Genomic DNA, 72,089 nt, shown 5'->3' on the forward strand with positions numbered 1-72,089 from the left:
TGAAATGAAAAGGAAATTAGTGTGTGCGCATTTGTAGGGCTATATAAATGTTGAGGCTTAGAGCAGCGTGCACACACACACACTCACACACACACACACACACACACACACTGAAATAAGAAAAAAAATGTGAAGTTTCACAGGTGGTGAAGTTTCACCAGCTGGGCCGGTGAAGCTGTCTCCATGCCAGCTGCTGACGTCCACCCAACTGGTCATGTCCCGATTGCCCCCTCCACTACTGTCCGAGTGTGGGAATGGAGTTCATTGTACGGTGTTGGGGTGTGTTCTGCAGCTCTACTTTCACCAGCAAAACACAAAACAAATACAAATAAATAAATAAATATATTTGAATGTACCTATGCCCAAATGTGCCCATGCTGGTTTTCATTTGGGACAATTAAACAAATAAACTATATACTACTCACTAAGCAGCCACCCATGACGCACCGTGCCAGCACCTAGTCTGTACCCAACCCAACCAATACATTTGAGCATCACATAAGATTTGTATATGGAATGAAACTGTTTCCTATTAACAAAAACAAATTCATCATGCAATGGCACCTTTATAGCAATATGTGTGCACTCAATAGCTCCAGTTACATTAGGGAAATGACTCTCTGCAAAATGTGCTTTAATGATGGAATGGAATGTGATGTACCTGGATGACATTCGGATGATTGGGTTCCACACAGCTGGCATGGCTGCGCATGTACACACAAAACAAATCCATTGCGCTGACTGGAGGCTGTTAGCAGGAAGAAAGAATGAAAAGCTGGAATAATTTTTGACATGATTTTTTTTTCCCGCTGCACTGTGGATGAACAGTCTTTTTTTGGTACTTCACGCGTACACAAGTGCCGACCAGGTTGCATGTGTGTGTGCGCGTGTGTGGGGGACAACAAGCTAAATGACGCTGCTAATTCTTGTAACACACACACACACACAAAATCCACTCCGCTGTAAGCCATCTGGATGCATGAAGAGCTGTTCAGATGAAAAGCTGACTTCATTTTTGGCTGGACTGAGGAACTACACAGTCTTTTTTTTTTTTTCTTTTTTTTAATGGAAGTCCGAAGTCAATGCACAGCATCACTGGACTACACATCACAATTTGGACAATTCACAATTAGTCGCTTTTCTGTTGTTTATAAATTAATAAAATATCAAATGACAAGGATCTATTTTAGCTGTTATATAAAACAAATAATGAATGTTTTTACATTCTTTCAGAGGAACAAATATTTAATTTGCTAAAAGCTGGAACATACCATTCAACGAGGCGAAGCAGAAGCCCTATGTTCCAGCTTTCACCTCATGAAATATTCATACCATTGAACTCATAAACATTCATTTTATCTCATTCTGAGATCTATCTCTAACAGGTTCCACGGACACACCAAGGATAATCATTGTGTTCAAGGAGAGGATGGAGGAAAGGTGAAAACTTTGACTGAGGGAGGACACCTGCACTCTGGGTCTGGTTTTATGGCAGAGTTGATCTCATCTAGGTCTTTATTAGGAGTGAGTGTGTCCCAGACCACACAGGTCACCTCAGCTGCATCATTGGAATGCTCAACCCTTTGCAAAAGGCCACCATCAGTATGTAAAGGGAGCAAGGCTATATGTCCAACTAATGCAGCATTGACAGGACTGTCCCATGTTCCAGGAAACTCTATCCAAGTTCACTATGTATGGTAACCATGTAGTACGGTTCTCTGACCATGAGTAGACAGGCACATGTACCGACATCACAATAGAAACCATACTCACGCGTGAGGCCAAATCCTCAGGCAGTTTAAACAGAGGGCGGTACCGGAACAAATGTGTTCATAGGGCTTGGGTTCCGACTCTGAACCACTTCTTGTTCATTCACCATGAGCTCCATCGACATCAATAGCCTTTTTGGTTTACAATTCCCTTATCGGCCCTTCAGAGTTGTTTTTATTGTTGTTGTTTTTGGGGGTGAAAATGATCATTTCTCTACACTTTTACAGACCCTGCAGTGGGTCTGTATAATCAGCTGTTTCTGCAGTGTGGCTTTGCTTTGAACCTTGAAGCAATGAAGCAGTGCTTCAGTCTGCTGCTTCGTTGGTTTTATTTCGCTTTATTTTTCCCTGCTAAAACCCTAAAGAGCATATGTCTGTGAGTAATATTTACCTTTTTTATATTAAACCGACCTGTTATGGTCTTCTGAAACAGTTGATACATGTATTTTATAACTTAAAAATGGGACCGATGGTAACACGTTAGCATGTCTGTGGCATTTTCAATGTTAAAGTTAGCATTAAGCTGAGCCATTATCCAGCCTCCCTCCCCAGCGCACAAAGGATTCTGGGATACTCTACAACTGTGAATAACGGCTTAGCTCAGGCTCAGGGTTTTGATCATTTTTCAGAAACTTTATCTTTGCCACTGAACATTGTGCAATAATTTACAGTAATGTTATACAAAAGGTGTTACAGGATATGTTTTGTGGGCTAATGTAGCAGTTGTTCATGGTTTGTTTGTAGACTTCTGAGCAATTCCTCTGCATGCAATGTTGAGATAAGTACAAGTTCACATGGTTCATTTGGGCTGGTGTTTATTTTTGAATTATATTTTAAATAAAGCTGACGACATTGTCTACTTTTCACTGTTATTGGTCAGAGGTTTTTCTACCGAAACCCAACTGATTTCCTAACTACCAGGTCTTCTGACCAGTGGCCCTTCTGAAAATAAGGTGGGCATTGATTTCTGCAGTATGTGTTGTTTCCGCTTTGCTAATATATTCACTCCAGAATCTTTTCAGTCATTTTTATTTTACTCTTCTAAATGTTATATCTTTCTGAATCTGTAGTTTGACTTGACAATAATACAGTCAGCGTGGTTGCTTCCAATGGCACTCCCGTCCGCGTCATGGTTGGGTTGAAGGCATCAATCTGAAGCTGCTTTTCATGTGTAGTTTGTCCCTTGAATGATGTTATAAAAATGGTACTTGATAGGAAAAAAGGTTCCCCACCTGCCACTCTGAGCACTCATTGAGGCCCTCTGCGGACATTTTCAAACATTTAAGTATGCCTTGTAAAAACGTCATGTCTTTAATAAATGAATTCACATGCCCTTTTCACATCAGATTGGAGAAGAAATTTCACACAAAATGCATTAATTTAGAAAATACTTCTATTACAATGCTGACATTTGAGACATGCACTTGTAGAATAAAAAAATCTATTAAACTACATTTCAGTAATTTTAAACATTCAGATGATGAATTCATTTGCATTGTGTATTGCTAAAAGGCACTGTAGGGAACTTCCATTCAAGTAATAAAAACAACTACATAATGATATAAATGCAAATCATAAAATGTGGTGGATCACGTGTCCTCCAGATATTACTGTTTATCTAAACATAATAATCATTTGGAAAAGTAGAAATATGATTTCCAATTTTGGAATGTGCTCTTAAACATAAAAAGTAATTATTTTTTATTAAATTATATAGTTTAAGATAATAGGCATTAAAAACAAACAATGTATTTATACAGTATATCACAATCTGACAGGAATTAAATATGTAATGCTTTAAGCACATACGTAAAATGAGTCATTTTGATTTCCAAACATCCACCTCCACTAAAACGACTCAATTTTACTGATTTAAATTTGTTGATTAAATTGTACAGCATCAAATGGAAATCTTTCTAAAATCCAGGTTGCATCATCGCCCTCTCTTGGCTGTGCGCTGGTGACTGATGAGCTGAGGTACGTTTTCTTCACTTGTCATTCTGAACAATGCTGTAGTACTCGACCAAAACCTTCCAGGCCTTCAGTGCCATGAAACCGTCTGGAGGGTTCTCGCCTTTGTAGGCCATGTTTCTCATCTTGGTTCCAGAGATGAACTCAAAGTCAGCGTGACTAAGAAAATATGAGGAAAAACAGTACAGAGAGAGTGGAGGGTCATTAGAAGCCTGGTGAAAATATCAAAAATTGCTAAATGTTAGACTGGAATTTGATATTGGACCTGCACCACATGGTACATGAACAGCAGCATATTTCAACAAAACCACACGATGTGTGTTGACATTCCTGTGGAACTTATCTCTTGCATCTTAACTGGGAGTTGACAAACGATTATGCAATCTTGCTGCACTACAGCTGAGATTACGGTGAGAACATTTTTTACTCACCACTTAATGAATGTATTTGGCTTCAGGATATGGCATAATTTGATACCAAATTTTTACAAGTACTTATGAGATTTATGATTATAAAAAAATTGTGGCGGCAGTTGAATGTAGCAATAAGTGTGCCTTTTGTGTTTAAATGTAAAGTCAGGGTTGCTTCAGCTTACGAATACATTTTAATCTTTTTTCATGCCAGTGGAAATTAAATTCAAGACCAACATTACAAATAACCGTGCATTATGTCTAACTAGCTGAAAGGGTTGCTGCACTTTGCATTCTGGCAACGAACAAAAGAGGTTTGTTGGTTACGCTAAAACACTTGGGGAGGTTTTCAGTGAATTATGGACAAGTAGACATTACCATTTATTTTGATATTTTTATTGCGATGTCAGAAGAAAACACTGTATTTACTCTAATGAATGCCCCAGTAGTGTAAAATTTTTATGAAGGGGTGTTTATTGACTATTGTTTGCGCACACGTGCATGCATGCATGCTGTACACAGTGCGGTTTTACAGTACAAATGTACATGCGTAGCGTACTGTCTGCAAGAGAAGCAGAGCAGACTCGAAACGAATGTTGTATTTCTGGATGCAGTAATTGCTACATAATTACATAAAATGACTCCGTGCAAAGGTTTTTACTTGGCAGCATTCAAGCTAAAAGTTGTGAAAGAAGTGGAAGGGGAAGCACCATGCTGCTCGGATTTTCCTCGTCAATAGGAAACACGTACGGGAGTGGTGTAGGAACAAGGATAAGCTTGCAACTCTGGCCAAAACAGCTGCCTGGTGGAGGGATGGGGTGGGGGGGAGACGGCAGGCATTAGCGTGACAGGGAAGGGTCTGAAAGAGGAGGCACTGTGACTGCATAAGCAACATGGAACCCAAAACAGACTTGATGAGATTTCGAGGCAATGAGGTAGGACTATTTCATTTTTATTTTACTCTGTTCTCTCAGGAATTCAGTTTCACTACATGCAATGTGACAAAAAAAAAAAAATCAAGGGGAGCTTCTATTAGAGAGGGAGCGTTTATTAGAGTAAATATGGTATGAATAAAATCCTGTTTCCTACATCTTGACATTTTTAAGACTTTTGAAAGATTGATTCAGGATATTTTACTACCAATTAAGCTCTTCTTTTTTGATGAACAAATTCAACGCCTTTTAAGATTTTTTTAAGGACCTGCAGGAACCCTGAAAGTAGTGTCACTGTCTCCTGAACTTTGTTTTCCATTGTCACAGTGACCATGCACTTGAGTTCACACAGACCCATCTGCCCAGCTGAGTCAAGGTTGGAAATTTAAATAATTTATACCATATGTAGTAGGCATCATGTAATCACAAGTAAGTTTGAGGCCAGCTTGCACTCGACCGAGACGGACGCACTTTTCTCTTCTCCCTCCCTCATCTTTCCTGCTTTTGTGGCGTGTTGTCTGTGAGGCTGCAGCGTTGCTCTTCTGGAAACGACAAAAATGGATCTGTTAAAGTGGTCTCTGAACGCAATTGACACTATTTTTTCTACAAGATCTTCGGGAGCGGAGGACCCGACCTGTCCTGCTGGGACGCATGTGATGGGTTACGTGATGGACTCGTGGAGGAGATGGCAGGTCATGTGCCTTTACATGCTTTCTGTGGAGGACGTTGAAGATGTGTACATATTCGGCTTGGTGGTGACCGGCTTTCTGATGTGTGGAGCGGGGCACTTGCTGGTTTACCGGAAAATCAAGAAAGTGGAAGCAGCTTTGATTGGTCGTTCCAAGCTGCCCTATATGATTGATTCGATTGGGAAGGTAGTGGCTGCGCAGTCGGCGGGGGTTAACTGCGCATTGGATGACATCTCTGGGAAGATTGCAGCCCTGGAAACCCGCTATGACCGTCTGTGAAGACCACATTCTACATTTCAGATGCATTGGGAGCCACTCTGTTCTCAGAACTGTGGAATCTTTCAGGCGTCTGTTAATCTGGCTATTCATTTGGCTTCCCCAAATACAGCTGCACTTCAAGGTCGCTGTGATAAGATACCTCCTCAGAAGAACAACACTCTTATGCCTCGCTCCCTGGTCTTCCCCCCTCCCCTCAGCTTCTCCAGCCCTGACGTGAACTGTGGACTGTCCAGGACTTTCTCAGCCTGCGCAGGGCTGTTCCCTTCCCTCCCAGACTGTCGAACAAGGCCGTCGACGGCGCCGAAACTGGCTGCCTTCCGGAGTGTTCTGATAAACTGGTCCTTTCAAATCTCAGTTGTCGTCCTGTGTCCTTGTTTTGTCTCTGTGATTATTGTTTTTTTGTGCTGATGGGATTTTTTTTTTCCTCATTGCCGCTGTGTAATGCAGCGGCTATGAGGGTTTTTTTTTCTTCTCCTTTTCCCTCGTGTTTTGCTTCATATATATGTTCTATGTACCGGGCCGGCCTATGTGTTGTGTGTTATGTGTATTGTTTGTTATGGGTCGGTGTTGGTTTGCTCAGCCCTGCTGTTGACCAAGGCAGGGATGTACATCTGGAGCTGGACCCCGGGCGCCTAATGGCGACCTCTGCTCCTACTGGCAAATAGGATGGGTTAAATGCAGTAGCCACATTTCATTGTGCAGGAAAGTTCTTCTGTTCTGTGCATATGACAATAAAATTTCCTTGATCCTTGATCCTTGAATAACACATTTTATAAAAATTTTCAATACAGTGAATGATATGTTATTATCACTGTAAAAAACAAAACAAACAAACAAACAAACAAACAAAAAAGCTCTATTTATTATGTCAACTGGTCATCAAAACTTGTCTGTTTCAATGGGAAACATTATGTACAATTAATTATAACAATTTGTTACAATTTGCTTTTCCCATTAAAAAACAATTTTTGTAAGTCCATCTGACATAACAACATGAAGTAATACATCAGTTAATGTCTTAGAGCAACTGTAAATATACTACAAAACTCAAATCTACCGCTATAAAATTACCAGTCTTTGTCGTAGAAGTCCATGGCTTTCTTCGTCTTGTTGTAAGCAGCTACCCTAAAAGGGATGATTTCCACAGAGGTCAGCCCTGGTGCCATAGTAAGGACCTTACCCCCATGGGTGGGGTCGTACAAGTCCTGTTTTGTTTCCGGGTGGGGCATTCCTGCAGGGTCACGACCAACAATGTAAAAGTTTGCTCCGGCAATCATCCGTGACCTACAGTGCCACTGTACCTGATGAGAAATTTGAAAGATACAGGTAATTACTCATATGTACCATGAGATATGGGCCACCGAGTGTCTAGTTGACAAGGTACATGTTGTGTGGGCCGCTGAAGAGGAGGTACTGCTGGCCCACTACCACCAGAGGGCGCCCTGCTTGGAGTGCGGGCTCCAAGCACGAGAGGGCGCCAGACCCAGAGGAAGTGACAGCTGTCACTCATCACTCCAGCTGTCACTCATCTACACCACTATATAAGCCGGACTGCAACTCCACCTCCCCGCCGAGAAATCGACTACCAGTACCAAGTACCAGGGTCGACAGCCGAAGACAGAGGCCTCCTGGGGACTCGGGACTTGGCGGCTCCGGTGTTCTTCAGACCGTTGGTGGTGGAAGCCGTGTGGGACGCGGCTTCTCTCTCGTCGGGCGTCTTCTATCTTCGAGCCTGCCCACACGTCACCTGGTGTTTATTGACTGTGAAAATTACGACACATTTCGTTGTGTATTATCACAACATTAAATTGTTACCTTTTGGCTTACTCATTGTCCGTTCATTTGCGCCCCCTGTTGTGGGTCCGTGCTACGACACCTTCCCAACAGGATTTCTCGGCCATCGTCATGGACTCCGAGGGGCGTCAACTCAAGCTTGAACGGCCAATGGAAGAGCCAGGAGCACAGGCGTCAGCGGGAGGCGGGTTGAGTGAGCTGCAGCAGATCTTAACCGCCTTCAAGGCCCGGTTAGAATTAGTGACCGAGCAGAGTGTCCTCCTTAATCGGAGGGTGGAGGCTCTCACCGCCAGGGTGGAAGCGCGCGATCAGGGCGCTGCTGCAGCCACTCCTCTGGCTGGTCCTGGGCCTGTATCAGACGTTCCACTGGTCGTTCAACGAACCCCCCCACGTCCCCTGAAGCATACATAAGCCCTCCGGAACTGTACGGGGGCTGTGTCGAGACGTGCGCGGACTTCCTCATGCAGTGTTCGCTCGTCTTTTCACAGCGCCCCGTCATGTACGCATCAGACGCTAGCCGGGTGGCTTATGTTATTAATTTGCTTCGAGGAAAGGCACGCGCATGGGCTACGGCGCTTTGGGAGCAGAATTCACGGCTCCTAACGTCTTATACTGGGTTTGTACGGGAATTCAAACAAGTGTTTGATCATCCCAACAGAGGCGAGACCGCTTCGAACGTGCTGCTGTCGATGAGACAGGGGCGTCGTAGCGCAGCCGAGTATGCAGTCGACTTCCGCATCGCGGCAGCGAGGTCCGGCTGGAATAACGTTGCGCTCCGCGCCGCCTTTGTAAATGGACTGTCCCCGGTCCTTAAGGAGCACCTACTGGCCAAGGAGGAACCGCGGGAATTTGACGGGCTGATCGATTTGGTTACACGCTTAGACAACCGTTTAAACGAGCATCGTCGGGAGCAGGCCGGGAGGCGTGACCGGGCACGAGCCGTCCCTCCCCCTTCCGGTTCCGACAAGGTGACGTCGTCCCCACGCTTCACTGCCAGAGAGCTCCGTGTGGCTACAGCTCCCCCTGCTGAGGAGGCTAGGGACACGAGCAGGGCCAAATTAAAATCAAAAATCAGACAAAGGAGGCTGGCCCGCGGGGAGTGTTTTCTCTGCGGCTCTTGCGAGCACATGCAGAAGGACTGCCCTAAAACGGTCAAACTACAACGCCCGTCCTTAGAAACTGGGCTAAGGGTGGGTCATAACACGCACGCGGGAAAACCCCGCAAATCTGCACGAATCCCAGTAACAATCCTTTGTGGGGATTTAACCCTTCATGCCCCAGCACTGATAGACACGGGGTCTGAAGGGAATCTGCTGGACAGCAGATGGGTAAAGGAAGTAGGGCTCCCTCTGGTGGCTCTGCCGGCACCATTGCAGGTGCGAGCACTAGATGGCACCCTGCTTCCATTAATCACACATCAGACACAACCAGTGACTTTGGTTGTGTCTGGGAATCACAGGGAGGAGATAGTGTTCCATGTAACACCTTCTACCTCCCGAGTGATTTTGGGCTTTCCATGGATGGTGAAGCACAATCCCCGGATTGATTGGCCGTCTGGGGTTGTGACGCAGTGGAGCGAAACCTGCCACCGGGAGTGCTTAGGATCCTCGGTTCCTCCCGGCACTACGGCTAATGAGGAGGTCAAAGTTCCCCCCAATCTATCGGCGGTGCCAAAGGAGTACCACGATCTTGCTGACGTTTTCAGCAAAGATCTGGCACTCACTCTTCCCCCGCACCGACCGTATGATTGTGCCATCGATTTGGTCCCGGGCGCTGAGTACCCGTCCAGTAGGTTGTACAACCTCTCACGTCCGGAACGTGAATCAATGGAGACCTACATCCGGGACTCCTTAGCTGCCGGGCTGATCCGAAACTCCACCTCCCCGATGGGTGCTGGTTTCTTTTTTGTGGGCAAGAAAGACGGCGGACTCCGTCCATGCATTGATTACAGAGGGCTGAACGAGATCACGGTTCGCAACCGATACCCGTTACCTCTGTTGGATTCAGTGTTCACGCCCCTGCATGGAGCCCAAAGTTTCACTAAATTGGATCTTAGAAACGCGTACCACCTGGTTCGGATCCGGAAGGGAGACGAATGGAAGACGGCATTCAACACCCCGTTAGGTCATTTTGAGTACCTGGTCACGCCGTTCGGCCTCACTAACGCCCCCGCGACGTTCCAAGCTTTGGTAAATGACGTCTTGCGGGACTTCCTGCATCGGTTCGTCTTCGTATATCTGGACGATATACTCATCTTTTCCCCGGACCCTGAGACCCATGTCCAGCATGTACGTCAGGTCCTACAGCGGTTGTTGGAGAACCGGCTGTTTGTGAAGGGCGAGAAGTGCGAGTTCCACCGCACTTCTTTGTCCTTCCTGGGGTTCATCATCTCCTCCAACTCCGTCGCCCCTGATCCGGCTAAGGTTGCGGCGGTGAGAGATTGGCCCCAACCAACAAGCCGCAGGAAACTACAGCAGTTCCTAGGCTTTGCAAATTTCTACAGGAGGTTCATTAAAGGTTACAGTCAGGTAGTTAGCCCCCTGACTGCCCTGACCTCCACCAAGGTCCCCTTCGCCTGGTCAGATCGGTGCGAAGCCGCGTTCCAGGAGTTGAAACGCCGGTTCTCGACTGCACCAGTTCTGGTGCAGCCTGATCCTGATCGCCAGTACGTAGTAGAAGTGGACGCCTCTGACTCAGGGATAGGAGCCGTGCTGTCCCAGAGCGTGGAGGCTGATAAAGTCCTCCATCCTTGTGCCTTTTATTCCCGCAGGTTGACCCCAGCTGAATGGAACTATGACGTCGGCAATCGGGAACTTCTTGCGGTGAAGGAGGCTCTTGAAGAGTGGAGACACCTGCTGGAGGGGGCATCGTTGCCCTTCACGGTTTTCACAGACCATCGGAACCTGGAGTACATCCGGACCGCCAAGCGGCTGAACCCCAGGCAAGCCCGCTGGTCTCTGTTCTTCGGGCGCTTTGACTTCCAGATCACGTATCGCCCCGGGACCAAGAACCAAAAACCAGATGCATTGTCCCGGGTGCACGAAGAAGAAGCCAAAGCGGGGCTGTCGAACCCCACCGAGACCATCATCCCCGAGTCCACTGTCGTGGCCACCCTCACCTGGGACGTGGAGAAGACCGTCCGGGAGGCCCTGACAAGGAGCCCGGACCCGGGGACTGGCCCCAAGAACAGACTGTACGTCCCACCAGAGGCAAGAGCTGCCGTATTGGACTTCTGTCACGGGTCCAAGCTCTCCTGTCATCCCGGAGTGCGTAGGACCGTGGCAGTAGTCCAGCAGCGCTTCTGGTGGGCGTCCCTGGAAACCGACGTCCGGGACTACGTCCAGGCCTGTACCATCTGCGCCAGGGGCAAGGCAGACCATCGGAGGACGACGGGACTCCTCCAACCCCTGCCAGTGCCTCATCGCCCCTGGTCTCACATCGGCCTGGACTTCATCACGGGCCTCCCGCCGTCCCAGGGCAACACCGTTATTCTCACGATAGTGGACCGGTTCTCCAAGGCGGCCCACTTCGTGGCCCTCCCGAAGCTCCCGACAGCCCAGGAGACGGCAGACCTCCTGGTCCACCACGTCATGCGGCTGCATGGGATACCATCGGACATTGTATCAGATCGTGGTCCCCAGTTCTCTTCGCAGGTGTGGAAGAGTTTCTGTAAGGAGCTGGGGGCCACCGTGAGTCTCTCGTCCGGGTACCACCCCCAGACCAACGGCCAGGCAGAGCGGGCTAACCAAGAGTTGGAACAGGCCCTTCGCTGCGTCACCTCCGCGCACCCGGCGGCCTGGAGTCACCATCTGGCCTGGATCGAGTATGCCCATAACAGCCATGTCTCGTCTGCTACCGGCCTCTCCCCTTTTGAGGCATGTTTGGGGTTCCAGCCCCCATTGTTCCCGCTGGTGGAGGGAGAGGTCGGTGTGCCCTCGGTCCAGGCCCACCTCAGGAGGTGCCGCCGGGTGTGGCGGACCGCCCGCTCTGCCCTGTTAAAGGCCCGGACGAGGGCCAAGACCCATGCGGACCGCCGACGTTCCCCGGCCCCCACATACCAGCCCGGGCAGGAGGTGTGGCTGTCAACAAAGGACATCCCCCTCTGTGTGGACTCTCCCAAGTTAAAGGACAGATACATCGGACCATTCACGATCCTCAAGATCATCAACCCGGCCGCAGTGAAGCTCCGACTCCCAGCTTCACTGCGGATCCACCCTGTCTTCCACGTGTCCCGTATCAAGCCACACCACACCTCGCCCCTCTGTGCACCTGGACCTACGCCGCCTCCTGCCCGGCTCATCGACGGGGAGCCTGCTTGGACGGTCCGCAGGCTCCTGGACGTCCGTCGTAAGGGCCGGGGGTTCCAATATCTGGTGGACTAGGAGGGGTATGGACCTGAGGAACGCTCCTGGGTGAAGAGGAGCTTCATCCTGGACCCGGCCCTCCTGGCCGATTTCTACAGACGACACCCGGACAAGCCAGGTCGGGCGCCAGGAGGCGCCCGTTGAGGGGGGGGTCCTGTTGTGTGGGCCGCTGAAGAGGAGGTACTGCTGGCCCACTACCACCAGAGGGCGCCCTGCTTGGAGTGCGGGCTCCAAGCACGAGAGGGCGCCAGACCCAGAGGAAGTGACAGCTGTCACTCATCACTCCAGCTGTCACTCATCTACACCACTATATAAGCCGGACTGCATCTCCACCTCCCCGCCGAGAAATCGACTACCAGTACCAAGTACCAGGGTCGACAGCCGAAGACAGAGGCCACCTGGGGACTCGGGACTTGGCGGCTCCGGTGTTCTTCAGACCGTTGGTGGTGGAAGCCGTGTGGGACGCGGCTTCTCTCTCGTCGGGCGTCTTCTATCTTCGAGCCTGCCCACACGTCACCTGGTGTTTATTGACTGTGAAAATTACGACACGTTTCGTTGTGTATTATCACAACATTAAATTGTTACCTTTTGGCTTACTCATTGTCCGTTCATTTGCGCCCCCTGTTGTGGGTCCATGCTACGACACCTTCCCAACAGTACATCTACAATGATAAAGCTAAATAGGGTCAAACAAGCAGGTTGGTCAAGAAAAAATAATCTTGAGTATACGTCTGGATACACATGACACTCAAATTTAAATGACAAAAATTCCACTAAGTTTCATAGAGATCAACTGATAACTATTTTAATAGCCCAGGTAAACAGACTGACAAAAATGGCTGAAAAGACAACCTTCTTTTTGAAGGTAACAAGAATCCAACAATGCAATTTACCTCTGTGGGCCCAGCATACATCATTGGCGAGGGGAAGATAGCAACAATGGTGTTGGTTGGGTCCAGGACACCCTCCTCTAGGACAGCTGCATGCTGTTTCATCCTCCAGTCTAGAGGCACGTCATCATCTTTGGTCCAGCCGCCAAGTGGGTGCAGGAGGAGGACAGGATTTTTGTAGCCTCGGTCCAACAGACGGCGTTTGGTGTCCTGCATGAGGAGAGCGTGGCCATTGTGGACTGGGTTGCGCAGCTGGAATGCAAATATTGCATCTAGCATTGGAGAAAAAGCACATGGTGTTCAAAGCAGGACATAGTAGTAAGATATTGAGAAGAATGAAAGGCATTAGCTCTACATTGCTCTACATTGTGATTTTTTTGACTCCTCCCACTTGCTTCCCTCGGGATGCGAACTCACAATCTCCAGCATGGGAGGCAGATGCTCTGACCAGTCGACTAAACCTGGAAGCATCTTTTGGCTGTGGGGTGAGTGAGGCCTAATGACTACCATATGCACAGTGACTCGTGTTGGCCTCCGTCTCACTTACGCTGTGCGCTCCACACACCACAATATAAATGTACAAGTAAAATATACATATCTCTGTAATGGTGTTTTTGACAATGTAGGGTTTCATCATATGACTTCTGTGTCACTTCATTATGAAGTCATCATACCACTCACACACTCATCTTCAACCGCTTACTCCAATTGAGGGTCAATGGGGTGCTGGAGCCTCTCCCAGCAGTCATAGGGGGTGAGGCGGGGTACACCCTTAGACAGGACGCCAGTCTGTTGCAAGGCCACATATAGACAAACAAACACACTCATCCACACCTACGGACAATTTAAAGTTTCCAATCCACCTAATCTGCATGTCTTTGGATCTGGGAGGAAGCCAGAGCACCCGGAGGGAACCCGCGCAAACACAGGGAGAACATGCAAACTCCACACAGAAAAGCCACAGGTGGGAATTAATCCCATGACCTTCCTGCTGTGAGGTAACAAGGGTAACCACTCAGCCACCGACCGTGCTGTCCGTCATTCATACCAGTCAATCAAATTATTTCACTGATCAATATATGCTTCAGTATGGTAACATTATTGTAGCAAAAGTATTCGCAAATGTGTATTTCGATCTGTGTGTACAACCCCAATTCCAATGAAGTTGGGACGTGTAAAATGTAAATAAAAACAGAATACAACGATGTACAAATCCTCTTCAACCTATATTCTATTGAATACACCACAAAGACAAGATATTTAATGTTCAAACTGATAAACTTTATTGTGTTTGTGCAAATATTTGCTCATTTTGCAACATGTTTCACAAAAGCTGGGACAGTGGTATGTTTACCACTGTGTTACATCACCTTTCCTTCTAACAACACTCAATAAGCATTTGGGAACTGAGGACACTCATGATTGGGTATAAAAGGACTATCCCCAAAAGTCTCAGCTATTCACAAGCAAAGATGGGGCGAGGATCACCACTTTGTGAACAACTGCATGAAGAAATAGTCCAACAGTTTAAGAACAATGGTTCTCAATGTTCAACTGCAAGGAATTTAGGGATTCCATCATCTACAGTCCATAATATAATCAGAAAATTCAGAGAATCTGGAGAACTTCCTACATGTAAGCGGCAAGGCCGAACACCAACATTGAATGCCCGTGACCTTTGATCCCTCAGACGGCACTGCATTAAAAACCAACATCACTGTGTAAAGGATCTTATCGCGTGGGCTCAGGAACACTTCAGAAAACCATTGTCAGTTAACACAGTTCGTCGCTACATCTACAAGTGCAAGTTAAAACTCTACCATGCACAGTGAAAGCTATACATCAACAACATCCAGAAACGCTGCCGCCTTCTCTGGGCCCGAGCTCATTTGAAATGGACAGACGCAAAGTGGAAAAGTGTGCTGGATATCATGGACATTGTGTCCTCTGGACAAAAGAGGAAAAGGCCATCCAGATTGTTACCAGCGCAAAGGTCAAAAGCCAGCATCTGTGATGGTATGGAGGTGTTAGTACCCATGACATGGCCAACTTATACATCTGTGATGGCACCATCAATGCTGAAAGATACATCCAGGTTTTGGAGAAACTCATGCTGCCATCCAAGCAACATCTTTTTCAGGGACATCCCTGCATCGTAGTAAAAGAGTGTGGGTACTAGACTGGCCAGCCTGCAGTCCAGACTTGTCGCCCATTGAAAATGTGTGGCACATTATTATCACTTTACCGGGGCGTTGCTGGGCCGGTATCGTAGATTTACGTTGACGCTATCTGGCTATACCCGCCTGCTGTGCGTAAACAAATGACATCATACCACATGCGCAGCCCAAGAACTGTCCACAGAGGGGAAAAAAACTGTCCGCAGAGGAAAAAATAAAAAGGCGAGAAGTGTGTGTTGGTCCCAATATGGATATTCCGGATGATTTTCTCATGGATAGTACGACAATGAACAGCACCCAAAGCAGCCAGCTTGATCAGGACGCACTGCCGAATTTGGAGAGCAGTGTGCGCCAGCCTACACGACAAAAGTTAAAGTGAGCCAACTTTTTATGTACGCGTTACGTGTTGGGTATTTCAGTAAAGTGATAATAATGCTAATAACATGCTGTTGTCGTGCAGTGTGCATTTTTCTGAGTCCCTCCGTCCATGCCGTCGCCCGCAATGACAGCTATTCGCCCACGTCTAACTCGGGCGAATAGCTGTCATTTTGGGGGACTGGGCATGGACGTCGGGCCTCTTGAAAATGCATACCACCCTTCAAAAGCATGTTATTGTATTATTATGAAGGGTAAAATACAACAACGGAGACCCCGGACTGTTGAACAACTGAAGTCGTACATCAAGCAAGAATGGGGAAAGAATTCCACCTACAAAGCTTCAACAATTAGTGTCCTCAGTTCCCAAATGCTTATTGAGTGTTGTTAGAAGGAACGATGATGTAACACAGTGGTAAACACACCACTGTCCCAGCATTTTTCAAACATGTTGCAGGCATCCATTTCAAAATGAGCAAATATTTGCACAAAAACAATGAAGTTTATCAGTATGAACATTAAATATCTTGTCTTTGTGGTGTATTCAATTGAATATTGGTTGAAGAGAATTTGTACATCATTGTATTCTGTTTTTATTTACATTTTACACAATGTCCCAACTTCATTGGAATTGGGGTTGTACACACAGATCGAAATACACATTTGCAAATACTTTTGCTACAATAATGTTACCATACTGAAGCATATATTGATCAGTGAAATAATGTTGAATGAAACATGTTGCAGGCATCCATTTCAAAATGAGCAAATATTTGCACAAAAACAATGAAGTTTATCAGTTTGAACATGAAATATCTTGTCCTTGTGGTGTATTCAATTGAATAGTGGTTGAAGGGGATTTGCAAATCATATGTTTTTATTTACAGTTTACATAACGTCCCAACTTCATTGGAATTGGGGTTGTATGTAACCACATCCCCAAATGTGTAAAAAAAATTAGGATACAATATACGGTACTGTAGTATATGTCACAAAAAACATACTCTACTTGTCCCTTTCATACACGCTACTCAAATTGGTTTTGGTTCACACAATTTCTATTTCAGCTTTGTTTATTTTTTCTGTTAAGACTCCAGTAAGCGCATTCTGAGTGACTGAAAAGTGTTCAAATCTTTTCAGAGAAGGGCACTTTCAGAACTCAAAACATTTTAAACATTATAAAATGTAATGATCTTCAGTAAAAAAAAAAAAAGGGAACAAAATCATCTTTTTCACACTTGTTTTTCACAGTGTTGGATACATTTTTGTTGCTAGCTCAGGAGTGTTGAGAAACATGAATCAAGTTTTACAAATCAGTTTATGCATCCGTCTTTCATGCACATTTCACACCAGAACACAGCATTAACGCAGGATCGGCAGCATGCAACACATATGTGAAAGAGACTCGTATTAAATGGCTTTTTAGCAGGCTTGGTGGCTAAAGACTTCCGGATGCAAATGCAAAACTCAGGCACACGGTTCTGTGGTTCAAAAAGGTTTAGTAGAGATTCCAGGAAAAGTCGATACATGTTAAGGCAGTCCAAAACAAGTAACAGTATAAAAAACATCAGGCAGAGGTGGAGTCGGGTACACAGGCAGGCACTCAAAAAATGATGAGTGCCTGAACAGGACTGAGAAAATACACGGTTAGAGCTGGAAAGAAGGCACAAGGCACATCGATCTGGCGAGTGACAAGTGAAACCAGAGAACCTTAAATACACCCAGGTGATGAGCTACAAATTGGGAACAGGTGTGCGTGGAAAGCACTAGAACAAGGGTGTGGCCAGACACAGTGAAACACCCACCGCCAAGCACCAAGGAAAAGATGAGAGAAAAAGGGACAGAGAAAACCCAAGCAGAAAAAGACCAGCAAGATAACAAACAACCTAGAAAAACTAACAAAACACAATAACCAGACAGAGCACATGATTCAAACAAGACACAAAAAATCCAAATCCTGACACTTTTCTAACCTGCTTTCATCTCTTTGAACTTCTGCTTGAGCTCCAGTGGAGTAAGACGGTACTGGTCAAGTCCATCATTCCATTTGATTCGCTGCAGTACCTCCAGGTCGCCACCGACCAGCCAATCACCTCCTTCCATAACCATCTGGACAAAATGATAAAGAAAAGACATCAGTTATCGTGACTCAACTGTTAACATGACTGCGAGAGAGCTGCCACACATTCATGGAAATGCCAATGAAACACTGCAACAAACTTACTAAAATCAGCACAGACTGGAACAGCTTGGCAGTGGGAGTTATATTGTTTTAACATCCCGTTCCACTTTTTTTTACTTGCATTTTCATATAACCGGGCCTCTACCGGTGATGTCTGATAATTAAATGAGACATTTTTGATTGAAGAGCTTTTGATCACATTCTTTAAAGTGGAAAATTTTATGCAAGGTGTCCCATTACGTTTTGGCTCAACTGCTTCATCTGACACATTATCCTTTTCAATATTCAATATTGACCCAGCAAATGCAAATACTAATGCACAATTGGTGATGGTGCATCCTATTTACTGTGCAAACAGCCGGGAACACTAAAATCCAGGCATGCCAAAGGCAAATAAGAAATTTGCTGAAAATGGCTGGGGGTCAAGAGGGCCCTGTTTGAACCATTTTCTGCAGTGAATTTGCAAGGAGAGATACACAGGATGGAGGCAGCTGTTTATCCAACTCTTTACAAAGTGGAGAAAATCTATCTTCATATGCCAGCAACTGAAAGAGCCTTCTCCAAAACTGTAGAGGTAGTAACAAAGAAAAGGAACAGACCTAAGACTGGGGAAATGATCTTGTTTTTAAATAAATACCTTTGAAGCCCCCAAATCCCCTTCATTTATATCTCTATTACATACAGTATTTTATGATGGCACAATCACATTAGAACACAAGGACATTATTAATGTCTTAAAATAAAAATATAGTCAAAAATTTCAACATGCACATAGAATCTTTTTATTAAACATACATAACAGTGCCTTACTGTTTCATGACATCTGTCCCTTTACTGGTCTATACATGTGCTATGTTTAAGACTGGCCAGCAGATGTCGCCATATTTAATTGTATCAAATGCTTCGAAACACTGAACCATTTCAACACAATTGCTTCATACTGATCCAGTGGTTCAAAATGCACCGGTTTCTCCATGACTAATAATTAGCAATAAAATACATTAGCAACCACTAATTATTACCGCATGTGTGGAATGGAATGTTCCATTCAACGTGGCTCTGCCTCGTTGAATAGAACATTCCATTTTTCACCTCACAAAATACTCTTTCCATTGCATGAATGATAAAACAATCATTATTTGTTTTATATAACATCTAACAATCCTGACGATGTAGTCTGTACCTGATGCAGTGCATTGACTTCTTCTTGCACAGACTGCTGTCTGCTTTGCTCAGTCCAGCGAAAAATCGCGGCCAGTGGCGGCTGGTGAAAAACAATCTTGGTGGGGCTGCTGTGCCAATAGATTCCCTTGCCTTGTCCAGTACAGGCATTCAAGTGAACAGTCAGAAAATTACTACAATTCCACAATAATCATTTCATGTCCTTCTCAAAATCAGCAGTTTTACAGATCAAGTTAACCATTTACAGCTATATTAGGCCCCATTTCTACTTTGGAAAGGAACAGTATCAAATGCAACACTCAAGTTCTTGAGAAAAGAACATTTCACCATTTGACACCAATTACACACATAGTACACCAAACTGTACTGAACTGCCAATATCTTCAGACAAACCGATCCTGGGGTTCACAATGACACCCCCTTAACAAAATAGAAAATATCACCAAATTTACACTCTTTAAAAATGTGGAAAAATTCTTCAGTTGACAAAAGAACATTATGTACATATTACAATGTTCACACCACCTTCAGAGAGAGAGAGAGAAAATGTGCGTGTGTGTGTGTGAGAGAGAGAGAGAGAGAGAGAGAGAGAGAGAATGTGTGTGTGTGTGTGAGAGAGAGAGAGAGAATGTGTGTGTGTGTGTGTGTGTTTGAGAGAGCGAGAGAGAGAGAGAGAGCGAGAGAGTGAGCGTGTGTGAGAGTGAGAGAGACAGTGAGAGAGAGAGAGAGAGAGAGTGTGTGTGTGTGTGAGCGAGAGAAAATTAAGGTAATATTTTGCATGAACATTACTGAGTGGAATGGAGGCAAAAAAGAAGCTTGAAAAACTTAAATTAAATAACTTGACTAACTAATAACACCAAAACCTTTAAATTAAATTGGTTAAAATTAATTAACAGTGTAGAGGACAAAGCAAATTAAGTTTACAAAACCACTTAATTAAATGCATTGCTAAACTTGGGTTTGTCTTACTATAAGTGTCTTGTGTGAACTCAGTGGCTGAGTTAGAATTTCTTTAAAAAACATGCAAATTGCTATTTTAGGGTTTTGTTTTATTTTGTTTTTAAACTGAGCAAATAATTTGTTTTAGAGTGTGGAATACTCCAAAGAATATTTCACTTCTGTGGACTGATCCTCATAACGTGTAGTGAAATCAAAATACCAGCAGCTTTGAACACTGTTACAAACAGCTCCAGCCTCCCCTATTACCATTATAACTGGTCTGCTGTCCCAATAAAGATCACAGCTTTGACCCCCTAAAACAAATAAAAAAAAACATCACTCATTCGTTTTATCTTAAATTTTCACCCTCGTTTCCACACCAGGAGCAACATTCGGGAATAAATCCGAGCAGCTCGTCAGCTCACCTGAGCTGAAGAGGTGGATGCACTGGGATGCGCGCCTTTCCACCCGCGTAGATCAGCAGCCTCCGTGACATGTGCGCGCTGACAGTGTGAATGAAGCCTGACACGGTTTATAACGAGTCAGACAAACGTCTCTCCTCCAACCGGGATGTGCAATTGTCATTAAACCACGAGAAAGATCTGATGTGCGCACCTCCATGCGCCTCCAAAAGGATCCCCGCCAAACTTTGGTGTCATTGATTTGATGAGTTTTGTCCCGTTTTAAACCTCCGAAGAGTTCTTCAACTTATTCCAGCAAAACACATGGAGACAAAATAAAAATAAATAAATATAACCCAAACGTCGTCGTCGCTCTTCCTGACTGACTGACAGCTGCAGCGTCACGTATATCACTGACTGTAATCTAACGTTCCCGCATTTTTGTAGCAAGGGCTAACATTCCGGCGCCCCAAAGCCATTCATTTTGGCAATGTTGATTTGCCAAATATTTATTAATTTTCCCTAGTAACTACATACGATGGGTTATTTCGCTGCACTTCAAGGGCGCTTTGAATGGCGCCCAAGACGAGGAATGTACGTTTTCTGCTCCTGTCGGTGGAAATGCACTGTTGAATGAGAGTCAGTTGGAGGAAGTGTTGTTTTAATCATTCATATTACATGTAGGCACATACAAGTAAGTAAAACTGACATTGATAATACTTTTTAAATGTATATATATATATTATGACTTTTCCCCTCCACATCTAGGAGGGCAGCGCCCGAGCGCCCCCTATGGGCCAGCCGCCACTGATCGCGGCAGAAATTTGTCAAGCTCTTAATCCGACAGCGCTTGTACTTCAGGTAGAGACGTCCCAGTGAATACTGCAAATGCGTCTGGACAACTTACGGCGTACTCGATTTGTTTTGTTCTGTTGCAAGAATGATCACCATTAATAAAACCAACCCCGCTATGTGTGTTTTTAATGCTAAGTGCCGTCACAGTTCTTGTGAGCGCGCGGTGGTGGCGCCGTGCAATGGTGCAAAACATATGGAACCAAAATTGCACAGTGAATAGAACCAAATTTGCACAGTCAGTGGAACACAATGGCAAATGGGACAAATGATCCATATCACTTGACATACAAACCACCAATCAAATGACAAGGATCTATTCAGGTGTTATATAATCAGGAAAACTTTGATGTTGTGTTGCTAACCGGGACGTTAAATAATATGCGGCATGCCCTTTAAACACTATCTTACTGAAGAAAGAAGCAAAGAGCAACTCACCTCGATATCACACAACGTCCAGTCCCAAAGGTACCTGATCCCTGTTTGTCTGTCAATGTTCCTGGCATCCAAATCACCAGTTTTGTCCCTTTCTATTATGTCTTTCCACAGATTTTGACTCATTTTGTTTGGCTGCAAGTTGTTTCTTTTTTTATAGTTTGACAGCTTTATGGCAATTTGCGCCCATTTACGGTAGTACTGTATAAGCATATGATTGTCATAAAATGACTGATTTACACCTCATGCAAAACATTTTAGCAGCAATTTAAAAATGTGTAAATGCACAAAAATGCATAATTCTCGCATGCCTGAAATCACACTTATGTGCCTAGGCAATGGTAGATAAAAGCTTTTTACCTTTATGTAAGGGTGCTGTGCACAGGTGGTGCCCCACTGTCTGGCACAGCGCTCCTCCTTACGATGTGGGTAGAACTCCGGGTTCCGGAGAACAGCCACACGAGAATCCTGGTACTGCAATGCAACAGCCGGAGAGCCCTCCAAAAGCTGCTTAGTCTCAGTGCTAACAGGCAGGACAATGGGAACAGTCATGTTGATGGCTCCACCTGAGAGAGAAGAGGGTGCAATGTTTATCAGCTGCACATTTTTTTGTGTGTTATTTCAAAACAAAACAGCCCAAAAGGATCCAAAATACAAAGACTTTCTTGTGCATGACTTTTTGGGGTGCAAATCTCACCATCCAGCAGATTGCCAAAGTGTAGGACCTGAAGAAACTCTCGCTCCCTCATGAAGCCCTTCAGAGGGCTCGCCCATCCCTCTGACAACACCTGCACCCACTGGAGATCCAACTGTGAGAAAAGAGGAATAACTCACAGTAATCAATGTAAACTGAATAATAATCCATACAGCCATACCATTTATCCTCCTGATACACATGAGATAGCGTTTCAGGATCGCTGCTGCTTTAACAGCTAGAATTGTATTCAAACCATTTTAAATGAGCGTGTCAAGGAAAAAGCCCAGTGATCACACCATATGAATAAACAGTGGAATTAAGAATCCTGAATAGATGGAAATACAGCATGAGGAAAGACACAGCCATTTCAGTCTTTCAGGGTCCCAACATTCAAACGTGCATTTGGTATAGGTCTGGTCTCAGAGGCGGCTGTGTTAACTGGTGTTAATTTTAACATTATACAGTCCTTAAATAAATAATTAGGTACTATTAGATATCCATTCAGTTTCTATGAGAATTATGAATTGAGAGTAAAACAGCTTTCACAAGTTGTGTCTTTGTGACAATTGATAGCAATTATTACAACTGGTAATTTGTTCTTTCAACAGACAGTGGCCAAATTTGTTGAGTTTTAGCAACTCAGAGCTAAGATTGGACCCCAAGATGCAGGACAGCCAGGACACAGAGGTGAGAGCAAAAAAACCCCAGGATGTTTAATAATCCAACACAGCAGTGAATGGCAGAGTTGACAAGACAATCCCACGTAGCAACAAACCAAACAAAGCACAACTGACAGGGTGAACAAACAAACAAAGAGATAACAAAAGCTGAATGTCAAAAAAACCACAGTAATGAGAACGCTTACGCCTCTGACAAACACATGCAGACAGAATCCATGTGTGCCAGGCAGTGTTGCCAAAGTAACTTTGAAAAGTTACTTCATTAGTTACTTTATACAGTTATATTTTACAGAATAATGCACCAGTAGCTTCAAAAAATGATTCACAGCTTCAAATTGCTCTACAGTGCAAATAAATCAATGGCTTCAAAAAATGATTGAAAATATTTAAAGCACTAACTGACATAACTGCTTCAGAAAATTATACTGTTTCAAACCCTTTGAAACACTAAAAGAACCAAATGCTTCAGATAATGAATCACTGTTTCAAAAATACTCAAAAGACGAAAAGAAAAAGCAGCATTAGGAAGTGATCCTCTGTCCTGAAACATGCAAAATAGCAAACACTGTATAAGGACTGGGTTAGAAAACATTTCAAAATACTTGAAATGCTGCACAAAAATAATTCCCGGATATGCATTTGAATTTTCCCATCACCACTTTGTGTGCCACAATGTATGTTGCCTATTGCTACAAGTCCAGCTTTCTTACATTTTATGTTACTTTTCTTCATATACATTGCAAATCAGAAAACGCAAGGGTCCATATGCACCAGAAACAGAAACAGCTGTTTGAATTGAATTTTGGAGAGAATAACATGTGACATTTACACATTACAATGTCAAAGTGCTACCCTGATTATTTTGACACATTCTTTAATCTTTCTTGTTCAATTATAGAGATACGAGCGCTTTATATTGAGAACCTGGACTCTAGACAGTGAGAATAATTATGGACTCATCATGAGCATCTAACATGTCCAGTACTAACCCCATGTTCATTTGGAAGAAGTGTATATAGTGAATCAGTGTGTTACCTTGGTGATATTGATGGTGGGAAGTGTATTTACATCAGCCAGAGCAAGATTCAGCCTGTTCTCTGGAACAAAGAGTTCATTCACCTCGTCCGTGATCCCACTTGGTATAATATTCTACACACAAAGATAAATGGGGCACATGTCACTATGAAATGATATTAACTGATTTCGATTAGATAGAACTTTATTAATCCCTTGGGAAGACTCCCTCAGAGAAATTGAGGTTCCAGCAGCATTGTATAGCAGCACACAGGGTAAGAAGCACACAGAGTATCAAAACTAGACTGAAAAAGATTATGCAAAATGTAAATATAAATACCAGAAATACTGCTCGCTACTGGCTTACTGGCTACTACTGTTCCTCTCCTTTCCGTCCTCTGTCTTCCTATTACTCCTCCTCCTTTACTGTTTGTCTTTACTTTTAGAATAGAGATGTGATACTTTTTTTTTTACATGAGCAGCTTACGGCTGCAGCACACAGGAGAAGCAAACATAGGTATGAGAGGTCTATGGTTATGACGAGAAACTAGGCAAAGTGCAGGTCTTATGTGTCGTATCACCATTTAAACAGCGTTATGGTGGAGTGAAGCAGAGAAGGACTTTAATCAGACAGCATGGTGCATTTGTTGGGAAGGTGTAGTGACACAGACCCACAACAGGGGGCGTTAATGAACGGACAATGGATAAGCCAAAAAGTAACAATTTAATGTTGTGAATTGCACAACGGAATACAGAAAAAAAAACAACTAGAGGAGTACAGTCAATCGCATACAAGGTGACGTGTGGGCAGGCTCGAGGATAGAAGACGTCTGTCCAAAGAAGAGCCGGATCCCACACGGCTTCCACCGCCAGCGGATCTGAAGAACACCGGAGCCGCCAAGTCCCGAGCCCCAGGTGGCCACCGTCTCCAGCTGTCAGACCAGGTACTGCTGGCAGAAACAGAAACAGTTAGTGGTGGGTGTGTGAAGACACACCCAGTAATCATCCCCTGAGTAGTTCCTCCGGGAGGGAGAACCTCCACCTCCAGAAACAACGTCACCCGTGCAGCTCCTGTTGGTCTCTTTCCTGGATGGAGTGAGAGGCGAAGAACGTCGTCCTCTCACTGTCCACCAATCCAGCCTCCGATAGAGCCCGCAAGAACACAGCTGCACACAGACCAATATATTTAGACAACGATATCACAGCAGAGAAAATTACCTTGCTTGGTAGCTGATTTCTCGGCGGGGAGGTGGAGTTGCAGTCCGGCCTTTATGGTGATGGTGAGTAGTGGATGAGTGACAGCTGGTACGGATGATGAGTGACAGCTGTCACTCCCGGTCGCGCCGACGCCCTCTCGTGCTTAAAGCCCGCACTTCAAGCAGGGTGGCAGCTAATGAGTCCCGGATGTAGGTCTCCATTGATTCGCGTTCCGGACATGAGAGGTTGTACAGCCTGCTGGACGGGTACTCAGCGCCTGGTATCAAATCAATGGCACAATCGTATGGATGGTGCGGGGGCAGCGTGAGTGCCAGATCTTTGCTGAAGATGTCAGCGAGATTGTGGTACTCCTTAGGCACCGCCGTCAGATTGGGGGGGACTTTAACCTCCTCCTTAGCTGTCACACCGGGTGGAACCGAGGATCCTAAACACTCCCGGTGGCAGGTTTCGCTCCACTGCGTCACAACCCCAGACGGCCAATCAATCCGGGGACTGTGTTTTAACACCCATGGAAAACCCAAAATCACTCGTGAGGTAGAAGGTGTTACATAAAACACAGTCTCCTCCCTGTGATTTCCAGACACAACCATTGTCACTGGCTGTGTCTGATGTGTGATTAGTGGAAGAAGGGTGCCATCTAGTGCCCGTACCTTCAAAGGTGAAGGTAGAGCCACTAGAGGGAGCCCGACTTCCCTTGCCCATCTGCTATCCAGCAGATTCCCTTCCGACCCCGTGTCTACCAGTGCTGGGGCGTGAAGGGTCAGATCCCCGCTCAGGATCGTAACTGGGATGCGTGCTGATTTACGGGGTTTCCCCGCATGCGTGTTATGGCCCACCCTTAGCCCAGTTTCTAAGGGCGGGTGTTGTCGTTTAACCGCTTGGGGCAGTTCCTCTGTAAATGCTCACTCGAGCCACAGAAAAAACACTCCCCGCGGGCCAGCCTCCGTTGTCTGTTATTTGATTTAAATGCTCACTCGAGCCACAGAAAAAACACTCCCCGCGGGCCAGCCTCCGTTGTCTGTTATTTGATTTAACTTTGGCCCTGCTCGTGTCCATAGCTTCATCAGCACGGGGAGCTGTTGCCACACGGGAGTCACGGGCTATGGAGCGTGGGGAAGGCGGCACCCTTTCGGACCCAGAAGGAAGAGGGACGGCTCGTGCCCGGCCACGCCCCCCGCCCTGCTCCCGACGGTGTTCCTCTAATCGGTTATCTAATCGTATAACCAGATCAACAAGCCCATCGAAATCCTGCGGTTCGCCCTTAGCCAGTAAATGCTCCTTCAGGACCGGAGACAGTCCATTTACGAAGGCGGCGCGGAGCGCAACGTTGTTCCAGCTGGACCTCGCTGCCGCGATGCGGAAGTCGACTGCGTACTCAGCTACGCTCCGACGCCCCTGTCTGATTGACAGCAGCAAATTAGAAGCAGATTCGCCTCTATGGGGGTGATCAAAAACCTGTTTGAACTCCCTCACAAACCCAGTATACTTCGTTAGGAGCCGTGAATTCTGCTCCCAGAGCGCCGTAACCCAGGCGCGTGCCTCCACCTCCAGAAACAACGTCACCCGTGCAGCTCCTGTTGGTCTCTTTCCTGGATGGAGTGAGAGGCAAAGAACGTCGTCCTCTCACTGTCCGCCAATCCAGCCTCCAATAGAGCCCACAGGAACACGGCTGCACACAGACCAATATATTTAGACAACAATATCACAGCAGAGAAAATTACCTTGCTTGGTAGCTGATTTCTCGGCGGGGAGGTGGAGTTGCAGTCCGGCCTTTATGGTGATGGTGAGTAGTGGATGAGTGACAGCTGGTACGGATGATGAGTGACAGCTGTCACTCCCGGTCGCTCCGACACCCTCTCGTGCTTAAAGCCCGCACTTCAAGCAGGGCGCCATCTTGTGGTGGTGGGCCAGCAGTACCTCCTCTTCAGCGGCCCACACAACAGCATTAGTGGTTAGCACTGTAGCCTCACAGCAAGAAGGTCATGGTTAGATTCTCACCTGTGGCCTTTCTGTGTGGAGTTTGCATGTTCTCCCTGTGTGTTTCCTCTGGCTGCTCTGGTTTCCTCCATTTAAAAGACAAGGTTAGGTGAAGTGGAAACTTTATAATTGTCCAGGTCTACCTTGCAAAAGAGGTCTCAATCTCAATGGGACTCACCTGGTTAAATAAAGGGCCAACTGAATTAAAGAGAAAGCTGTTCACATTTTGGCACGAGTCTCCCGTGTGCCTTCTAGGAAACTGTAGATCATATTTCTTCTTCTTTTTAAGAACATGGTTTCTTTGTTTCTCTTCACCACGGAGCTGTGGCTGTTGATGCCAAAAAAAAAAGCTGCACTGTAGATAGTTTCTGCAGTCACATCCACAGAAGCCTTTAGTTCCTTCAGAGTTGTCATGGGTGTCTTGGTGGCTTCCGTGATAGATTGTAAATATAGTGACAAACCCTCTGTGATGTCACCACAGGTTTGAAGCTCAAGTGAGGTATTTCCAGATGTTGCCCTCTTGGCAGTGCCTGTCTCTGTCTAATTAATGGCCAACCCATAAATGGGTAAAGGGGTGGAGTGTGGGCTAGGCCAGTGTGACCTAGAGCTCAAACATATCGTCCTATCTCAAAATTACCAAGTTAGCTAACGCTAACAGGCTATGTAACCTTGTTTCACGTGTTTGATTAACACATATTTTTGCAGTATGGGCAGTGATTCTTATAACAGTGGCCTGGGTGTGGATATTAAAAACTATGACCTGAATACATCCTCAATAACTGTGGCACAATCAGTGTAGCTAATGTTACCAATCTACTGTACCTGCAAATTACTGCTAACATTCAAATTCAATAACATTAAAATTTCAGTCAATGTAGATACTGGAGCACAGACTTCTTAAGTGGTTCATGAGTATGATGAACTGCACAGGAATCCATATTATCTCAGATACTTGTAATAAATTGCTCAAGAATGACAAACACAGTCAAGACCTCAGAAGCTGGTAGCCCTTGCTCGCGACCTCTGCCAGAGATTGCTGCCTGGAACTGGCACACTAATTGCCACTCCAACCATACACCTAGTTATTTATAACTTTATGACTTAAAACTGAAGAGTTATATCAAAATTCACCCCCGTACTGTTGTCATGAATGGTAAACTAGCTACAGAGACCAAAAACTCTTTTGTACTAGGCTGCAGATATGTTTATTTCAGATGTAAATTTGAACAATTTAACATTAGATTCTATGGGGATTGACTCACTTTTGGAGGCAAACTCAAGTGACCATTCAAGGAACTGCAGGTTTTGGCACTTCCGTGTTGGCTTCATTTTTCTGTTGGGAAAGTGTAAGTACACGGACCCACAACAGGGGGCGCAAATGAACAGACAATGGAGTAGGTCAAATAACAACACTTTACTGTTGTGAATGTGCACAACAAATACAACAGATTACAACAATGGACAAAAGTCAATTCACAAAGATGTGTCGTGTGGGCAGGCTCGAAGATAGGAGACGTCTGTCCAAAGCAGAACCGGAACCACACGATTTCCTCCGCCACCAGACCCCGGGAATACTGGAGCCGCCAAGTCCCGAATTCCCAGGTGGCCACTGCCTCCGCGTGTCGGACCTGGTACTGCTGGCGAGGAACAAAGAAACAATTAAATGTGGGCGCGTTTGCACCCAGCAATCCGCACGGCAGGAAAACTACCTCCACCTCTCGTTGGAAAAGGAGTCTGTTATACAACGCACAAAAGTCACAAAAGGTTACTGTCACACAGTTAGCTGAGAATGTTACCTTCCAGGTAGAATGATATCTCGGCAAAGAGGTGGAGACGTCGTCCTGCTGATGTACCCCTGCTGATTGGTAACAGCTGTTGCAGGTGATGCGTGACAGCTGTCACCCTGGCTGCTCCTGTGAGGCGGCTGCGCCCTCTGGTGCCTGGAGCCCGCACTCCAGGCAGGGCGCCCTCTGGTGGTGGGCCAGCAGTACCTCCTCTTCTGGCGGCCCACACAACATTTTCAGCACCACAGGTTGTTCATTTTTGAGAACTGTCTGCTCTGGATGGATTTTGTCATGGAGTTCCATACTGTTCATATCTGGTAATGACTGGTGAATGGACAGTGAAGTATGTTGCCATGGGGATCTAACACAACTCCCATGTTGTCAAGCATTGAGATTCTGTTGTAAAAACATGTGAGGCATGTAAATATAGTAGTGTAAGCTGTGTGTGCATTAAGAGCCCAGAGATGTAGGACAGATAGGTGTGTGATGAAAACATACAGCACACCTTTCCAATTTTATGAAGACAAATTGAGGCGTGCCCTTTAATGTATGTTCAGATGTCTTTATGCATGCTTGTGTGAGATGTGGGACAGATAAGCGTGTGTGACAATTATACACATCACACCTGACCAACTTTGTCAAGACAAATTAAGGAGTGTCTTTTTGAAGTACGTTTGCAGCCATCTTTAGAATTATTGGCAGCACTGAATTTAACCCCTTAACGCCCGAATTTATATAGCTGTACGAATATATATAGCTGTATATAAAAAAATGTTTTGTGTGTGTTTTTGCCTTTAAGTAGATGGTAAATAATGTTGAGATTATTAATTTCACTTTTGCACAAAAACTAGATAGCAATATTGGGTATTCTGGTAATGACTTTATGTTATAATGTTATAATAATAATGATGGTATGTTGCAAATTTGCGACAACGGGCATACAGGTCAATTTGGTAAGTTGCATATTTGAGTCAGAGATTGTAGCATACATGCGACGATGGGCGTTAAGGGGTTAAAGTACCAAATTTAAAATATGTTAATAAATAAATGCAAATGAGCTCATTTTTATTTTCATGAGAATATTTAATTGTTGTCGTCCATTTGGCTGCTCTTGTTTTTGTCCGGATACAGTCATGAGAATATTTAATAAACTATTCAAAGTTAATGAGCAACTACAAAAATCTTTTCAGTTTGTGAAATAAAAAAGACATACAATATACACGTGAGAATTACTGCTACAATTTGATAAATGTAACAGTAAATGAAAATTTCAGCCAGGTTTCTTTAGCCATGTCAGGGGATGGATACATGAACATTTCTAAGATTCAGAATATGGTTGGGATGAAGTCCAAGATATTTTTTTTCTTTTTTAGAAAACTGGCTGATTGACTGGATGATAAAATAAATAAATAAATAAATAAAAATAAAGCATAAAAATGACTTTGTAAAGCTCAGTGCAGGTGTGCTGTTTTCACTGCGCTTTAAGAGGTGAGGACGAGTCAGAGCTGATGAAAAGCTCACAGCTCGCTTAAAGTGGGCAGTTCAGTCAAATCCCGACCTCCTGCCCACGGACCAAGTTTAATGCTGCTGTCGACCCACAATACAAAAATAATAGTAATGCACAGTGACTTGGAGAAGTAACTTTAATCTGATTACTGATTTGGAAAGATTAACGCGTTAGATTACTCGTTACAAAAAAAGTGGTTAGATTAGAGTAACGCGTTACTAAATAACGCATTACCGGCATCACTGGTGGGGATTGAACCAGGAACCTTCTGCACTGAAACCATATGCACTAACCAGTTGTCCACCACCCCCCCATTTAACCATGTGGCTGTTGTGTTAGATCCTCTTGGTTATACACCAAATCAAACCATAAAAATGTCAAGCACATTGTCTTCTCTGTTTCTGAACCTTTAGTCGTACCTTGAACTTGGATCTCCTCGTCGCAATCTTTAACATCTTTTAGGGGAAAGATAACACTTTAACGTAAATACCTGCACTGTTACTGACGCACAGCTGACATGCTTTCAAGTTATACAGTACTGTGGCCACACAATGAGTCTGTGAAAGTGTTCCCTGTAGCTGGCCTCATGTTCCCCAGGGGACGGATATATGGCTGCGATATTGTACACATCCCTCTCCATAATGGCATCCTGCAGAATGTCACTGTAACTGATATTTTTATTTGGAGTGTTTATTCATGAAATAAAGCTGTACATGCAGTGATACCAAAATATATATTTTAAGAAAGATATAAGCAACTACAGTGGGATTCCAGTGCACTGTAAACAGTGACTGAGTATTTTGTGTAAATGGGCTGCATTTGTTGTTCTTTCATGCTCAATGTGCATGACAGTGATGTCTCACATTCACCTATTTACACACGTCAGGGTGCTACCATGCAAGGCGCTCAACTGCACACCTGGAGTAACATGGGGATTAAGGACCTTGCCCACAGGACCTGAGCAATTTTCCACTCTAATCTTGATTTGAACCAAGGATCTTCTAGTCATAAGCCCACTGTTTTAACCATTTGACATCACCTCCTGCAATTTGTGCAAAATAAATGGCTTTAACAGGCAACGGCGTGCTGTACAAATGGCCCAAACTCATTTGGGGCATGTCTGAGTGTTTATTTTAGTAGTAGTGGAAAGTAATGGTGCAAAGGCGAGCGTTGGTCACTAAGGGTTTGGATTTGCCGTTGTCACGTACTGAGATGACTTCCTTACCAGATTTGTATATTCGCTATCTGTGCATGCACAAAAAATAAATAAATAATAATAATAATAATTAAAAAATGGGTAATTTGTTCTGTACTGAGTTTACTCTTTCTGTCTGTGGGAAGGACTGCGAGCTGGTTTCAATTTATGGAGAAAAATAACCCGTCTGTAAACCTGATTTTGGTCCACACACAGAAAGGGTAAACTCAGTACAGAACAAACTCCTTGTTTTTTATGGAGATAAGATTGCGAAGATTCGTCCCATCCTGTCTATGGCTGATGCTGAGACCCTGATTCATGCATTTGTCTCTTCTAGATTGGATAGTCCAGCATTAGGGCTCTCCAATTAGTTCAAAATGCTGCTGCCAGAGTTTTGACACGAAGCAGAAAGTTTGACCACATTACACCCATTTTGGCATCTCTTTACGGGCTTCCTGTCCCAGTGAGATCAGATGTTAAAGTTCTGCTACTAGCCTATAAAACTGTTCATGGACTGGCACCTCCCTACCTAGCTGACCTAATTAAACCTTACGTACCGGCCTGGGCCTTGCGTTCTCAAGGTGCAGGACTACTTTGTGTCCCTAGGGTGAATAAAAAGTCTGCGAGTCACAAAACTTTCTCTTATCATGCCCCTGTTCTGTGAAATGATCACACTGCATCAATAAAACAGTCAGATTCTGTGGAGACTTTCAAGTCCAGACTTAAGATGCACTTATTTTTCCTTTGGTATGGCTAGCATACTGGCATAGTATGTTTCTATGCTTTTTAGTCTTTTAATTCATTTTATTAGGAAACAGAGCGGGCTGCAGCCTCAACTTTACCTAAATTCTGGGTCTTTTAGTGAAGCTTAGGGCTAGTGGACGGCGATCACCTTAGTATTTCTTCTGATTTTCTTACTGCTTAATGCTGACAAATTACACTGTATTTGTCTTTCTGATGCTTGATTCTTTTTTTTCTCTCTGTTTGAGGTGCGGTTCCATCCAGAGATGGGTGTGGTGTCTGTTTCTTCAACCCTCCTGTCCTGTACATGCAGCAAAATTTCCTGTATATTCGTTTTGTAAATTGTGTTGGTAGCATGGCCCAAGTAGAGGGTCACCTCTTTGAGTCTGGTCTGCTTGAGGTTTCTTCCTCAAAACGTCAGAGGGAGTTTTCCCTTACCACTGTCGCCTGTGTGCTTGCTCTGGGGGTTGGTAAAGTTAGGTCTTACTTGTGTGAAGTGCCTTGAGGCAACCTTGTTGTGATTTGGCACTATATAAATGAAATAAATTGAATAAGATCAGAATTTATTCACATTAAACCTGATCTTGGTCCGCGCACAGAAAGGGTAAACTCGGTACAGTACGTTGTGCACTTATATAGCCTGGCACAACACTGGACATGGTTTTAGCTGGTGACGGATCATACCAGTGCAGGAATTCTTCACCTGACCACAACTCATTATTAGACCAACACGCCCACACGAGCACAAATGGTATCATGATTTAGACCATGAAAAGTTTGGGTGCGAAAATGGCATCTGCATCCAATGCAAACTAGCAATAACACCTGTTATGCTGTGTGTACTACTTTGCGTCGGGTGTAAAATAGGGCTTCTGATGTTTGTTTTGTCCTTCAGATTTATTATTTTTGGAACTTTTGCTGTCATTTTGTTTTCTGGCAATAATTTATTTTTATTGCCCACAGCCATGATTAGACTTGCTTTTTCCATCTGTTATTGCAGACATGCATAAGTCCGTTTTTACCAACAAAACTTAAGGTAAGATGACCTTGTTTTTATCCTTTTGTGAGACAATGGGCTATGGTATGTTCCAGATATGCTTTCCCAAATGTTATTTAAAATGCCTCTTGAACACGACATGCAAGACAATACTGTTGTCATAGGTGCATTAGAAAGTCCCGGAGTGAGAAGAGCCGATAATTTGTATGTGATTTACTGTTCAGGAAAGTCAATGTTTGGTTTTAGTCGGCTAGGTTGTGAGGCCCAACCCTCACTATACTGATTTTGCTTTCAAATATAAAACCACGTGTTTGAATAATAATAAACTACTTGTCAGATTGTGTTTTGACATTTTAACATTTCTTTTATATATGTGTTTTCAGTATTAATATTAAAGTTACCTGCTACTTGTCTGTGTCCTTGGACAGACACTTAATCTGTAATGTCTCAGTTCACCCAGCTGTTAATAAAATAATGGGTACCAGTCTTGGCTGAGGAAGAAAAGCACAAGAAAAATGTTGTCCTTCTTCTGCTCATTGCCTGACTGCTGAACTTTTTTCAGGATGGTGGATGGCAGTGACTTTCCCAAAAAATGTCCAAAAGTCATGTTCAGATATTAAAAATTACTATAATCAGAGATGTGATCTTAGTAGAATCCACATATGTCTAGCTTTTCCCACATACAGAACTGTTAAAAGGCTGCAACTGCCATTTAGTGTGCAGTACGGAGGGGGTAGGGATGAGGAGGAGTGGCTGAGGAGGGAAGATTTGTTTATGTCTTGAAGTGTGGCACCCTTTCAACATCAAATGGCAAAAAAAAAAATTCATAGCACCTTTAAGATGTAGGCTTTCGGTAAAGGAAGACCGGACTATTTTTTACAATACAGATAAAGGATGCTTTTTAATGAATATTTTTTTATTATCTCTTCCACTGATTTTAGTATTATCTGTACCTTGGCAAAACTACTGCCATAAGACACTATTGCGCTTTGGTGGATTTACAAAATGTGGGTTTTAACAGCCATCTTGCCATTGTAATTGTAACACCCACTTAACAGTTTTAACTACTTAAACAATTATACACTGCTTCAAGTAATAGGGCAGCCCAGTCTCATTTGAACCCCTGCGTGATATCGCAGGATTTGACCACTTCTGGGGACAGCCTCCCATTGTGCAATACTAAAATAGCATAACTTCACAAGGATAAATAGTGCTTTGTTTTCGAAGTGGATTTTTTTTTTCAGTTCACAGTGGAGAAAGAAAGACGAGGTGAGTGGGAGAGGCCGTGTCGTTAAGTGTTAGCCGACACAGCTAGCCAGAGAAGCTGTGTTCTCTTGCCTGTACAACCGCCTCAACATGTTTGTGCTCCAGGTCATAAACAAACTGCAACACATGTCCACTTTCCACCGCATCGTCACTTTTTCTTTGCATTTTCACTTTGTTTGCCATGCAATTTGCCCAAAAAGTCAGAGAGGGCTGTCCCCGGATGTAGGATTATTGCGTCATATGCGTCATATTTTAACCCTCCCCCGAAACGACACTGCGCTGCCCAATTGGTAACTTGTAAAGATGCCTGTATGGGACACAATATCAGTTCAGGTTTGGGAACACGCACGGGTATGATGCATTACAGCATCCACCATGCCACAGAACCGCCTGGATGGCAACCACCCAGGCAGATAACAGGTCCATCCCCAACACTTGAAACTACCTGGGTGAACCATGGGTTTCCCCTTGGCCAATGCCATAGCTGATGTTCCCTAAGTGTTCAAGAGATACTCCTACAATGCAGTACACCACAATATCTGTAGAGTCTGTACAGTTTGACCTGTATATCCTGTTACAGGTCAAAGTGTCTTCATTTGAGACCCACTGCATAGGCTCCTGAGGTTCACACTCACCTTGTCCTTGAGCAGGTCCAACACTTGATTAAGGCATTCCTTCACTGAGAGCTCTCCAGTTTTTAGGACCAAATCTGGTGTCTCGGGATGCTCATATTGTGAGTCAATACCAGTGAAGCCTGATGACAGAAGATAAAACTGTGAAATATAAATTTTTCTTTCAAAGCCAATAGCTTTCCAAGTTCCATTTTTCTTGGTTGATGTATAATTACATGACATATATAATTGCGCAGCTGTAGACAGGGAATGGCCTTAACTGGGTGACAGTGTTTCCAGAATCAAAAGGTTTGTTGAGAGTTACGGTGTGTTAAAGTTTCGTAGAAAGTCTGCTGAGGTGAGCACTGACAGACCGACCTTTGATTTCTCCAGCACGAGCCTTCTTGTAAAGCCCTTTCACATCCCTGCTCTCGCACACCTCCAGAGGAGCATGAATGAACACTTCAAAAAATGGCAACCCAGCAACTGCATGAACTTTCCTGGCCTCATTACGATCCTGTAGAGGAAAAACAAAAGTAGCATTGCTACATAACTGACAGTTAAACCCAATGCAGTGTTTTCTAAACTGCTGATACAGTCCATGTTAGATTAAAAAAATATATATAAAAAAGTATAAAATATTCACATTCTGCAGGTAATGTAAAAAAATATATATAAAAAAGTATAAAATATTCACATTCTGCAGGTAATGTGTGACACCAAACCCCTACCCAGGATTTTAAGTTCTTGGAAATACTACTATATATAAGACTGCAGGTACTACTAACACTAATCCTGGTCTTCAAACAAATTCAGATTTGCATCAAGGAAGTTAATGATTACATTGTGTCAATAAGTGATAAAACTAGATCACAAGTGCTCAGAGACCACAGCGGCAAGACATCCACTTTTTTAAACGTGTCAGACAGGCAGAGAAATTAACAGACAAGGTACCTAACAATAAAACACCTGAACTAATGTCCAGAAAATTTGCCATTTTATCACATATTAGCCAGGTGCCATAAAAAGATTGTTGCCTGTTCCTGGCCAAAATATCAATCAATCAATCAATTTTATTTATATAGCGCCAAATCACAACAAACAGTTGCCCCAAGGCGCCTTATATTGTAAGGCAAGGTCATACAATAATTACGTAAAAACCCCAACGGTCAAAACGACCCCCTGTGAGCAAGCACTTGGCGACAGTGGGAAGGAAAAACTCCCTTTTAACAGGAAGAAACCTCCAGCAGAACCAGGCTCAGGGAGGGGCAGTCTTCTGCTGGGACTGGTTGGGAATTTGGATTAGGAGTTCTCAACCTATCTTACTGACATGCATCCATCCCTACATCCATCAATACATGCATCCATCCATCATCCATATATCCGTATACTACCATGTCAATAAAATCACTAATTCATTCATCAATACATCCACCCACAAAACAAACACAAACAGGATTCACTAATAATCTTGATAACAAGAAACACTTTAAATGTTGGATGTCTCAACAAGTTTTAGAGACCCAAGAAATTAATAAAAATGTAATGCTTCCAAGTCAACCCCCAAATTTATATGTTGTTATATGTCATCATATCTTTGCCAACACGTACATTGTACATTGCCCATATGAAGGGAGTGATCCAGCTTCCCTGAGTGACGCCTGTTTGAAATATTTATGCAAATTAGCACATAAATAGCACATCTCTATGTCATCCTATTTGTGTGATCATTTTCAAGCAGAACAACCATCCAAATGCAGAGTGCAAACAGTGAGTTATGGTCAAAAAATGTTTATTAATCAAGGCAAATCGCCAAGCTCACAAAAAAAAAAAAAATACATGGTGAGCCATGAAGAACACGTTAAACACAAATTACTATCATTGATTTACTCAAAGAAAACAAACAAACCACAACTGATGAACTCTACAGGACATGTTTGAAAAGGTGCAACTAACTAACCAAGGGACAAGAATCAAACTTGTTCAAACTCAAACAGAAAACAAGACAATCGTACTTACAACAGAGAACGGATACAAAGAGGGAATAGAACACCAATACTGAACAAACTGATCTGTCACATTAATTTAGTCCAGTATGTTTGTAAGTACGACTGCCAATAAATCACAAACAAGACTGGTTTCATAACGAAGGGAGATGTAGCTTTCGTAGCATTCGCTACGACCTGGGAGACATGAACAGCGAGGTAAACTTATGACTCAGATCATCTGATGGATTTATGGCAAGTGGACAAATATGGATATTCGATGAAGTCATGATATTCATAATATACACACACTGGGCCTCATGTATCAACGTTGCGTACGGCGATATTTGAGCGTATATGGGGTGTACGCCAAAACGGCTGCGCTACTTGGCATTTATCAATGTGGTTGTTGGCGTACGCTGCGCTGAAAATATACACCAGGTCGAGAGGTGGCGTAAATTATACACCAAAATGAACCAGCGCTGGAATCCACATAAAAATGAAGATGATCAACATGATAAACAGTGCCATTATACAAATCAATGCATATGTTACATAAATAACACTTTCCTGATTATACTACATAATAATCAATACAAATCCCGCTGTTGCGGGATTGTTATGGAGCACGATCCGTGGCTACAGTGCTGACTGCAAACAAAGCGCTGCTCGCCTTTTTCTCCAGACGTTGAGCCTGGAGCCAGAGCAGTGCTGAGCTTAACTTAATGTGGTGTGATCGTTTTAGACAATGAAATTGATAATAACAACTGTAGTTTCGTCATTCCTGTTATGTGTCGGACGCAGCTCGGAGAACCGACCAGCGTTTGAAGGACCCAGTATGAAATAAGCAGAGCACGGTACAAAGGCTAACTGAATTTAATACATAACAGTGATACAAAAAACAACAAAAGAAAGTGCGGTCTGGCGTGGTGCGCTCCCAGCAGCGCTAACGGTCCGGAGCCAGAAGCTGTTCGGACCCAAGGACCCCGCCGACACCCCCCAGGTGGCCGCAACAAACCGAGTCTGTGAAAGAAGGAACCATTATGTGAGTCCACACTCTACACACAGAGAGAACACTTAAAGGTGTACAAACAGCAAACACTTCCTGGCTTGATTACTAATCAGCTTCCCAGCCTGCAGGCATGGAACATCCAGTTCACAAAACTCCACTGCAGTGGAAGCCGATACATGACTAACATACAGCTCAATATAAAAAGGTGTGAGGGACACCACATTTACTGACTGTATAAATGTTAGTCACAAAATCTAACGTACCTCAGGAAGTGTGCTGACGAGCGTGAGACCTCACCCCCTCCTCTTTCACAGACCGTGCATCAAAACCCTGGACGTCTCTGCATCCACTGATGATGAGATGGCTCCCGAGACGACGATCTCACCCGTCTGGTCACAAGGTCGAGTCTCTGGCAAATACACACTGTATACTCCAGTCTTAAATGCCACCATGTTCCAATCCATATAGATGCACCACAGCTGTGAGTCCTGACGAGCCGCAGGTGATCAGGGTGAGGTCCTGATAACCTCAGCAACACAGCCACTCAGTCCCAAATGCAAGCCACCTGGAAGGAAAAACAAAAGACAGAAACAAAAAGGCAGCCAGGCCCCCCAGCCATACAACAGTACCCCACCCTCACGGAAGCCTCCCGGCGACCACACAAACCTGGCCCAGGAGAAACACCCCCCTCCAGGGACCATGGCTGGAAACCGCATCTGCATTCGTCTTCCAACAGAATGGTTGATGTCCTCTCCTCTGGCTGCATCCTTGCCTTTGTTTCAGTCAGTCACTTAGCACAGGTGTGGCCAGGAGTTCTTAAACCTGTGCGGTCAGCCTTTATCCAACCATGTTCGGTCTTTAGTCATAAAACAAAAAAGACAAACACAAACAACCAAAACACCCCCCTCCCCAGGGGACCGTCCCATCAAACCCCGGGAAGAGGAGAAAAGAAAAACCCCAAACTTAAGCTTACAAATAAAGTGCTAAAACACCCCCCCCCCCCAAACGACATGTAGGGACCAACACCCCCCCAGAGGACTTCCCGCCAGCTCCAGGAGTAATAACCACAGCCGAGGTCCCTCTGGGATCCAACGTCACCCACGGGGACTCCCAGCGCCTCCCAGAGGACCACTCGTCAACCCCAGGAGACGCCTCCCCTCATGACCAACGGACCCAGCCCGGCCGTCTATGGCTAGATGGACCCACAGCCCTTTCCCCCCAGAGGACACCACAGTCAAACCCTGAGGGCGGAAACTGGGGGGAAAAACAAGAAGAGAGAAAAAAAAAAAAAAACATACAAACAAAACAACCCCAACCCCACCCCCTTGGCGCAGTGGAAACTGGAAGCACGTCCAGTGTCACCAACCGTGACTATACCCCAGAAGCCAACCGGGAGGAGTGGAACAGCGGTTATGGCAAACGGCACAAAACGGCGCCACTCCTCCGACTTCTACACCAGCCACTAGCTGCGGGTATATCCCACTGCCCCAAACCTCAGCCACGCAGATGGCAGACGGCCAAAGGCGTGCTGAAGCCGGAGGTGGAACAGGGAATCAAACCCCCCTCCTCCCCCCAGGTGCAGAGGTTACCCGGGAAACGCCCAGTATAACCAAACTGCACCACTCCAGCAACGCCGACACTACGGCTCACCCGGCTGGAGCCAGAGGAGAAGAGAGGGAAGAAAAAGAAAATACCCCAAACCCCCCCCCCCCCTCCCGGGTGCAGAGGCTACCTGGGAATGCCCAGCACAACCAAACTGCACCCCTCCAGCAACGCCGACACTACGGCTCACCCGGCTGGAGTCAGAGGAGAAGAGAGGGCATAACAAAAACAAACAAAAAAAAAGAAAAAAACCAAGTACCACCCCATCACCCCCAGGGACCGTCCCATCAAAACCTGGGGAGGTGAAACAAAAGAAATAAAAGAAAGACTAACAGACCAACATACAGTTGTTTGGGTCCTTTTTTTTTTTTTTTTTTTCTTCTTAGACAGGCTGCAGGGTCACAACCCCAGACACAAACAGTGGAAAAAAAATAAATAATCCCACACAAAAACCACTCAAAAAACACCCACAAACGAAATGAACTAACACAAAACAAATCAGTGACGTATACCGTTAAGCTCAAACAAATCAAACACCCTGTTCTAACTTAAGAGCTTAACGTAATGTGACTAAGTCACCAAAAGAGGGAGCCAAAGTGCTAAAAATGAAAAAAACCCCTTTGGTGACAGAAAACAAACGAGCTGCATCTCCGTGCGCAGCTGTGTGCAACAGACAACCAAAATGTGCTCAACTAAATAACGCCGGAGCTGATACAACAGACGCAGTAGTTATCTTTATCCGGGGAAACGGGGCTACAACTGTACACAGGAAGCTCAGCGACCCGTGCCACAGAGCCTCCGCCGTGCGCGTGCACCCATTACAGACACACTCTTGCAGCTCCCGTTTAAAACCTCTTATCCGGTCGGAGCATGACGCGAAGCCGTCGCCAGGTCACACTCCACCACGGACCCCACGGATAAGGCACAAACACAGGAACACGGCTGCAAGAGAGCACAAATCATTATTCAGCAATGGGTCTCAAACACGCACCATCCTGGCGGAGAGCACCCCGCAACTGATCCGGATAACTACTGAACGTCTGCTGCCGCCTTCCCGGCGCGTTACCCGTCTCTGCTACCGCTGGGTCCGTGATGTTTGGCCAGAGACTACTGTTATGTGTCGGACGCAGCTCGGAGAACCGACCAGCGTTTGAAGGACCAGTATGAAATAAGCAGAGCACGGTACAAAGGCTAACTGAATTTAATACATAACAGTGATACAAAAAACAACAAAAGAAAGTGCGGTCTGGCGTGGTGCGCTCCCAGCAGCGCTAACGGTCTGGAGCCAGAAGCGTTCGGACCCAAGGGACCCCGCCGACCCCCCCAGGTGGCCGCAACAAACCGAGTCTGTGAAAGAAGGAACCATTATGTGAGTCCACACTCTACACACAGAGAGAACACTTAAAGGTGTACAAACAGCAAACACTTCCTGGCTTGATTACTAATCAGCTTCCCAACCTGCAGGCATGGAACATCCAGTTCACAAAACTCCACATGCAGTGGAAGCCGATACATGACTAACATACAGCTCAATATAAAAAGGTGTGAGGGACACCACATTTACTGACTGTATAAATGTAGTCACAAAATCTAACGTACCTCAGGAAGTGTGCGGACGAGCGTGAGACCTCACCCCCTCCTCTTTCACAGACCGTGCATCAAACCCTGGACGTTCTCTGCATCCACTGATGATGAGATGGCTCCCGAGATGACGATCTCACCCGTCTGGTCACAAGGTCGAGTCTCTGGCAAATACACACTGTATACTCCAGTCTTAAATGCCACCATGTTCCAATCCATATAGATGCACCACAGCTGTGAGTCCTGACGAGCCGCAGATGATCAGGGTGAGGTCCTGATAACCTCAGCAACACAGCCACTCAGTCCCAAATGCAAGCCACCTGGAAGGAAAAACAAAAGACAGAAACAAAAAGGCAGCCAGGCCCCCCAGCCATACAACAATTCCCTTAATTTGCCCGTGCTGCAACCAGGTTCTGTCATCTCCATTCGGTTGTCACAATAAAATAAATACATTTAAAAAATAAAGAAATTTTTTACAGTGTTCTGTGTTCTGCGTATCTGTTTATAAGAATCTTGTTGCCCAGAAGGGACAAGAGCCCCAACAACTACTCATAACTGTGTTTGTCACACGGAAACACACACCTGCTGCAGCGAGATGTGAGTGGGAAAAGGCGCAGCGCCAGGACACAGAGGCCCGATCTGTGACATACTGGTCAGTCACTATTAATAATTTTTTATGTGTCCGACCTCGTTCGTTGATTGTTAAAATTAATTTGTTAGTTCTAAATGCCATCATAATTATTTCTAGGAAAACATTCTATTTTTATTTCTCAAACAAATGTTTGGGCCTGAAAACAGTTTGCTCTTATTTTCCTACTAAGGTTTGAACTTTGAGAGTGTTTACACATGAGGGAAAAGTGAGAAAATGTTCATGCCTGATTGAAAAAGTGTATAAACTGTGTAGTGAGGGGTTTTACAGCTTTGAAACGTCTATAATAACTGTAAAAAATAACGTTGACTATGTTGCGGTTTCACGTATTACGGGCTATTTTTTAGAACGTAACTCCAGCGATTAATGAGGGACCACTGTAACACTTTATTGATTATATACTACAAAACAATTGATACGACGGCCGCTTTTGACGCTCTATTGGCACACGTCATGATTGGTGGAGTTCTTTTTCATTGCTGTCTTTCCGGCTTCTATGTCGGAAAATGAGGGTGTGTCTGAAGCGGAGTCTGAATATTTATGGGCGTGTTATTATAATTACGATCGTTTCCACCCGCCGCATTTATCAAGATCACGTCAGGCGTACGCCAGAAATGGGCAGGTGCGCACTGCTTGATACATGTCACGGCGACTTTGGTGTATTTCAAGTTTACGCCATAAATTTACGCCACAAGTGCGCAACATTGATACATGAGGCCCACTGTGAATATAAAGCCTGCATCATAAACCGTTCTTGAGTAGTGGCTCCCTTCATTCTCATTAATATGCAAAATATATGCACAGACAACCAACCCAAATAATGCAATTGGCTCATCTACACCACTGTTGGTGTTTTACTGACCTTGGAAAAAGGAGAGATGAAACTGGTGACACAGACTAGCCCAGCATCAGCGAATAGTTTGGCCACTTCAGCAATACGGCGGATGTTCTCCTCACGGTCTTCTGGAGAGAAGCTCAGATTCTTGTTGAGGCCATGGCGAATGTTGTCTCCATCGAGTGAGTAGCAAGGAATGGCATGAGAGACAAGGTACTCTTCCAGGGCAAAACTGATGGTGGTCTTCCCAGCACCAGACAAACCTATAACCAATCACAGATGAGAAAGAAAGCTAAACAGTACAATTTAGTTTTTCCCTGCGAGGGGTAAATAAGGTGTTTAAATACAAATAAGAGACATAGACATTCATAAATTATGTCCTATTTTGGTGTTTCCACCAGAGGAATGTGTTGCCATATTTTACCGGTGAGCCAGATGGTACAGCCTCTGAAGCCTCCCCTGGTCCCCACTACCTGTCCTCTCTTATTGCGACTAACATGGTGGGCCTGGTACACCACATTGGTCGATCTGTTGAGATCCTGATAGAGAGAGATGAAGGCCAACTCAAAAATTTGCAGTACCCATAACAGTAATAAAGTGACATAATGCATTCTGGACAATACTACCAAGAATGCAGAAAAGTACAAAGGAACAGGAATTGTGGGATTGCTTTACGGTGACGTCCTGTGCCATGCCTCAAGTGCATAAACTAGATAAATAACTGTCCACACCCATCCCATGTTCAGTTACCTACTTTTGTCATTTATGTAATGTGTTCCAACTGGTGTTTCTACTTTACTGTACTGATGGTGTACAGATATTGAAGCACTGGTTTCTACATTACACTGAAAAAAGTGAAACACAGTGCACTTCATTCAAAGTACTTATTTACATTGGTCTCATGGAAAATTGTGGTTTCCAGTTTAAATCTGCAGGAATCACTTTAAAAAAAATCATAAATATACATTGTGAGAAACTAAAAAAATTAGCTGTAACAAATTACATCAATTTTTTAAGTTGATCCAAAGTAGCATTTTTTTTCAGTGTAGGCTCATTACAAACAGACACTTACTGAAGATCTTTTCTAATGCTATGTGAACTGCATCTGATTTTTTTTTCATATTTAATTTTTTATGTTATTTATTTTTTTGTTGTATTTTGTTTTTTGCCTGGTTAGTTTACTGTCCAATTTAAGCCTCAACCCACGAACGACAGAGATCTGACACTCACATGTTTTCGTTGCGTAGAATTTCTGTTTCACTCTGTTAACACTTATTATGAATCTAGTATCTGAAATCATGTGATGGACTGGACTGCATTTATATAGCGCTTTTCCATCTGCATCAGACGCTCAAAGCGCTTTACAATTATGCCTCACATTCACCCCGATGTCAGGGTGCTGCCATACAAGGCGCTCACTACACACCGGGAGCAATAGGGGATTAAAGGCCTTGCCCAAGGGCCCTTAGTGATTTTCCAGTCAGGCGGGGATTTGAACCCATGATCTTCTAGACTCAAGCCCAACACCACCTAGACCATCACCTCCCCGCTTAAAACTTTCCTTTTTGCTAAAGCTTATAGTTAGAGCTGGATCAGGTGACCCTGAACCATCCCTTAGTTATGCTGCTATAGACTTAGACTGCTGGGGGGTTCCCATGATGCACTGAGTGTTTCTTTCTCTTTTTGCTCTGTATGCATCACTCTGCATTTAATCATTAGTGATTGATCTCTGCTCTCTTCCACAGCATGTCTTTTTCCTGATTCTCTCCCCTCAGCCCCAGCCAGTGACAGCCAGCTGTCTTAAGACATGTCAGGGGATGGATACATGAACATTTCTAAGTCACCATGCTGAAAGAAGACTAGTGGGAGAGGCCACCAAGACACTGAGACAACTCTGAGAGAGTTATACGCTCATCTACACCTATGATGGGAGAAACTGTGCGCACAGTGCATCACCACTCCTTCAGTAAATGAAGGAGAGTGTGTGAACAGTAACTCTATCCACACCGTGAATGCGCACGTAAACAGTCGCCTTAAAAACCGTGATTCAGGTCACTTCAGCCTGTAATGTCAATGCAGTCTCAGTCCTTCACCACTGAAGACTCAAAGTACCATAGCTGTGGCGATGTGGACGGGTTTGGGGATAAATGGGGCTGTATTGACTTCTAGAGGGGAGGGGATGACGGAGGGAGAGGACTGACTGGACAATGTGTCCAGTGTGCTGCCTGTAACCCGGCAGTGATGATGTGGCAGTGTTCATGCCCACACGTTCACCCACCACACCCACTGTTGCTTCTTCCACATCAATCCCATGCCTTTACTGCGCGCGCCCTCCCCAGCTCCCCTCCTTCACTGGACCTTGTATCAATGAACACTCTGCTTCTTTCCACCAGGTTTCAAGTTATCTACACAGTAAATCCTATGATTTGTCACCACCTGTCAATCAGCATTAAAAAGAAAAGAAAAAAAAACAAGTGCACTCAGTAGGGTGCATACTTCTGCTTAAACCTATATGTGCAGTTCTTACAGACAAATATAGTGTTTAAAATGGCATGGAAGAGTTTTGTCGCGTTGACCTTTCGAATTGCAGCCAAACCAAATAACTGAACTTTTCCCAGCAAGCACTCGCATGCTTACGAATCAAGGGACTCTACTCACGACAAAGCTGAAACATGGACATGACACACGTTTTGTGTCACACAACCTGCATCATTAATATAGATGAAGCAACTAAAATTACTTTTTTCAGACCATCAAAACTCACAGTCAGCCAGCTACCAAGTGTTCCTAATACACTGTACCTTTCAAAGTGGCTCAGCAACGTCTACGAAGCGCAAATTATTGAACAATAATGGGCCTCCTACCAGTTGGACATACCTGAAAGACTTCACATGGGAGACAGACAAGGGGAATCCTCAGCAGATGCCCAAACCACCTCAACTGGCTCTTTTTGATGCAATGAAGAAGAGGCTGCACTCCGAGTCCCTCCCGAATACTCGAGCTTCTCCCTGTGTACAGGAGTGTAAGCCCAGATACAAGATGGAAGAATCTCATTTCTGCCACTTGCAACTGGATTCTTTCGAACCATAGGTGAGGATGGGATCGCAAATCGACTGGTAAACTGAGAGCCTCGCTTGCCGGATCAGATCCTTCTTCAACACGATGGTCTAGCACGGCGTTCATAAAATACGAGACGTTGTCCCAATCCATCAATCGAGCTCACGTTCCAACTTCTCTCACTCCTGAACAAGACCCCGAGATACTTAAACTCCTCCACCTAAGTCAATAACTCTCCACACTTTTTCTTCCCTGGATCACCACCTTATCGTGGTGGAGGGGTTTGTGTGCTCCAGTGATCCTGGGAGCAGTGTTGTCTGGAGTATTAGCTCCTGGTACGGTCACCCTTGGCAAATTGGTCTTCAGTGAGGAGACAGACAACAGGTGATTCAAAAAGACCCATTATGATGGACCAACGTAGGGATGGAGTCACCTCGCCTGGATTAGGGAGACCGGGGGCCTCCTCCTGGAGCCAGGCTTGGTGGGGGGGGGGGAAGAGCTCACAGGTGGGTACCTGGTGGCCGAGTTTACAACTGTGGGACTTGGTCAGGCTCGGTCTGAAAAAACAACATGGTGTCACCTGCGTGTGGGCTCATCACCCGTAAGGCGAGTGTAATGGGTGTGTTGTTTTTTGAACAAATGCCCACAAGGACAGGCATTTGGTTATGTAAAATAATAATAATTTATATTTTTAAAAAAAATCGAAATTAAAAAACAACGAAAAAGAAATCCTGGTGCGAGAGAGAGATCTACCGGCAGGCGTGGTGGGTACCTGATACTTTTGTTCTGATACTGTGGGTACCAGTGTTAAAAAAAAAACACTCTGGTCCAGAGTGGGTCAAAGTAGTGGGCAGATTATGAAATTAACGGGCCACATTACATTATCATCATCAGCATCCATGTATTGGCAATCACCAGGGAATGCCCTAGTAAGTGATAATAATGTCTGTTATAAGAGATAAAGTTGATGAGAAAATACTGTCTTGAGTTCATGTTGTTTGCTGCACAAACCTCGTTGGCTCCGATCGAGATTATGCAGTAAATAATTCACCAGTGCTGTTGTTGAATAATCTACTTCGCTCATGGTACAGAGCTCACAGTATATGTCAAAACTCAAAAGAAAATCTTACAAAGATAACTTAAATGTCATCACACTTTCACGCTAAGACAATTCACCTGCACAGGTGTGTTCCACTCAGCGATGTAAGAACATGACAGCATGCACTGCAGAACTCACCAACAGTGGTACGAGCAGACGACGATCCCTCCAAATGTGATTTACTACTATGTTGAAATGTTTGTCTTTCACCAAAATTCCCCAGTGTAGGAAAAAATAAATTTAAAAAATGCTGTTTAATACTGCAGCTGGATGTGATGACCTCATCAAAAATTACAGGCAGCCTTCAGACCAGAGGTTCAGCTCGCACACACCCACTGTGAGCCAAAGACAAGAAATACTCCTCTTTTTGACCCGAGGAGACTCTACTCTCCTTACGCCATCGAAGCTCGGCCTCTGATTCATATCCACCCAAGCTTCCTTCCTGTTAACAATCGTGTAAAAGTGCTGTATTTTCCGACTGCGTGTCAACAGCAAATTTATGGTATTTTGACTTGATTACTATGATTAACGACAAATTCACAAACCTGCATTTATCTAAGATTTAATGCAGTACCACTTCAGTTGCTATGTTTCTTCACTTTATGTTTAAATCCCTTCAGCGTTCTTTTAGTTTCTGGTATATTCTGTTTTTGTTTTTTTTCTGACAGCATGTTAATGTAAGAAATGTCAACCTTTCCACAATCAAGTGTGCCAGGTGTTTTCAAAATGATCCCAAACAGCTTTGATGTTCCTCGAGACCCGATGTTGGATAAGCGGTTGTAGATGAATGTGTATGTCTGTGTGTGTATGTGCTTTGATGTTGGACAGTATTTTGTACGCTAGCTTATACCTAAAACACACTGTCTCCACAAACCCTGTGTTGATGTCTTTGGTCAAATCAATTTTATGAATTTTTGTGGCTCCTATTTTCAGGTGAAATGAGCAAAAGATTTGTTGCACCTGGAAAATGTTGTTTCTTTATCAGATAATGTGAAGTTTCCCAAAAATATTTTTGCTAATTAATTTCCTTTTAATATTGGAAAATTATGCCATCCCACATATTATTTCAGAAGTATTCCAGTGAGCAGAGTCCTTCATGTCCGTTTGGTATGCTTATGTATTTTGGGTCCAGGATGAACGCTGCGAAAACGTAAAGTTGATAGAACAAATATTTTTGGAGAAATTAGCAATTTTAGCTAACCAGTACACAATGGACATTGTGCTGCAATGCATCATGGGATTGGGGGGGTTGTGGTTCATGGTAAGCCTCGGTCCCACTAAATAATAAAGCCATGAATAATGAGCCACGTATGGATTTGCCAGAAATTTCATTGATTAGCTGAATAATAATCCACACGTATAAATCTATCACGTATCCGCTATGTGCCTCTAAGGGCCCTGTCCCACTGGCGTTTAGGAGGATTTGTGGATGGAATGCACACAAAAGTGGTCCACATCCGCCAAACAACCGCAGTATAACCGCGTAACATTCCTGTATGAGTCAGCCGCCATCCGAACACGTCCGTGATCATCCGCAGAGACACGCATGTCCGCAGCCAGCAGATGAGATCTGCATCACTGCCTGAACACATACTGAAGACATATGCAGGACATACACAACCAACGCGCCGCATATCCCCTGTCATCCGCTGATATCCGCAACCGACGGGTTGGCGCGGCTTGGCAGCGGACCGGGACAGCGTGCAAAACAGATATGACGCGTGCCCAGCACGGCCACATCACGGTTGCAAATGGTATGTCGCGCATGCAGACAGAGTGGGCACGGATGGAGCGAGTGCATCACGGCTGCTGTGCCCCTCATGGGGGCGCCTCCACGGTCGCCTTCGCTTCTGTTCCCTGTTATATCCACTTTTCTTCCTCATGTATTCGCTGATCCACCCCGGGACATTTGTCATTTCCGCCCACCTTTGTTGCGGATGCTCAGCTTTTGTCTCCTCATTTCATGCGCAAATCCTCCTAAACGCCAGTGGGACAGGGCCCTAAGTACCTGACATGTGCCGGGTATCAGCCTCTAATCAGTCGCGACTGACCTGTCATTTGAGCCCCGTCCAGCCTCAAATGGCTCGTGTCGCCGCATATGATCCATGTCAAGTCACACATGATCCATATAGCGCCATGTAATGTGATGTTGGTGCACGTTTAGGCATGGGTTTGGTTCAACCCTGCACCTCTCCCACACTTGGTCTCTTTAAAGTGTGGATTTTCAATTCACAGAATCCATTCAAGATGTTGTCACATTTTTTAAACGCAGTCCATAAAAAAGACACTCCTGCACAGTCCAGCCTGTGTGCGCATCCGTGCACCAGGCTGCAGTTCGTCTGTGTTACACAGTCATTAAATGCGCTTCTTCTCACTGGCTTTATTTCTTCCGCAGCTCACCAGTGATCCAACTTTTAACTTCGTGTTTGTCCGTCACTGTCTGCAAAATCACTCTTTTGCACGCTCGCGTTCTGCGTAAATGCTCGTCTTCATTTTGACACCAGTGATCCAACTTTTAACTTTGTGTTCATCCATTATTGTCTCCAAAATTGCTCTTTTGTGCACTTGAGTTCTGCGTAAATGCTCGTCTTCATTTTGACACCGGTGGTCCAACTTCTACCTTCGTGTTTGTCCATTATTGTCTTCAAAATCACTCTTTTGCGAGCTGGCGTTTTGCGTAAATGCATGTCTTGAGTGTGAGTCATTGCGTCAGTATGCACACAGCGGAGCTCATCTGATCCATTATAACAAGATGTTAAATCTATCATGAACATACTTTTACAGTTGCTTATAAAGTAGGAATGAACATGCAACTGTTTTACCAAGCTATTACAATAAAAACATTACAAATAATGGCTTATAGGCTGTTCCAAATATGTTCTCCACCTCAGTGCATGAGAGAGAGAGGACAGAAAGGGTCCAGATGAAACAGTCCTCTGTGATTTCAGAAGTGATTAGAGGTGTTTTCAACTGCCAAACTGTGACAGAAAATGATTAATCCACTTCAAAATTATTATTTTTTATACAGTGTCCAGCGCACAAAGCAGGTGGGATTGTCACGATGAAGTGCGCGAGAGGGCAGAGCCAAAATAGCCTGTCCTGTCCTCATAGCCACCAGGTGCTCGGATAATGGGCTTTTAACAGCCTCGTCCTCACCACAAACATGCCTCTATAATCCTCGTTTGTGCTTGTAGTATCCATACACATACTGCCCCATGCTGTTGTTGCTGAATTTTGAACTTCTTGAAATAGCACCACGCTCAGAGATGAGCCTTGTTAGCCGAATATTCTGCCTCTAAGAGCCTCTCAGAGCCACTATTCTCCCATGATTGTTGAATAACTAGACTTGTACCAAAAAGAACAAGCTAGGTGGCTCATTATTCATCCTTCATTATTCTGTGGGACGAGGGCTTTAGTTTAATCGTGTTGTTAGTGTTATTGATTTATTGTGTTTTTGTAGTTCATTTGGTTTAGTCAATTGAGGTAGTTAGTTTAGTTTCGCTGTTGGTACTATAAGTGAGAAGTGTATTGTGTTTGATGTCTTCCGCCACCACCTGTTTGTGTCTAAAATTAGAAGCACCTACTTGCAGCAGAATGTGGAAAAGACAAAAGGCTGTTTGTGCGTGTGTAACTTCACTCATGGGAAAACCTGATGACTGACATTTGCTCTTTTGTATGCTTATTTATTTTGGGCCAAGAATGAAAGTTGCCAAAACGGAACACTGATCAGACTAATATTTTTATAGAAGCTATGGATATTAGCTGATGTTGCTAACTACATTCTGGACTCACATGCCATTCTAGCAGGGGGTGGTAAATCATCTTTATATCAAAAGCATGAGTGCGTGCATGCTTTTATTTAGTAAGATCAATGTAAATAGTTAATATAATTGTAACTACGTTAAAAATACATGGATGATGCAAGAAAGTGAAAACACTTTATTTCCATTGTGGGCCATTTAAAAATCAAATGACAAAATAGAAGTAATGATAATAATAATATTGTGTATATGATAAAAAGAGCCTAATCAATTTATAAATACATTAAGACAGTAAATTATCATAAAAAAATTATGCAATTAACAGGAAATAAAAGGGTTAAGTTCCTCTTCTAAAAATTGTTGAGGTCTAAGGTTCTAAAAACATTCTGGACTCACACGCCATTCCAACTCATTATAGAAACTTTGCATAATTTATTACCACACTTGAAAAATCTCAGCTACCTATTTAATAAACACTACCCAATCTAGAGCCCATGGATTCCCACGGGCAACATGCTAGTATACTATATTTTCATAGCATCCCATCATAATATGACTCCACTGATCAAATTTATAACTGGTTTATGGGTGTTTGGCTATTTATCAATGATATATTGTAGAAAAAATGGTTGATATTCAAATTTACAAGATCAAGAAATAACACACCCAAATACTCTGTAATGACCGTAGGCAGTATTTTCTGAGTTTTATAAAAGTATTGTTAATCATAAATATTTGCTATTCTAATCAGCCTGGTCGGTGTCTCTCAGAATACATAGCAGTCCTTTTGATTCCTCTCACAATGTTGTTGACAGATTGTAATAATTTTGAAATATGTTGTGTCCATATATCATCACATCTATGTGTTCATTACTTTGCTCACAGTTAATGAGAATAAATTTTGTTGAAAAGAAAACAAGAGTTAATGAAATATTGTAATGTATGTGGAAAAATATACTTCACGAATAACAAAAAATAGTAGCGAAAAGAACCTCAAGTTCAAAATACACTGGCTGGAGATTTTTTACAGCAGCAAAATATATATTTTTTTATATTGATATAAAACACAGATGTTTGGAATAGGTTCATATGATGATGTGATTATACTGCTAAAATTTATTTTGCTACGTATACTACCATTAGACATATGTTAGCAGGAGGTGGTAAAATCACAAGTCAGAATTTCAATACATCCACTTGGGAAATGATTCACAATATTAATACCAGTATTTTGGCATCAAAATTAATCCTATATCTTGAAAATATCCCTCCACCCCTTGAATGTCTGTTTTCAGTTATCTGGCTATTCTGCTATGTGTAAAGTTTGTCCATGCTCTTCAAAAACTTTATAAACACAATTCTTTCACAAAGGTTTTATTTCAGTAACACTGTGTGAATAATAGAACTTAGGAGGAGGCCATGCTCTTCAAAAACTTTAAAAACATAAACCATTGTCAAAGATTTTATTTCAGTCACACTTTGTGAATAACAGAACTTAGGAGGAGGCCATGCTCTTCAAAAACATAAACCATTGTCAAAGATTTTATTTCAGTCACACTGTGTGAATAACAGAACTTAGGAGGAGGTCGTGCTTTTCAAAAACTTTACAAACATGAACCATTGTCAAAAGTTTTATCAAATTCTTTAGCCTGAGATCTTGTTTTTGGCTTGGCCATGACACTTGATTTACTACAACTTGCCATGCTGTGACTTGAAATTACCTGTGTAATTGCATGATCACTGTAATAATATCAGTACTTATGTAGCTTTTGTGACTTCTCTAAAACAAGTACTACCAAGTCAGGAGCATTATATATCATAAACTTGAATGTTGTTTTCAATGCAGGGTTCATCAAAACTAATCATGAAATCAAAACAATTACATTCTAATATTTCGAAAGATGTTAAAATTACAGTATATACTGCAGTTTTCTTTTTTGCATGGGGTGGGTTTTTTTTTGTCATAGTAGACACCCACTTCCTATATGAAATATCTCCCAAATTACGCAACGCATAATCTCTGAAGTGGATATAAGCATATCTGAAAAAAATATATATTTTCTACCATTACCACCTCCTGCTTATATGTGGTGTCCATAGACAAAGAAAAAAATTCCCAATTTCCCATATGCACAGCAAAAAAAAAAACAAAAAACCTTTAAAAACCTTTACTTCAATACTTAAAAGAGCCATTTCCCCCATTCTACATTCCCTATACAAATGACAGTCACATTTGGGTACAGCAATTCTCTGAATGCAACTAATGTCAATGCTGTGCAGAATTTAACTTTTTTTTGTCCTCTTGCTCTCAGTCCAGACTCCAGCCATTCTCAGAAAATCTTGGCACAAAAATATCTTTAAACATGCCGACAAACACGTGCAAGGTTGAAATTTGGCACGAATGTCCCTCCATATATCATCTCATACTGACAGTCGCCCAATGCAGCAACAAATTAGCGTTTGAAACGCATTTATTTGGGGTATTTCAGTTAGAACAATAACTCTCCACATGTTGTGCCCCACGTTTGGTGTCAGTTTTCCCTTCCACAGTGGCTCCTTTCTCTTTCTGTGTGTTATGAATGGACCAGATTGACTCGGTGACTACAACCGGCTGTATTCACAGTCCACTTCTCACCACCTCACCTGGAGAAAAGTAAGTCAAAGTGGCTTTAAAAGAACACATGAACTTACTCTGACGGGAAAAAAGCAAAAGTTTTTTGGTTATTTTTCCTCCACGAACAGACTATGACGACATAAAGCAGATACGCGCGAGGCGAAACGCTCACATATTTCATCTGATAGACATTTGACGCTATCTGGTGTCCGCATTTTTTTTTTTTTCAATTTATTTATTATTTATTTATTTATTTGGCTTCTTGCTGTCTCCAGAACTTACGTTTCGAGGCTTCTTCTCTCCGGACATTTTGCGCCAGTCTTTGGGCTCGGACCGCTCCTCAGGACTGGAGTGTGTCGCTCGCTCGACTTAATTTCCAAACTTTTGGCAACCTTCATCGAACAGGACGATGCGCTTTTAAAAGGGACTTCCAAGACACGTAGCATTCCGCTGGCCCAGCCTCCATCCCTCCTCTCGCTCCTCCGGCGAACACAAATCTGCATAATGTGTTGTGATACAATGGCGGTTCTACAGACCAACAAGGGGGGGGGGGGGGGGGGGGGGGGCAGCGCCCCCACCATCGGCACCCTTGTGAAAAAAAATTATAAGTATAAATTAATTCATCAGGAATTAAACGTTTGAACAAATAAATTCTACATAACAAAATTTATAAACATACATTTTATTCATAGAGGACAAAAACAAATAAACAAACAAACAAAAAAAACGACCCAAGTATATGGATAAACCAATAAACTGATGCATAAACAAAAAAAAATATACATGGAAACTTTTTAGTCATGAAAGGGGACATAATTAAGTAGTACAATTAATAATTATTTATAATTAATAATAATTAATTAGCAGGATATCCTGCTAATTATTAGTATTATTGTTATCAATATATATATTCATGGTTAAAAAGTTTGTATGTATGTATACTTTTTATTTATCGATTTATTGGTTTACCTGTACAGTATACTTAGGTCTTTTTTTTTGTCCTCTATACCCCCCTCTCCCCAGAACAGTATAGTTATAATTGCATTACTACTGTATAGTGTCGTATACAGTCTTTTAAATCTAAACTCAAAACTTCTGTTTTGTTGGTGTAACAGCTGCATTCATTTATTAGATGTATGTCAGCGTGTGCCAGCGTTTTTAATACAGTAGGCATACACAGGCTAAATTGTCAAGGTGTGACAGGGCCTTATAGAGTTCAAATATTTTTGATTGAAGTCAGGACATTGTTACAATCATTATCGTGCTGATGATTTGAGGAATTCTGAGGTAGTCTTCCTTCCTTATTATTCAATCCACTTTGGGCAGTGCATGAACAATGGAAGACAGAAGAAAGAAAGAAGCCCCTGCTCCAACTTACACCTTCAACTTCAACTAAAGTTTGCATCTGACCACATGGACAAAGAAAATAACTTTTTGGAGGAATGTTTGTTCATCAGATGAGACAGAGAGATGTTTGGCAATAATGACACAAGGTATAGTGCACTCTTTTTCGGTTTCAGTGCCTCACCTTTACTCCTCCAAACATCCTTTTCGTCATCATGGACAAACAACTCAATGTTTGTCTCTTCTGACTATACATTCCAGAACTGATGACCTTGGAATGCGCAGTTGTTTAGAAATGTCTCAAGAGAGACATTCCAGACCAGCGTAAATCTACCATCCTCTTTCTTAGATCTGCACTGATTTCCTTGAACTTTCACATTGTGTTGGTCAATCCAGTGAGTGCTATCAAACACACTTGTATTTTTTTTGATGACGTTCGCACAGAGACGGTAACAGCTGTAGTCAAACATGATAACTGATAGGAAGTTAAGCGGTCTTGGCAAGGTAAAAGGCATTTTGGAACATTCATCACAAGTGAATTATGGATGTATGTACAAGTTTGGCTCTGTGATGACTTATGAAATAAATTACAATTCGTGCACCGCATTCTTTTTTGTTTTTTAAATCAAAGACGTGTTCTACAATCATTCTGCAACAGAAAAAGTAGACAACAGATATGATTGCAAACCCATTATTTCCAAGAACTTGAGTGTATACATATGACCACAAATGCATATAGAAATAGGAAAATAAAACACCATTCAAAATGCAACACAGCGTACTTTGAACTGCTTGTAACACTGTGCTAGTTGCTTTTTTTTATATAGTTTGGGAAGTCCTGCGACTTATACTCCAGTGTGACTTACATACTGAAAAATATAACGCAATGCTAAAATACCCATGGCCGTATGAGCATTGTCTTCTTTATGATTTGCAGCTGTTTGATATCCCAGTGCATATATACTCAACAAAAATATAAACGCAACACTTTTGGTTTTGCTCCCATTTTGTATGAGATGAACTCAAAGATCTAAAACTTTTTCCACATACACAATATCACCATTTCCCTCAAATATTGATCACAAACCAGTCTAAATCTGTGATAGTGAGCACTTCTCCTTTGCTGAGATAATCCATCCCACCTCACAGGTGTGCCATATCAAGATGCTGATTAGACACCATGATTAGTGCACAGGTGTGCCTTAGACTTCCCACAATAAAAGGCCACTCTGAAAGGTGCAGTTTTATCACACAACACAATGCCACAGATGTCGCAAGATTTGAGGGAGCGTGCAATTGGCATGCTGACAGCAGGAATGTCAACCAGAGCTGTTGCTCGTGTATTGAATGTTCATTTCTCTACCATAAGCCGTCTCCAAAGGCGTTTCAGAGAATTTGGCAGTACATCCAACCAGCCTCACAACCGCAGACCACGTGTAACCACACCAGCCCAGGACCTCCACATCCAGCTTGTTCACCTCCAAGATCGTCTGAGACCAGCCACGCGGACAGCTGCTGAAACAATCGGTTTGCATAATCAAAGAATTTCTGCACGAACTGTCAGAAACCGTCTCAGGGAAGCTCATCTGCATGCTCGTCGTCCTCATCGGGGTCTCGACCTGACTCCAGTTCGTCGTTGTAACCGACTTGAGTGGGAAAATGCTCACATTCGCTGGCCTTTGGCACGTTGGAGAGGTGTTCTCTTCACAGATGAATCCCGGTTCACACTGTCCAGGGCAGATGGCAGACAGCGTGTGTGGCGTCGTGTGGGTGAGCGGTTTTCTGATGTCAATGTTGTGGATCGAGTTGCCCATGGTGGCGGTGGGGTTATGGTATGGGCAGGCGTCTGTTATGGACGAAGAACACAGGTGCATTTTATTGATGGCATTTTGAATGCACAGAGATACCGTGACGAGATCCTGAGGCCCATTGTTGTGCATACATCCAAGAACATCACCTCATGTTGCAGCAGGATAACGCACGGTCCCATGTTGCAAGGATCTTTACACAATTCTTGGAAGCTGAAAATGTCCCAGTTCTTGCATGGCCGGCATACTCACCGGACATGTCACCCATTGAGCATTTTTAGGATGCTCTGGACCGGCGTATACGACAGCGTGTACCAGTTCCTGCCAATATCCAGCAACTTTGCACAGTCATTGAAGATGAGTGGACCAACATTCCACAGGCCACAATTGACAACCTGATCAACTCTATGCGAAGGAGATGTGTTGCACTGCATGAGGCAAATGGTGGTCACACCAGATACTGACTGGTATCCCCCCCCAAAAAACAAAACTGCACCTTTCAGAGTGGCCTTTTATTGTGGACAGTCTAAGGCACACCTGTGCACTAATCATGGTGTCTAATCAGCATCTTGGTATGGCACACCTGTGAGGTGGGATGGATTATCTCAGCAAAGGAGAAGTGCTCACTATCACAGATTTAGACTGGTTTGTGAACAATATTTGAGGGAAATGGTGATATCGTGTATGTGGAAAAAGTTTTAGATCTTTGAGTTCATCTCATACAAAATGGGAGCAAAACCAAAAGTGTTGCGTTTATATTTTTGTTGAGTGTATATATATATATATATATATATATATATATATATATATATATATATATATATATATATATATATATATATACATATATATATATATATATATATATCAATCATAAACAATATTTACATTTATGAGCTTTTGACAAGAGCAGAAGGTAGCTTTGAGTTAGCGTGCATGCTGACGTCCCCAAAATGTCTTGTAAATTACTCCAGAGGTGTTATCAGGTTACAAATGGTAAATGGACTGCATTTATATATATTTCCATTTGCATCAGATGCTCAGCGCTTAGCGATTTTCCCGTAAGGCTGGGATTTGAACAGAGGATCCTCTGGTCTCAAACCCTGTGCTTTAACCACTAGACCATCACCTCCCCAACAAAAACTGGGTTTTCCTTTAGAAATTTATTTCTCTCAAGTTTTTATATATGACAAAGAGGTTATATTTACACACTAATGAAACACTTTACAGCTAGCCTGTGATGTCACCACGCTAAAGTCCGCAAAATGTCTTGTAAATCACTTCAGAGGTGTTATTAGGTTACAAAAATAGCATTTTCAGTTTTAGAAGTGTTTATTTCTTGCTATCTTTTACAGAATATATGAGAAACATGTTATATAAACATATAAATGAAGCGGTTTTACAGAGACCTGGCACTGATGTCACGGTGTTGGTCTACTCTGATTGGCTGTCACCCCTGCAACTCAAAACAAAAATGTGACTTTTTAACCTCTTAAACTACTTCTTAAATTATGTCAAGGTTAGCCATCTTTGAACTTGTCCAAGGTTTGTGTCCCAAGAATATTCCCTGTGAATTTGAAGACTCTGGCAGTAATAGAACTGGGCTTATGCTGAGTACAGACAGACAGATGGACAGATGGACAGACATACGACGCAAAGTCTTTCCAATACCATCAAATAATATATTTGATGGTGTTGGGTAAAAATCATGCTTTCATGCAGTCAGGCTTTCCAAGAAATAAAAAGCACGAAATAAAATAATCAAAGAATACATGGCAATAAAAAAATGAAAGAAAACAGAGCACAAAAATCCCAACTTAAAGAGCCGATACAGGAAAAAAGGTATGACTTATACGTACTATGCAAAAAACACAGTAAGTTCTTTGAGCTTTCCCTGTTGTTTTCAGGGTCACAACAGCAGATCTGATATAGATCTGCATGTTGATTTGAAACAGGATGTGCACCAGGGGCCCTTCCTGACGTAACCTAACATTACAAGGAGAATGGACACGTGGCGTTGAACCACCAACCTTCTATTTTGGAAAAAAGTGCAGACAACTTGACCGTCACAGCATCAAGTCTAATATCTTCAGCATCCCGACATTAGTATCAAAATTGAAAAGTAAATTCAATTAAAGTAACTTTTTTCATCTTAAAGAAAATTGTTGTGTGGGCCGCCAGAAGAGGAGGTACTGCTGGCCCACCACCAGAGGGCGCCCTGCCTGAAGTGCGGGCTTCAGGCACGAGAGGGCGCTGCCGCCACAGACACAGCCGGGGGTGACAGCTGTCACTCATTATCTCATGCCAGCTGTCATCCATCTTCACTACATCATTCCACTCCATAAAAACCGGACGTCATCTCCACCTCGTTGCCGAGATATCATCTACCTGTGAAGGTAATATTCTCTGCCGTAATCTAAACTGTGTCTTAGTCTGAACGCTTTTTGCAGCCGCTTTCCTGTGGTGTTCCTTATCTGTGGGATTGGCGTTTGGTGTGATCAGCGACTGCTTCGCTTCACATTCCAACCAGATAAGTGGTTAGACAGGAGCTGCACGAGTGTGTGTTAGAGGTGGAATCCCCACCATTGTTGTTACTGGGTGTGCACGCACCCACGTCTTACTGTTTTTGCTCCTCGCCAGCAGTACCAGATCCGACATTCGGAGACGGTGGCCACCTGGGGACTCGGAACTTGGCGGCTCCAGTATTCTCCAGGTTAGGTGGCGGAGGAAATCGTGTGGTTCCGGTTCTTCTCAGGACAGACGTCTTCTATCCTCGAGCCTGCCCACACGTCACCTTTGTGGATTGACTGTTTTCATAAATTCTGTAATCCTCTGTGTTTTGGTTGTGCTCTTTCACAACAGTAAAGTGTTCATATTCGACTCTTTCATTGTCCGTTCATTTACGCCCCCTGTTGTGGGTCCGTGTCACTACACTTTCCCAACAGAAAATGACACTTTGTAGGTTTACAACATAAATCACTGGAATAACTCATTGGTTGATCAACATACTGTTCTTTAAAATTTTTCAACTTTTCATTTATATAGCGCCAAATCACAACAGAGTTGCCTCAAAGCGCTTCACACAGTTAAGGTTTAACCTTACCAACCCCCGGAGCAACAGTGGTAAGGAAAAACTCCCTCTGAGGAAGAAACCTCAAGCAGACCAGACTCAAAGGTGTGACCCTCTGCTTGGGCCATGCTACAAACATAAATTACAGAACAATTCACGGACAAATATACAAAAGATGCTATTGGCGCACAGGACAGGAGGATCACCAACATGACTACAACTCCCATCTCTGGATGGAGCTGCACCTTAAACAGAGAGAAAAAACAGAATCAGGCATCAGAAAGACAAAAAATACTGTATAATTTGCCAGCATTAAACAAGGAAAACAGAGAAATGCTAAGGTGATCACAGGCCACTAGCCCTAAACTTCACTAAAACACCCAGAATTTAGGTAAAGTTGAGGCTACAGCCCGCTCCAACTGCTAATAAATGAATTAAAAGAGTAAAAAGCGAGAAACAAAACTGTACCAGTATGCTAGCCATATGAAAGGGAAAATAAGTGTGTCTTAAGTCTGGACTTGAAAATCTCCACAGAATCTGACCATTTTAATGATGCAGGGAGATCATTCCACAGAACAAGGGAACCATGAAACTACCATACAAGGATGGCAATGCTGAAACATAAAACCATGGGATTATGTAGAAACAGTGAATGAAATGATCACAAGATATTTATTGTTTATTCTTAAATGCTTGGCACATTTATTGTAAAATATTAGATTTTTTAGCAAGTTTTCATTATTTTGAAACAGATTTGCTTCATGAAATTCTGTAAATATACCTAACATTAAAATTGCTAACAATATAGCGACATTTTTCCTGATTACATAGGAATACTGGAGATATTGATTTGTTGAATTCCTGTGGGTAAAACTTCTGACTGTACACATATCATGCTATTTCAAAGTAGAAGAGAACCAATGCTGGCAAAAAAAATAATCATAAGCAATTGAATTTATTTTGGAATACAAAGCCTCTTTAAAAGTTACTGTCAGGCAAGGGCTGAGGCAGGGCACAAACAGGGCTGGACACAAATGCAAGACTCATACTGCAGGCTTAGGAGTACAATGGTTTTATCTGAGAAAATGCGCAAAGGTTCGGTCTACTGGTGATCAAACAGCCAAGCAAACAAAACTGGAAGGGTTGTCGTCAAAAGCAAACATTTTTCTCTAACACAGCAAGGCAGGATACAGAGGCTGAGGCTAGTGCGAGGTCAAAAACAAGGTGAGGTCGATACACGGGTAGACAAAAGAACAAGACTCGTGGAAGGCTGGTAAGTGAATGTGGAAATTCCACAAATTGGCAGTGAGGTGGCAAACACAAAGGACTTAAATAGAACCAGTGGTAATTAGGGAACAAGACAGGTGCTGGAGAACAATGTGGAGGGGGTGTGGCAAACAGAAGGCATAGGACATACCCACACCAAACCCTGAACACCAGATATGAGAGTGCAGTAAGACAAAAGCAAAGTGAATTTGGCCCAACTCAAAGGTAAACCTAAAACCACCATGATCTAAACAAAATGTCAAGACCACTAATGAATAAATCCCAAGTACAAATAAAATAAAGACCTAACATGAAAAAACAAAGAATTAATCAGAGAACAAATGTAAGTACTGACAACAAAAAAAATCAACAGAATAAAGGCTCAGATAAACTAGACTGGAACTAACACATGGCCTAAGTAAGATAAACAAAGGCTGGACACAAACTAGAATGGAACTTGACTAACATGACTAAAGCATGATAAACAGAAAACAAAACCAGTGACCTCAATATATCAAACAGAAAATTAAAGGCAGAGGATCGAAGACCGATACACACGAGTCCAGATCATAACAAAAGGCCAGAACAGGCTGAATCATGACAGTTACAGAAAACAGCTCATTAATACAAATGCAGAAAATTTGTTTTAAAAATTTCTAACGCAAAGCATTTTGTTACAAAGTGTCAATACTTATGAAATATTTTCCAGTTTCTGTTCAAAGATGTGACATATTAGAAACCTTGCATCAGTAGTAATTGAATCCCTGCTCAACATTTCCACAGACAAAACCATTTTCAGCCTAAATGGTGAAAAATACTGACAGAAGATACAATCGTTTTCTTCAGCATATGAAGAATAAAACCTCTTTCCAGCACACTGTACTGAATTTTAATAATACTTTGTTGACAGACTGAGGAATCAATGTTTGCTACTCCACTGTGGAAAATTACATTTTCAGTCTGGCTTCAGTAAACCATGACCCACACAAAAATAATTTTAATCTACTCATCACTGTATACCCCAGAGATGACCCAGGACTAGGTGGAGAGATTATGGCTTCATACTGGCCTGGGAATTCCTCAGGATCCCCCACACACAGGTGGTAAATGGAAAGTTTCATGGAAAAGGGAAGTCTGGGGTCTTCAACTTGCTCATTTTGAAATGGATGCCTGCAACACATTCAAAAAAGTTGGGATGGGGCAACAAAGACTGGGAAAGGTGATGAATGCTCAACGAACACCTAATTGAAAACAGGTGAGTGTCATGATTGGGTATAAAAGGAGTATCTCCAAAAGGCTCAGCCATTCACAAACAAAGACGGGGCGAGGATCACCACTTTGTGAACAACTGCGTGAAATAATAGTGCAACAGTTTAAGAACAATGTTTCTCAATGTTCAATTGCAAGGAATTTAGGGATCCATCATCTACAGTCCATAATATAATCAGAAGATTCAGAGAATCTGGAGAAGTTTCTACACGTAAGCGGCAAGGCTGAAAACCAACACTGAATGCTCGTGACCTTTGATCCCTCAGGCGGCACTGCATTAAAAACCAACATCATTGTGTAAAGGATCTTACCACGTGAGCTCAGGAACACTTGAGAAAAACATTGTCAGTTAATACAGTTTGTCGCTACATCTACAAGTGCAAGTTAAAACTCTACCATGCAAAGCGAAAGCCGTACAGCAACAACATCCAGAAACGCCGCCGCCTTCTCTGGGCCCGAGTTCATTTGAAATGGACAGACGCAACGTGGAAAAGTGTGCTGTGGCCTGATGAGTGCACATTTCAAATTGTTTTTGGAAATCATGCATGCTGTATCCTCCGGACAAAAGCGGAAAAAAACATCCAGATTGTTACCAGCGCAAAGTTCAAAAGATCAAAGGTATGGGGTGTGTTAGTGCCCATGGCATGTGCAACTTACATATCTGTGATGGCACCATCAGTGCTGAAAGGTACATCCAGGTTTTGGAGTAACACATGCTGCCATCCAAGCAACGTCTTTTTCAGGGACGTCCCTGCTTATTTCAGCAAGACAATGCCAAGCCACATTCTGCACGTGTTACAACAACGTGGCTTCGCAGTAAAAGAGTGCGGGTACTAGACTGGCCTGCCTGCAGTCCAGACCTGTTGCCCATTGAAAATGTGTGGCGCATTATGAAGCACAAAATACGACAATGGAGACTCCAGACTGTTGAACAACTGAAGTCATACATCAAGCAAGAATGGGGAAAGAATTCCACCTACAAAGCTTCAACAATTAGTGTCCTCAGTTCCCAAACGCTTATTGAGTGTTGTTAGAAGGAAAGGTGATGTAACACAGTGGTAAACATACCACTGTCCCAGCTTTTTTGAAACGTGTTGCAGGCATCCATTTAAAAAATGAGCAAATATTTGCACAAAAACAATAAATTTTATCAGTTTGAACATTAAATATCTTGTCTTTATGGTGTATTCAACTGAATATAGGTTGAAGAGGATTTGCAAATCATTGTATTCTGTTTTTATTTACATTTTACACAACGTCCTAACTTCACTGGAATTGGTATTGTATATAAATTTTTGGAGTTATGCGGTAAGAACAACAAAAATGGTGCCAAAGACCAGTTTCAGTTGTCTCTCCAGCTTCCTCTCCCCCTTTTGGGGGTAGATCAAAGACAGATCTGCATGTTGATTTGGCACAGCTTTTACACCAGATGCCCTTCCTGATACAACTCCATGTTACGTGGAGAATGGGAATGGATGGTGTTAAACCAAGAACATTTTGTGCATTAGCTGTTTGGCCACCCCACTGGGGTCAAAAATGAAAGTTGCTTCAATTTTGGTAAAAAAAAAAAAAGTGATGTAGGATTTGGAACATTTTGAATGTTTGGCTGCCAACATAAAAGGCAAACAAGGTCGATGTCACATGATCCAGTGACATATGATGTATATATTTAGCCACATGAAATAAATAAGCATTACAGATTGTGCAAACTATTCCCTTTAGGTTAGCCAGTGATTTGCATAATTTTTTAAAACAAAATTGAAGCAACTTTAATTTTTGAACCCTGTACTAACTGAAGCAGGGATTTGTCACAATTTTTTTTTGTTATTTTCACCCCATAAATCCAGAACTTTAGGCTGTGGATAGTACAAACTATACCTTTAATGGAATGTTGTCAAGGATTTTATATAGTTCAAGCTTATATTATCATTTATTTTCCTTTTTTGACTACGTGTACTTTTCCTCTTTGTGAGGAGGTTTTAAAAAGAAACTTGTCCGCATTCTTCATGATTAAGCAAACTGTTTTTCATTTTGCATAAGTGCCTTATCCTGTTTTTGACAAGCCACAAGGCTCATGTTGCAGGAATGGAAGGTTCCAGCCGCTACCTTGCTTTGCTATCTCCCCCATGCAGACATGACCATATCACCCCAATAGAGCGCTTCGCTCTCAGACTGCAGGCTTACTTGTAGTTCCTAGGGTTTGTAAGAGTAGAATGGGAGGCAGAGCCTTCAGCTTTCAGGCTCCTCTCCTGTGGAACCAGCTCCCAATTTGGATCAGGGAGACAGACACCCTCTCTACTTTTAAGATTAGGCTTAAAACTTTCCTTTTTGCTAAAGCTTATAGTTAGGGCTGGATCAGGTGACCCTGAACCATCCCTTAGTTATGCTGCTATAGACTTAGACTGCTGGGGGGTTCCCATGATGCACTGAGTGTTTCTTTCTCTTTTTGCTCTGTATGCACCACTCTGCATTTAATCATTAGTGATCGATCTCTGCTCCCCTCCACAGCATGTCTTTTTCCTGGTTCTCTCCCTCAGCCCCAACCAGTCCCAGCAGAAGACTGCCCCTCCCTGAGCCTGGTTCTGCTGGCGGTTTCTTCCTGTTAGGGGGGAGTTTTTCCTTCCCACTGTGGCCGGGTGCTTGCTCACAGGGGGTCGTTTTGACCATTGGGGTTTTACGTAATTATTGTATGGCCTTGCCTTGCAATGTGGGGCGCCTTGGGGCAGCTGTTTGTTGTGATTTGGCGCTATATAAATAAAACTGATTGAATTGATTGATTGATGACTCATGTGTACCCTCTCCCTGACTGTCCTTGTTTGTTTTTTCTCATGTTGGTGAACTAAATAAAAAGCCGAGCCAAAGGAGGAGATTTTAGGAGAGCTTTGGAGCTGAGCACGTACAAGCTGCTACTGCCCGCTCCTATTCTCCTCCTCTGCGCAGAGCATAAAATATATTTGCATCTCTCTGACTGGTTTCTTTACAGTGTCTGTGCCTCTCATTTCTTTAAAACAGGGTGCAGACCCAACAAATCTATATAGTCAGACCAATAAAATAATGTCCATTTCAATACAAAATTTCAACATTTTTAATTTTTGATCTTTGTGTAATCCTGAATTGACCCTTATCTGGCTATAACTAGTAATGGCAAAATGACATCTTATGGAGCATTTGCTGTTTTTACCTGGGTTCACTAGATGCGGTACCTTATTCGAAAAAAAAAAAAAGGGTCCAAAACAAGTGAAGTTCAATGTACTTTGAACACTGCCATCTGGTGTCTAGTGGGCTCAGAAAAAAGCAAATCCTTCATGAGGACTCATACGGCCATCACATTAAATATAAAGGATCAAAGCTTTGATCCCGTTTGACCTACGCCTCAGATGGATGTGAAAACAGCTGACACTCCGTCTCAAAGTCACAGCCTGAGAGCAGATCTCTGTAGTGCTCTTTGACCTGCTGATACTGCGGCATGGAGACCTGCTCTTCTGTCATGCCGGGGAAAGTCAAAGGTTGCTCATTGAGCAGTGGCTGCAGTCTCAAGTCGCCGTCCCCGCAATCATACAGCACCAGGAGGAAGTTTGCTGCGTAAGGTAACATGCGGCTGGTGCGGAAAGAGCGTTGCGTCTGGGTGGCGTAGTTGGTAGATGTCAGAATGTCAATGTCTTTGAAGAAGCCCAGGAGGGTAAGAAGCGGAAGGAGGGTCTCTGCGTGACCAATCTGCACTGTCACAGCTTCAGTCATCGGCTGACCAGACCTGATAGTCAAGATAATGATTTAATATTAGTTGCAATTATGATGCCACAAACAGTGGGACCTTGGTGGCCAAGAGACCGAGGCTTTGGAAACGACTCCCAGACTCTATTCACTCTGTGTCACACCTCCATAAAGCTGTACAACTGGTTATTCAACAAACACACCATGTACTGTTTCTGCAGTCACGGCTACCAAAGCCTACAGTATAACTCCTTCAGAGTTGCTACGGGTGTCTTGGTAGCTTCCCTCACCAGTCTCCTTGCATGGTCCCTCAATTTGTGGGAAGTTTCTATTCCAGACAGATTTCCCACAGAGTACAAATACTTGAAGTTTTTGAAAAGAGAGAGACTTTTGTAGAAAATTACTTCAATCTTTAAATGGTTCATGTGATATTTCTGATGAACCTTTAAATTCAACCTTAAAGTCTACAATACAAACACATGTTAAATGTGTCTTTTAAGCTCTATTATAGTGATGTACATGGACAAAATTACAAAAATGGCACCAGTGTCCAAATACTTATGAGCCTGACTGTACAAGATGACCCTTTGTGCTGACCATACTGTTCAGTGGAAGCACCACATTGGGAAGATTACAGGCTACTTTTTTGGAAAAAACATCTGATAAATATGCAGTCGTCTTATAATCAGGGCTGTTTTATAGGGTGTTTGTGTCATTTAAGGTTGACTCACTTGTTCTCATTGGCTGCTTTGTCCAAACGACTAAACATATCATGAAAGAGGATGCAGCTTGACTTGCTGTTTATGTTGTAACCATAGGCTCTTTTCCAGAACTGCTTCAGGTCACCTGCATATTCCATAACCTGTTAGCACAGCCGATGAGACATATTAAAGGATATGGGATAATCTTGAGGAGGAAACACACACACACAAAAATCTAACCCAAAATGGTAATCAATCAAGGGTTTTCATTATTTGAAGCAAAATTTCAGGCTATCATACTGTGAGGCCAGCCTGTAACATAAACACTCCCTGTGACAAGAATTAGGAGAAAACATTTCTTAATAACCACTGTGAAAAATAAAAAGTTTAGAAAGTTAAAACATAAGGCAACCAGCTGCACAATCTTTTTCTATTTCATTTGTATACAGAAAAAAGAAAACTGAAAAAGAACCTATAAATGTACTTAACTGATAACACTCAATTAGGTACAGTAGGTCCAAATTAATTTAAAGCTGTATGGCCTTTCAAATTCCACAAAACTGACAAAATTTAATTTCTACTGAAATCCGAGCATTATAATGTAGAGTTATTTTTGTAACATGTTGCAAAATTACAGTTCATTTTAAAGAAGAGAATACAGTATATTTATCTGGGAGCAATTCAATAGTGAATATTTACTTTTCCTTCCATTGCCATCGTGCAGTCTTGTAAATCACTTCAGAGGTGTTACCTGGTTACAAAAACAGTATTCTTAGATTGAGAAGTGTTTATTTCTCGCTAACTTTTACAAAATATATGAGAAACATATTAGATTTATGAAGAAATAAGCTGTTTCGGAGCATTTTCCGCCATCTTGGTTTATTCTGTTCGGGCATGCAGCCGGCAGATATCATGTTGCCTTTCTTTTACAATTGGCACGTGCAGTGATCTTCCCAGCATCTCCTGCGCAGAATGGGTGAAGAACCCATGTCATCTGACGTTGCTACCAAATGTAGATCATGGCTGTGGATCGCTTGAATTTCTCCCCTTCAGGGGTCAAAATTCAAAATTGTTTCTCAACAGTGCGAATTTTGATCATATTGGCAACATTATACAACCCCTGGCAATAATTATGGAATCACCGGCCTCGGAGGATGTTCATTCAGTTGTTTAATTTTGTAGAAAAAAGCAGATCACAGACATGACACAAAACTAAAGTCATTTCAAATGGCAACTTTCTGGCTTTAAGAAACATTATAAGAAATCAGGAAAAATAATTGTGGCAATCAGTAACGGTTACTTTTTTAGACCAAGCAGAGGGAAAAAAATATGGACTCACTCAATTCTGAGGAATAATTATGGAATCACCCTGTAAATTTTCATCCCCAAAACTAACACCTGCATCAAATCAGATCTGCTCATTAGTCTGCATCTAAAAAGGAGTGATCACACCTTGGAGAGCTGTTGCACCAAGTGAACTGACATGAATCATGGCTCCAACACAAGAGATGTCAATTGAAACAAAGGAGAGGATTATCAAACTCTTAAAAGAGGGTAAATCATCACGCAATGTTGCAAAAGATGTTGGTTGTTCACAGTCAGCTGTGTCTAAACTCTGGACCAAATACAAACAACATGGGAAGGTTGTTAAAGGCAAACATACTGGTAGACCAAGGAAGACATCAAAGCATCAAGACAGAAAACGTAAAGCAATATGTCTCAAAAATCAAAAATGCACAACAAAACAAATGAGGAACGAATGGGAGGAAACTGGAGTCAACATCTGTGACCGAACTGTAAGAAACCGCCTAAAGGAAATGGGATTTACATACAGAAAAGCTAAACGAAAGCCTCATTAACACCTAAACAGAAAAAAAAAACAAGGTTACAATTGGCTAAGGAAAAGCAATCGTGGACTGTGGATGACTGGATGGAAGTCATATTCAGTGATGAATCTCAAATCTGTACTGGGCAAGGTGATGATGCTGGAACTTTTGTTTGGTGCCGTTCCAATGAGATTTATAAAGATGACTGCCTGAAGAGAACATGTAAATTTCCACAGTCATTGATGATATGGGGCTGCATGTCAGGTAAAGGCACTGGGGAGATGGCTGTCATTACATCATAAATAAATGCACAAGTTTATGTTGATATTTTGGACACTTTTCTTATCCCATCAATTGAAAGGATGTTTGGGGATGATGAAATCATTTTTCAAGATGATAATGCATCTTGCCATAGAGCAAAAACTGTGAAAACATTCCTTGCAAAAAGACACATAGGGTCAATGTCATGGCCTGCAAATAGTCCGGATCTTAATCCAATTGAAACTCTTTGGTGGAAGTTGAAGAAAATGGTCCATGACAAGGCTCCAACCTGCAAAGTTGATCTGGCAACAGCAATCAGAGAAAGTTGGAGCCAGATTGATGAAGAGTACTGTTTGTCACTCATTAAGTCCATGCCTCAGAGACTGCAAGCTGTTATAAAAGCCAGAGGTGGTGCAACAAAATACTAGTGATGTGTTGGAGCGTTCTTTTGTTTTTCATGATTCCATCATTTTTTCCTCAGAATTGAGTGATTCCATATTTTTTTCCCTCTGCTTGGTCTAAAAAAGTAACCATTTGCCAGTATGGCCACACATTTTCTAAGTGCCAAGCGAGCGATGTTAGATGTTCGTATGTGTCACCGGGAATTTGGCCGAAGCCTGCCGCGAGAGGGATCTCACAGGGCACACTCTGTCTTTCAGCCGGTGGTGTGTGCAAATAGTTGTAGCAACAGGTGTATGAGGCGCTGGAGGAAGCTCTGATTTTACACCTATTGCATACAATTACTGCTTCGTACGCAATTCAGCCACATTCGTACTATGTGTGAAGGGGCCCTAAACTCAAGGTTTCTCCTCTGTTCCACTTGAGATGATTTCTAAATCTCAAGGTCATCAACAGGTCTGTTTCTTTGTGTGCCCACAAACTTTGATCAACTGTGTGCTTTCTGTCTGTTTCCTTGTTATTTTGGACATATTAAAACATCACACATTAACCACTGAATGTGACATGGAATTGTTTTTTCTTTTTTTGACATTGTTAAACTCACTGAAAGCAACTATTTGCTCAACTATGCTCTCAATTTGTCCACTGGCATAAGCAAACATCAAACAAGTGGTTCTGATTATTCACTGGATCAAGTGCACGGTGCATCTCGTCATATAATCTGACCTGCAGGCTTATAAAATGAAACATCTGATGATATGGCCAACAATAAACGTGAATTCATAACGTTTCTGAGACTCATACCTGCCCATCCACCTCGTCAAAGAGCCGACACCACGGGGAGTTTATGGTTTTGATGGCAAACTCGTAAGCGCACAAATAAAACGCCGCTTCAGCCATATCTGTAGGACACAGATTGCCATAAACTGTTAATAAGTAGTGAAATCACAGGCAACCATAACTTAAAAGTGCACATTTGTGACATTCTTATGCAACAATCCTCAAATGTAGGAACAACTCAGGTGGCATTAAACTTAAAATCACACACAACATCTAAACAGATTTAAGTCCTGCACCTTTTAAAGGACAATGATATCAATTCAAAAACACAAACTGCAAAAATTGACTGCAGTAGTCAGATGCTCAATATGGTGAAAGCACTTTGGAACGTTCGGTTTAAAAGACCTCCACCTGGTGGTCAACTGCCTGTAAAATATTACTGAAATGTTCCGCTCTACTCCTCCATTAATCAGTACTTTGTATTATTATTTTATTTGTCCATTTGGAGCATAATACAGGGCATTTTAATGTATACTTGCAAGTTGAATATATAAAATGTATAAACACATATATGAGCCGAATGCATCCATTGCAAGCTAAAGGATTTTTAATGGGCTCAAAAAAAGCTGCATTTTTTTAATATTACTTCACATCTTCAGCTAATTTTACATGTTGCTTTAAAAAAGAAAAAAATAAAGAATCTACATGTGTGGTTTTTGGGTTTTTCGCTGGACAGACTAACTAACATAACAGACACACAGATCTGGGTCTTGTGTCTGTCGTTCTTCTCGACAAGGGTCAGACTACCAGAGTAAGAATTTTAGCTGAGGAAGCTTCTGCGATTTGAAGCGAAACGTCCTCGTGTCAAGCAACCCAGTCCAGTCGAAGATTCAAGCTTTACTATGGAAACCACCTGGACAACTGAGAGCCTTCACAGAAATGTGTTATGTAAAACAAATAATGAATGTTTTTTCATTTGTGCAATGGAAAGAATATTTCATCTTTCACCTCATAAAATATTACCATTGCACGAATGGTAAGAATATTAGTAAGGAAGATCCAGTGGGATCGAAATGTTGTCACATGAAAGGCAAAAGTGTGCAGGCTTTTTTCTTGTTTCACAGTCACTACAGTAGCCTTTCACCTGGTGATGTGCGTATATCTACACTGACTGATTGTTACCATTGCACGGTTGAAAAACATTCATCATTTGTGTACAATGCACTCTGCACATGCAGTCTTTCTGCAGATAATGACCATCTGTGATGAGACTGTACGGCACTCTGAGGCGATCGGCGATCTTCTCCTGAACTCTCCGCATCTCTGGTCCCATCTTGAACTTGTCCAGCTCTGCCATAGCTGACGGATTGTCCTCAACATCCTTCACAAACTTGGTGCACCGGTCAAAAAACCTCATCAGAGCATCATTCACTACATGCTCAAAGCCTTGATCTGGAGGACAACACAAAGGACAACATTAGAGCTGATGCACGTAATATTAACGGTGAGCTTTCTGGTGATGGTGGAGATACCTTCAATAGCCCACAGTTGGGTCAGTCCTGCCTTGAAGGCCAAAGTGCTGTTGACGCACCTGTGCTTGGAGCTGGTTATGAATTTGATGAGTCCACCTCGCAGCTTCTCCTCAGAGATCAGGGAGGGGAACAGTTTGGACAACCTGACAGCCAAATGCTTGAGATCACTCACTCCTTTCTGGACCAGTTTTCCGTCCATGTCCTCAGTGTACCACATCCTCCACTGGGTCTGGATCTCACGCAACCAGCTGTCTTTGAAGGAAGCTTTATCCAGGACAATCTTGTGGAGCTGCTGCATTTTCTTGACGTTTTTGGTGGTCGGGTATCTGGTTCCATGTCGTATGACTGCAGTCAGATAGATTTGTCGGCACTGCGCAGATGGCGGCTGCAGAATGGAAGCGTTCACAGACAGAATGTCCTCTAACAGATGTGGGTTGACTTCCTCATACCTCCCCTTCGTGCTGAAATATTTGGCGATTCCTGGAATATTAGGATTATCCTCGGGATTCGCATATCTGCAGAAACAACACGAAATAACGACAATGACGACGAAGTGACCGAGAATAAGTTTACACACGGTGATCGGCATTGTTGTGCTG

At 43.1% G+C, this 72,089-nt stretch overlaps 2 protein-coding genes across 3 annotated transcripts in view; both read right to left on the bottom strand.

Annotated features, from left to right (window-relative positions):
- Nucleotides 1–3,060: 3,060 nt before the first annotated feature.
- On the bottom strand, nt 3,061–54,016 carry LOC117523239 (bifunctional 3'-phosphoadenosine 5'-phosphosulfate synthase 2-like). 2 transcript variants are annotated; one of them, XR_004564449.1, is made up of 13 exons: nt 53,806–54,016; nt 43,417–43,531; nt 43,020–43,255; nt 35,707–35,845; nt 35,353–35,471; nt 24,054–24,167; nt 22,339–22,450; nt 22,002–22,207; nt 17,624–17,759; nt 13,102–13,370; nt 7,122–7,351; nt 5,483–5,624; nt 3,852–3,899 (listed from the first exon to the last, which is right to left on the bottom strand). XR_004564449.1 is itself a non-coding variant. In XM_034184701.1 (12 exons), the coding sequence occupies exons 1-12, from the start codon at nt 53,830–53,832 to the stop codon at nt 3,758–3,760; spliced, it is 1,845 nt and encodes a 614-aa protein (XP_034040592.1). In that variant the 5' UTR covers nt 53,833–54,015; the 3' UTR covers nt 3,061–3,757. The 2 variants fall into 2 exon arrangements, 1 of the variants encoding a protein (XP_034040592.1); XM_034184701.1 differs by lacking the exon at nt 5,483–5,624 and having other exon boundaries at nt 3,061–3,899; nt 53,806–54,015.
- An 11,619-nt stretch (nt 54,017–65,635) lies between these two features.
- LOC117523076 (multiple inositol polyphosphate phosphatase 1-like) overlaps nt 65,636–72,089 on the bottom strand; it is a 6,478-nt gene continuing 24 nt past the window's right edge. The window contains exons 1-5 of the mRNA XM_034184494.1: nt 71,491–72,089; nt 71,216–71,410; nt 69,983–70,080; nt 66,723–66,853; nt 65,636–66,031 (exon numbers count right to left, since the gene is read on the bottom strand). The exon at nt 71,491–72,089 is cut by the window's right edge and continues 24 nt beyond it. Of these exons, the coding sequence (XP_034040385.1) occupies nt 65,647–66,031; nt 66,723–66,853; nt 69,983–70,080; nt 71,216–71,410; nt 71,491–72,079 (1,398 nt within the window). The 5' untranslated portion in view covers nt 72,080–72,089 and the 3' untranslated portion in view covers nt 65,636–65,646. The remainder of the gene's footprint in view (nt 66,032–66,722; nt 66,854–69,982; nt 70,081–71,215; nt 71,411–71,490) is intronic.

This window comes from Thalassophryne amazonica, chromosome 13 (genome assembly GCF_902500255.1).
Source record: "Thalassophryne amazonica chromosome 13, fThaAma1.1, whole genome shotgun sequence".
NCBI classification, from domain to species: domain Eukaryota; kingdom Metazoa; phylum Chordata; class Actinopteri; order Batrachoidiformes; family Batrachoididae; genus Thalassophryne; species Thalassophryne amazonica.

Bases quoted from the DNA above. Each gene is read 5' to 3' on its own strand.
- LOC117523239 (XM_034184701.1), bottom strand. From the start codon at position 53,832: ATGTCCGGAGAGAAGAAGCCTCGAAAC. The intron at 43,256-43,416 runs GTAAAATATGGC...GATTGGTTATAG, and splicing joins CTGTACCATCTGGCTCACCG to GTTTGTCTGGTGCTGGGAAG. The intron at 22,208-22,338 runs GTGAGATTTGCA...CTTCTCTCTCAG, and splicing joins CTTTGGCAATCTGCTGGATG to GTGGAGCCATCAACATGACT.